At 53.3% G+C, this 70193-nt stretch overlaps 1 protein-coding gene across 13 annotated transcripts; it reads left to right on the plus strand.

The window, feature by feature from the left end:
- The first annotated feature begins 8438 nt into the window (after positions 1–8438).
- Positions 8439–32683, plus strand: PCDH1 (protocadherin 1). Of its 13 annotated transcripts, XM_036312123.1 has the most exons (6): positions 9759–10176; positions 16702–17567; positions 20417–22612; positions 27877–28096; positions 29086–29124; positions 30242–30363. In XM_036312123.1, the coding sequence occupies exons 1-5, from the start codon at positions 9774–9776 to the stop codon at positions 29109–29111; spliced, it is 3711 nt and encodes a 1236-aa protein (XP_036168016.1). In that variant the 5' UTR covers positions 9759–9773; the 3' UTR covers positions 29112–29124; positions 30242–30363. The 13 variants fall into 13 exon arrangements, 11 of the variants coding, with proteins under 11 accessions (XP_036168015.1, XP_036168016.1, XP_036168013.1 ...); XM_036312122.1 differs by lacking the exons at positions 9759–10176; positions 29086–29124 and adding an exon at positions 8439–8662 and having other exon boundaries at positions 30242–32683; XR_004968092.1 differs by lacking the exons at positions 29086–29124; positions 30242–30363 and adding an exon at positions 27162–27322 and having other exon boundaries at positions 27877–28013.
- Positions 32684–70193: the final 37510 nt, after the last annotated feature.

Raw genomic sequence — 70193 nt, forward strand, 5'->3', positions numbered from 1 at the left:
CTCTCTCTCCCTAGTGCACTAACTGCAGCTTTGCTCCTCCAGTGACTTGCAGAGCCTGAACTCTGTGCTCCACATTAGGCCTGGAATCACTTCAAGACTTCTAAGGTCCCCGACCTCATGTGGAAGAAGTTTGGTCTGCTTCAGATGCTTTCTGGCTCAGCCTTTCAACCTGCACTGATCCTGGTGTTACCCCCTTTAGTCTGTGAACTCCTGGAGGGCAGGGTCTAAATTAGTGTTGAATGTGGCCAGTTGGCATGTGTCCACCATTCCTACTTTCTTCTACTATGCTGCAGAAACTTGAACGCTGGAATACATTTTCCTAACTCCCTTGTAATTAAGTGCACTTGTGTGGCTAGAAGGCAGAAAGGAGGGAGAGGCCTTCTTTCTGCTATTTTTGGCTTTCTGCTGGCAAACAGGATCCTGGAGACATGAGGTTCTCCTGTGAGAGTCACTCCAGCTTCCTGGTCTCTTCTTCTAATTTCTAGAAGCAAATCTCTGGCAGTGAGCTCTTTAATTCAGCGATTCTTTCTGAGTCCCCATCTTTCTGATCATGGTCTAAGTATTAGTTCTCCTAGTATTATTAGCTCTCTAGGTACAGTTTCTTGCAGTACATAGAGAGCTAATTCCACAAGTCTTTTTAATGTTTTTTGCAAACACTTAATTCCCCATGTTAAATTCCCTTCAGTTTAAAATACCTACAGTAGTTTCTAATTTTTTTGCACTGAACCAAGCTCTCAAAGAGTTGTGAAATGATTTCTTCCAGAAACTGGAAAACAACAACAACAAGATACATATAAGCATAGCCCATGGACACAGACACAGTATGGTGATGGCCAGAGGTAGGGGGGAGGGGACGGGTGGAGGTGGGTAAAGGGGGGAGGGAATGGGGGACATCTGTAGTAGTGTCAACAATAAATTTAAAATAAATAAATAAATTCTTGTATTATAAAAATAAATTTAAAAAGCAGGGTAGGAAGCTAGTGAACAGAGACAAATTATCATAAACCAGCTTCTCTTACTGACAATCAGCAGGCTTTCCCATTCAGGGTATAACAAAGATAGAGGCAGGGGCAGGTAGGTAGGTAAGCAAATAAACAGACTTATATTTCAAGGGTTGTATGAGTCAGACATAGGGGATAGATAGGCAATTAAACACACAGTGCAAATGTGGGAGTTCAGAATTGGCTATAGATCCACCATGGAATGTGAATTAATGTGTGTGATTCTTAGACAGACAGACAGACACACACACATACACACACACACATACACAGACACACACTCTAGTTTGAAAATTCAAGCCCTTTATTTACTACTAGAGGCCCAGTGCACGAAATTAGTGCACTGGGGGGTGGGAGTCCCTCAGCCCAGTCTGCCCTCTCTCACAGTTCAGGAGCCCTCAGGGCAGTGGTTCTCAACCTTCCTAATGCCACGACCCTTTAATACAGTTCCTCATGTTGTGGTGACCCCCAACCATAACATTATTTTCGTTGCTACTTCATAACTGTAATTTTGCTACTGTTATGAATTGTAATGTAAATATCTGATATGCAGGATGTATTTTCATTGTTACAAATTGAACATAATTAAAGCATAGTGATTAATCACAAAAACAATATTAATTATATATGTGTTTTCCTATGGTCTTAGGCGACCCCTGTGAAAGGGTCATTTGACCCCCAAAGGGGTCGTGACTCACAGGTTGAGAACCGCAGCCTCAGGGGATGTCCTTCTGATGGCTTAGGCCCGCTCCCCATGGGGAGCGGAGGCTTGGAGCAGGCACCCCATGTATGTGTGTGTGTGTGTGTCTGTTGGGGGCCTGCCCCCAGCCACGCCACAGAGGCTTGGAGCAGGCGCCCCTCTGTGTTGATAGCTAAGGCTCCAGCAGAGCCAGGCCCCTCCTCCTGAGCTGGTTGTGACCATGAGGGAGTCTTGCCCTCATTTGCATATCACACACACACACACACACACACACACACACACACACACACGATGGCCCCAAATGGGATGAAGAATTATATAAAAGGTAAAGGATGCATGTATGTTAGGAAGATAAGAATCAAGGTGGATGATAAGACTGCAGTGAAAGAAGAAAGAATGGAGTGGGAATAATAAGGAAAGAGCTGGAAGTAGGTGGGAGGGTATAATGGAGTGAACTTAAATTTAAAGGAGGGAAGGAGGTGAATGAAGGAGTGTTTGAGGGCAGATAAGCAAGAAAACCAATATCTTTAATCCTGAAAAACTTAATCTCTAATACACAGTTTCTGGAAAATAGTAGGTATTACATATACATTTACTGAGCTGAAGAACAAAGGGAGGATGGGAGGCAGGATCGGACAGGATGGAGTATGTGTGCTCTAATAACTACTAATATTTGCCAAGTTTTACCATGAGCTAGGTACTCTGCTAAGCACTTTACATACACTATCACTTTAAATCCACACAAGCACTCTATGAGGCATTAAAATGCCTCATTTAATAGATGAAGGAACTGAGTCTCAGGTAGCTTAAGTACTTACCCAAAAATCACACAGGTAGTAAGTGGCAGAGTTAGGATTTAAATTCTGACTTGTCAGACTTCAAAACCAGTGTTTTTTTTACCACTACATTATATGTTTTACCTTCTGAGTTAAGGGTAGGTTCGTATTCCACCCTCCTACCCATCCCCCCCCTACACAAAAGTTTAGAGGGAACCCCAGGGACATGGTCCCAAACCTGGCCTATCAGAGAGGAGGAGACTAGCAGAGGAGGGATGGGAGCAGGCGGCTGGGGCCAGGCCAGGCCCCCTGTCTGGGGAGGGACCATATTAAAGCCTCATCTTCAACAACACAAAGAAAAACAATTTGAAACTTAATCATCTCCCAGAATTATGATCCCTCCCCACAGCAGGGAGCACATTAGCAGAGCTGAGAAATGATAATTCAGCAGCCCCCAACCCAGCAGGGAGGGAAAGAGAGGAGGATGGAGGGGAGAGGGAGGAAAACAGAAACAGAGGCAGCAGGGAGAGCTGGGGGAAGGGAGAGGCAAGGGCCTGACCTCTCAGGGCTCTTTCTTCTGCCGAGTTTGAAACAGAATCCCAAGGGAGTGGCCTGGAGGCACTTGACCCTCCAATTCTGTGGAGATAGGGCCAGGGTCAAGTTGCTCCTTGCGTTAGTTCTCAGCATCCATGTCTCCCATGTCTGGACCTGCCCTCATGCCCACGCAGGCCGGGTGTGATTTGTGCCTTAGCCGGGGTGAAGGAGAGCCTCTGAGCCCCCAAGGCTGGCCCTGAGCACCCTGTAGTCCGCGGGCACCTAGGCGAAATCCGCGGTCCGTCAGGACCCGAGGTGCTGGACAGCTCCCAGTCCCAGAATAGCTGCGCTGGAGTTAGCGGGAGGGGTGGGGCCGGGCTTCCCCCGCGCCCCGCAGTCCCCACCCTCAGGAGTCGCGCGAAGGCTTCTGGGAGCTAGTGAGGAAAGGGCTCGGGGTCGTGAAGGGGTCCCGGTGGAGATCTGGTGGGGACCTGGACACTGGAGCCCTGGGGGCAACTTCTCCAGACGCATTCCTTCCTTCTGAGGCGAGACCCCCCGCTGCCCCCACCCCGCCCCCCGCACCCCGCCGGGGACAATGGCGCCTTCAGCCCCCAGAGATGAATGGAGCCTTTGAGAGCCGCACGCCACGGGGTCAGCGGCGGCCACCGGGTCCGGGGCTGTCCAGACTCCAGAGCACGCTGGCGGGAGGAAGGCATTCTATGGTCCCTGTCTTAGAGACTAGCGGCTCTCGGGGAAAGATCCATCCCGGATAAGGCAGGCAGCTCATGGTTAAAAATAAAATGATTGGGGGTTGGGGGAGAAAACCCACCTTCCTGAACCAGGAGAGAAACTGTTGTGCCTCTTCCTCAGGAGGACAGAATCTAGGCAACTTCTACTACCTCCCCTCTTCCCAAATCAAGGCCCCACCTTCCCTTTGGAGGGGGCAGCCCCCTCTTCTCTCAGTGCCCATGTCCCTTCCTCTGTGTCTGCCCTGCGGTCTGGTCTCTCCTCCCTGCTCCTCTCTCCCTTCCTCTTCCCGCAGTGCACAGACTACCCGGTTTCTATAGAAACAGGCCCAGGAAGGCTCTGCCTGGAGGCCAAGGCCAGGACTGCTCTTGAGGGGGAATGGAGGAAAGGGATGGAAAGTGAGGAGCAGAAGGTGAGTTCTGGAAGGGGAGGAAACCTGTTGAGAGTGAGACTTTCACTGTTGGGGTGGGGAGGCAGGGGCATCAGGAAGGGGGGCCCAAGAGGTAATTGTGTGATGTGATCCAGGCAGACCTGAGGGGCTCCTTCTTGCTCCTCCAGTTCTCGGTGCTCCAGACATCTAGACAAGCTCCCTCAGAGGGAAATTAGTGGGCAAATAAGTCAGGAAGACAAGTGGTACCAAGAGCTCTGCCTCTTTGTGCTCACATGAGGCTCCATCATTTCATCCTTCCTGGGGTATAAGCCCACTTGAAAGGAGGCCCCCCCCCCCCCCCAGGAAACTGGAGGGGAAATGGAAGTGGGTGTGCGTGTACAGGGCTGTTCAGGAATGTCTCTAGGCACCTGGGGCTGGAGGTGGCCAGAAGCCTAGGCGTGCCACACACTTCTTCGGCACCCCTCCCTAGTCCCTCCACTGAGGAGTTGGGGTGGTCCTGGAGGTTGCAGCCGCTGCCCTTCTGTCCATCAGTCAGGATTTGACTATGGACATAAAAAAGTAGAGGTGGTCAAGTAGGGGTTGGGAGCAGAGAAATCAGAAGCCTGAGGAAGGAGGAGCCGGGAGAGGGATGGGTAGGTGCAGATGTGTGTGTGGCTAGGGCAGGTAGGGAGTTTCTTAGAGGTTTGATCCTCAGCTCCTGGGAAGTGAGTCCCAGCCCTCACACCCTCCCAATGCTCCCATCTCAGGCAAAGCTGCCTCTTGGGCAGGGACCACTGGAAATCTTGGAGTCCGGGGAGAATGTGTTGGGGGGGGGGGCGGGGGGGGGGGGCGGCGGGCCTTGGAAAGGAGTCTCCCAGGTTATCAGAAGGTTCAGCAAAGCTTCCCTGGGAAGAGGGGATAGTGAAAGGCGTCCGTTGGGAACCTGGGATTTCCTGGACCCGAGCCATCAGCTCTCCCTTGACTATAGTCCCCAGCACAGCCATTTTGGTGTTTGCTTATTTTGGTTATTTTTTGATCAGATATTTTGGCACTGTGCACACTGCCTCCTGTTGCCATGGCAGCCGTGACAGGGGCTGAGATACCGTGAGAAAAATACCAAAATTAATGAGTGAGCGAAAGTGCAGCCGAGAGAAAAACAAGGTTAAAAAAAGAGTTAAAACAGTAATGAAAACAGGCTTCCCAGCTCCACAGCAGAGCAGCTGCGGAAGCCTCCCCAGAGTGGCAGCCCCTGCTCAGCCTCCTGGCATCTCCCAGTTCTCAAGGCAGAATTAACTTGCCTTCTCCCACCCAGTCAGCCACAGATCCAACAGCAGCCTCTCGGAGCTGTCCCAAGCACAACCGGAGATCAGTGTCAACAGCAGATCAGCTCCCATCTCAGGTAGCATCCTGCCTCCCAGAACAGCATCCCAGGGAACAGCTTCTCATCTCCTAGGCAACGCAGTCTGGGCTTCAGCCCCCACACAACAGTGGTCCAGCTATATTACCAGGAAATGGCCTCCCGGCTACACTCAAGCTTCAGAGCTATGGCTGCAGGCATAATAGCACCCCAGCTAGAGTCCTGCATACAGTAACAGCCCAGCCACAAGCCTGGGCAACAGCATCTTAGCTATAACCAATCACTGTATGCTGTCATCACAGCTATAGCTTCAGGACCAATAGGATCCCAGCTACAGTCTTATACACAACAGTAGCTTGTTCTTATCCCAGGTAACAGCCTTCCTCCCAAGTACAGGCTCCTAGCAACAGCCTCTCATCTCCTAGGACCTAGGCAATGGATCCAGCATAGCCCCACTTACGTCATGTTTGCAGAGAACAGGTTCTCAACTATCGCCAGTCTCTGGTGTGGATAGCCTCACACCTATAGCTTCAGGTCCAGTGGGATTTCAGTTACAGCCCTTCCTGCAACATGTACACAGGAACACACACACACACACACACACACACACACACACACACACACACAGTTTGGCAACAGCCTCTTTGGTAATCTGATTATTCTGGCTGTAGCCTGGGCACACAGTATCACAGCATCACAACAGTGTTCCAACTGCAATCAGAGGCAACAGCTTTTCTGTTACAAAGCCAGGCCCTACAGTATCCTAGTCCTCGTAGCTACATCCCATGTCACAGCAAGAGCCTTAGGCCACAAACATCCCAACCACTCCCACATCTAGAATCCCCCAGGCTTCAATCCCAGGCCACAGTTTCAGCTGGAATCTCAGGCACTGTCAGTTTCAGGAGCCCGCAATTCTCTACTTGCCAACCTGGTTCTCCTCCCAGTTTGGTATGGGGCCAGGAGGCTGGCTTCTCTCCCCTTCAAGTGCCACCTCCCAGTCCCTGTCCTTTGCCAGACCCCCTTCCTGGGCAAGTCAGCTCTGATCCCCATATCTATATTGCAGGCTCGGTCCCCCACAGAGCCCAGCCTGGCAGCTGGGTAGGAGTGGATAGGGGCAGGGAGAAGAATGGGCACACCCTGGTTTGACCTGGCCTAGTTCTGCTCCTACCACTTGGTGCAGGATTTGGGTTTGATGGTGGTGAAGCAGGGAGGACGAAAGAGAACATCTGGGAGATTAGCATTTCCTGCCCAGCTCTGCGGCTGCCTATCTTGCTCAGCCCTGAGCAAGGGAGGAGAACAGAGGAGCCTTTGAATGGCTCCCAGCAAGCAGACCAGGGAGGGCTGCTTCAGTGGGCAGAAGGCACATGCTGGGGGCAGGGAGGCTGGGCAGCTCCTCTGTGGGAGATTTCTTCTCTCTGGGCCACTGATTCCTTCCTTGGAGCTGTGCGCAGTGATGGGGAGAGTATGAGTTTTGCAGGGGGCAGAGAGAAGCCACTTACAGGACAGATTCTCCTTTCACTAGTTCACCCTGCCTCTCATCCAGAGCCCCTGTCCTGGGCTCCTGGGGCTGAGGGCTGGGGGTGGGGACTAGATCGAGGCCCAGGCCAGAAAGGGAGTGCAGTTGAGGGGGGCTGCTCTGGGAGAGATCTTGGGCAGTCCTTGCTTGCCTCCTTAGCTGGCCAGAAATCCTGCCCTTACCCAGAAGAGTGTTCCAGAGAGGCCAGGTACGAGAGGGGGAGGGAGCAGAGGAAAGAAACAAGGAATAGAAGAGCAGTATGGATGGGAAAATGGGGGAGGACAAGGAGGAGGAGTTAGAGGCCATGGCAAATAGAGGCCCAGCAACCAGTCATCCCATAATAGGTCTTTCCACACCCAGCGCCAGGCTTTGCCAGGAACAGACTTCCTCATCCTTCTGACCTAGAACACCTTGCCGATGCCTCTGGCTGGCAAAAGGCGGGAGGTCATACTGAACTGGGGCACTTGGGAGCCTGGGGTATACAAACCTTGAGCTAAGGAAAGGGAGTTCCCCAGCTGCTCCGAGAGCTCTAGATGGCGCCAGAGAGCCAGAGCCGAGCGAGAGAAACGAGAGTATCCAAATGTGTAAGACACTGCGTGTGACGCTGTGCGATTCGGTGAGTGTGAGTGTGACAGGGAACGTGTGGCACTGCGAGGGCATGTGACACTGCGCGGCCTTGCGGGGCAGGGACCCGCGTGACTCTGGGCGAATGTGTGTATCTCACTGGTAAATGTGTGGGGCCACAAACTCCCTGTCGCCCTGAGGGCAGGTGATTGGGGGACCCTCAAATAGCCCGACTCAGACACGTCACCTCATTCTCACACTTGTATATTCCCTCATTCTCATCCTAGAGGAGGCCCCAGTCCCATAACCCTCCACTCCTAAAGGTCCCCTCCACAGCCCCACCTCTACGGTGAGCTGCGGCCACCGTGGCTGACCGCTCTGCGGCTCCGGCCAGAGGGGGAGGGGTGGACTTCCCCCGAGCGCAGTGGGAAGGGAGGGCCACACGGGGTGATCGGGGGTCCTGGCGGGAAGAGGATGGATCTGGAGAAGCAGATGTCCATGGAAGAAGGCACTGGGGGAGACACTTCCTCGGCCTCGACTTCCCGGGGGACAGGGTAGGGACAGGTGTTTGGTGAGGTTAGGAAGGGAATTCGGGAGGGTCCCAGATGGGGGCTCGGGTGGGATAAGTGTAAAGTGAAGAGCCAGGGGTCGCCCTGTGTATCCGGGCCCCGGGTAGTGGAAGACAGCAAAGGGGGTTCCTGGCTTTGGGGGAGCGGTGCTCGGGGCCCCCTCCCAGTGGGACCGGAGCGTCTGGAGCTCCACCTCCCAGCCGGGGAAGGGGGGGGCGGGGAAGCGGGCGGGAGGCGGGCGGGCGAGCCAGGAGGGAGGAGGAGGGAGGGGGCGGGCCGGGCTGTGCGCTCTGCTCGCTGCTGGCTCCGCTGCCGCCGCCGCCGCCGCCGCCTCCACCGCCGCCTCACACACTCGGGGAGCGGGAGCGCGGCGCGGACGCGGAGCCGCTGGGGCTGCTGCGCCTGTAGCCCGCCGGAGCCGGAACCTGAACCGCAGCGCCAGCCCGAGCCGTGCGAGCCGCAGCCCGGGCCGGGGCCGGTGGTGGCTCATGGACTGCAAGGCCCGCGGCCGGCGCTGCCCGGAGGCGGGTAAGGATCCGGTGGCGGTGGAGGCGGTGGAGGCGGTGGAGGCGGCGGTGGCTCCCGGCCGGGGGAGCGGCCATGGCCGACGGGAGCTGCGGGAGGGGCGCTCATTCGAGCGAGGCCAGGGGGGCCCTGTCGATGCTCCACGCGCCGGGGCAGAGGTGGGAGAGGCTGGGAGCTTGGAGTGGGGATTGCGGCCGGAGCACCCTGGCCTCCAAGGTCCGCGGCGAGAAGCGGAGCGAGGAGAGGGGGTGCTGAAACGGACCCCAGCTTCGGCGTCCCGCACCCACGCTCGCTTGGAGCCGCGGGGATAAGGAGACTCTAGGAGCGCGCGGGATGGAGATGGTTTGGGGGAGGCGCGCAGCCCTCAGTGTGTGTTTGTGTGTTGGGGGGCTCCCTGAGGACGAAACAGCAAGGACCCTCATCCACACACTTGTTGGGTAGCGAGGGTTGCTCGCGCGGGCGCTTCCAGCTCCCCGAGGGCACCCCGAGGACCAGACCACGGACATATGTACACGCACACATACATCCGTTCATATGTGCACAGACATACCTCCCGAACACCAGCGCCCACTGGGGCACAGGCACTGGCTCAAAAGCCGCTCCAGCGCCTGCACGTTCAGCGGCGGGGACACACAACCCGTGGTCACACAGAACCACGGAAAGCAGCCGCTGTGACATTCGGACACAAGCGCAACCCCGTGCCCTCGTGTAAGAGTGCCTCGGCCACAGTGCCCCTATGAACACTTAAAGCCTAGCCTCACGCACATGTATTCCTTTAAGGACCATACCCTCACACAAATGATGTTCCCTACTCCCTGGCCAGAACATAGGCACACATCACAGGTCGGCTTGCACCCCTTGACTGCACCCACGGAAACATACAGCCAGTGTCTCAGCACACACCTTGAGCGCACACACCCTAACCCGGTAAAGCACCTGCAGCAGCGCCTCGCGATCACAAACACAAAATCCCCTAACGGTGGGCGTCTCACACATCTTACACCAACAGTGTCACAGTACACCTTGCAGCTAGACACACAAACACACACTCTGTCCCTCTCCCTCGGAGACCAGATTCCGTCGGCGGAAGCCAGGGCCACCCGGGGAGCCCCTAATGCCTTTTCACCTTAATCGCATTGTTATTGTAAATATCTGCACCGCGGGAACACTGGAGGCCGCCGGGCCGGCTTCCCCGCCGGCGCCTCCCCTACTCCCACTCCGGGGCTGGGCCGACCGGGTATTCCCGGAACCAGCTGGACCTGGCCGGTCACGCCATCCCGCTCCCCAGGGCTCCAGGGCCCTTGGTCCCTTTGCAGAGGGAGCCAGCCTGGGGCGGTCATTGAGACCCTCTTCGGACTGTGTAGCTGCGTCCTCCGAGCCACCTGGGTCCCAGCACACCTGTTTCCTCTCACACCTGGGCGCCCCTCCGCGGGTCCCCAGCTCCAGGCCTGAGTCTTGTGCGCCGGCAAGGCCCTGGGGCCAGAAGGGAGATCGCGGCGCGCGCAGGAGCAGAATTGGTAGGTGAGATGCGCTCTCACCCCTTCCCCCTAGTTATCCTCGGGAGCCCAGACTTGTGGCCTCAGTTCCCCCAGGAGTGGTCGGCGACTATTCCTTCTACCAGGAAATATTTGGGGCGGCGATGAGGTCTTTGAGGATTGAGCGCCGAGCGAAGACCCCTTTGCCGCCCGCCGCGAGAGGGTCGGTTTTATGGGGACGTCCCCGCCGGGCCTGGCTCGCCGCTTAGTGATTCCGGCGCCGGATCCCTCCCGGCGCCCGCCGCGTGGCTCCGGCCGACGCGGGCTTGCGGGAGACCCTAGGCAGAGGCCGGAGATGCGGAGGAGAGATTCCCCGCAGCGGCCCGTGGGGCTGGGGGCGCCAGGGTGCCGGTGGCCAATGCGTGTTCTCACCGCGCGGTGCCTCCACCTTGCCTGGAGCTCCCAAGGCCCGGCGCCGCCGGGGTGGGGGTGGAGCCGCCCGAGCCCGAGGCTGGTGGAGGAACTGTCGCCATCGCCCCTCTCCCCCACTCCCAGCTCTCCTGCGTTCTCTGGGAGGAGACGCCCCGCGCGCGGGGTGTGTGCGGGGAGCGCCCGCTGACCACGGCGGCGTAGGCAGGGGGCTGCCCTGACCGGCAGAGTCCAGGACGTCGTGACGGAAGGCGCAGGGAGCCTTCCATTACTCACTCTGGGCCAACCCTCGCGTACTGCCAGGAAAGAGGGCACCCAGAAGGTGTTTGTAACCGCTGAGGTCTGGGTGTATGTCAGGGGAGGGGCAGGGTGTCACTTTCTTGACGTGGGGGGTCTGCACGGATTGACATTTGTAATTACAACTAGACCAGGCCATGGGTTGGGATTGAGGGGAGAGGAATGAGAAAGACCTCCAGAGATGGCTGGGGACAGTGAGGTAGGGGAGCAGGCCTGGTTTCCCTGCTCTCCCCTCCACTACCACCACCCGCCAGCCCCGCCCCCCCCTCCCCCCAGTCCCCAATTCCAAAAGGGATCAGCTGGAAAGGGGTGTCCTGCGGGTCTGGTGTCCTCCTGGCAGAGGAGCTGCTGCCGTGGCTGTTCTTCAGGGAAGCTGGGCTACAGAGAGAGTGAGCTAACTGCTGGGAAGAGTGGGATGGAAGGGCCAGGAGGGGGCCGCAAGGGTGGGGGTGTGGCTGAGTGGGAATCAAGGCTGGGGGGAGAGGAGATGGAGGAGGCCCTTCTGATACAGGGCGAGGGCTGCCCCTACCAAGAGCAAGGAGAGTTTGTGCTGCAGACAGATTCTTTCAGCAATGCCTGGGGCACCTCTCTGCCAGGGCCCATGGTGGCTGGTGGGGATGCCATGCAGTAATAGCATACATACCATCCTTGCCTTCCTAGGTCTTCCCAACTGGCAAGGGATCGAGTCAACCAATGAGTACCTACTGTGTGCCTGATGCTGTGAATAAAATGCTCTAGTCAGTGATAACGAGTGATATATATGTTTATATATCCTTTTTAATGTAATAGAGCTCCCAAATAACTTCAAGAGGCAGGATTTATTATTTCCAGTTCAGTGTGGAAATAGGTTCAGAAAGGTGACGTCACTAGGCCAAGGTCACACAGCTAGGAAGTGGTGGAGCAATGGTTTGAGCCCCGATAATCTGAAGAATGCAGGTGGCTGGAAGCTCTGCAAAGGTTAATGGAGGGTTGTGTTCACTGTGGGAGGCCTCTGAACAGCTCCACCCCGCACAGCCCTGCTTACTTATCCTCCTCTCCAGACATTCACTTTGTCCCTGGGTTTGTGTGTTCACATGTTGTGCCTGTTGTGTAACAAACAGAGCAGGGGTCGGGCCTGGGGGTCCAGGGCTGACCTGGACACTGGGAAGTTGATAGCTGTCTCTGTGTGTTTCCTTTTCTGCCAAAGCATTCAGCAGGAAGTGGACTGGGTCCCCCAGGTGGGCTGGAAATGAAGGTTCCAGGTGAACCCTCACCACTGCTCTCCTCCCTCCCCAGATGTTGACACAGATGTTGTTTTTCCTTGACCTTCCCTGGATTCTTCCCCCTCACACCACCTCACTGTGCTCCTTAGGCCTGAGAAGGATGAGTCAGTGTCCCTGCCGAGGCTCTGGTTTTTCAGGGTCCTGGGTGCCCATGTCACTGGGCAGAGGTGGGGACAAGCCTTGCCAGGAAGTCAACCAGGGCTTGGGAGGGGCAGAGATAAGGGCTTCAAAGTCTGCCGTCTGGGACCAATGACTTCTAATAACTAACCACTGGGACAAAGTTCAGGGATGTTGGGAGCAGGGGTGAGGAAGGTAGGGGCAGCCCTCACCCTGCTCCCCTCACTGCTGTTCATGGCTGCTCTGAATTGCCCTGCAGCCCTAGGGTCCCTGAAACAGCCTGGGAGGCCTGGAGTCCTTCAGACCTTGAACCCTAGGCCCGCTCTTTCTGTTTCCCTCCTTGCCTGGCAGGTTTGGCAGCCCAGGGTGTGTGTGTGTGTGTGTGTGTGTGTGTGTGTGTGTGTGTGTGTATGTTGGGGTGGGGGTGGGGGTACATAGCAAACATCATATTCTAGCCTCAGGGGTGATTTCTGTTGACTTTCCCTCCCCCCTCCAGCCTTTCCCCCAGACTTTGGGATGTGAAGAGGCATTCTTCTTTCTCAAACCCTGACTTCCACTTACTACTTCTGTGACCTAAGACAAGGAATTATTTTTTTTGAGCCTCAATTTTATCATCTGTTGTGGGGAGCCATGTAGTAATAAACAGTACTCACTTCAGAGGGGTGGGAGGATTGGATGAAATAATGTATGTAAATGTAGAAAAATATCAGGGAGTGTTAACTTGGGCCCTGGTGATAATAGCGAAGATGATGGTAAAAGCGATGATGATAGAGTTCGCACTTCCAACTCCTAGGATTTAGTGTATCTCAAATTTGTCTCTTAAAAGTTCAGGGCCATTACTTCCTGCTACCTGGAGATTTCTCCAGGCCCTTTCCCTGGATCAGAATTCCTAAGGGTGGGACCAGAAAGACCCTCATTTTAAAGGAACTCTCCAGATGCTTCCAGTGCCTAAATCCTCTCCAACTCTTGCCCCTACTCTGGGTACCCTCCCCCAATCCCATTCCTTCCCCCGCCCCCCCATTCTTCCTACCTCTTAGGAACACCCCTCCCCCCACTTCCTTGCCTTGATAGTCCTTTGTGGTTCTTTCTCCAACTCAAAAGTTAGATAGATGCCACAGTCCTTTCCTGGCTCCTCTGCTTGTTGGAGGTAGGGCGGGGAGAGAGAGAGAGAGAATATGGGGCAGGTCACAAGCTGTTGTGTTTATGCTGCTGGGAGGCCTGAAGGTTTAGAGCCTCAGGTTGTGACCCGGAGATGGGGAAGGAAGCCCCAGCTACTAGTCAGTCACCCTAACTCTGCCAGACCATGGGCCTCTGAATTTGTAGCTAAAACTTGTGGCATTCATTTTTCTTGGAAAAATCTAAACCATAGTTTCATAAAAATTCATAGAGGGGGATGTGACCCAAAAAGCTTAAGAATCCTTGATCTGAAGAGAGTGAGTGGAGGCAAGCAGTCACTGCCTTATTTCCCCTCTTTGTCAGGTTTAGGGTAATTCCCTGGTGACCCCCACTCTGCCAAGACTTACGCATGGAACTGGGCGCACAGTGATCCCGAGTTATGGAGTTGTGTGTGTGCTGTGGGGGTGGGGGGGGTGGGGGGGGGGCAGAATAAGGTGCCCAGAAGGGAATGAGTTTCTTTGGAGACAGGTGTGTTTGGGTTGGGACATGATGGTCAGATAAGCCCTGTGTTTAGTCTATGAAGGTAAAGGCCTGGAGAGTGGATCCAAATGGAACATCTGACAAATTCCTCCATTTTATTTTAGTTTTTCACATTGTGTAACAGTCTATTTGATTTTTGATTTTTTTGTGTGTGTGTGTCTCTTTCAGAATAGAGAGAGGTCCCGGGAGGGCAGGGAAATTCCTCCTTCTTTTAAAGAGATTAAGATTGCGGTTGGGAACAAACACACACTCATCTGATAATGGTCTCGCATACTTTAAGGACATTCTGAGAAGTGACCAGGGAGGGGCTGTGCCTTGGGCGGGCCATGGGGAGGAAGTGAAGTGTTTGACTTGAGTGAGGAATCTGTGTGTTCAGTGAGCATTTGCTGAGAGTCTACTATGGACTGAAACAGAGAAAGATTAAGTTTGACCCTTGCAGGTTCTCAGTAGGGGAACAGGCACGAAAACAAGCCAGGACCACCAAAAGTGCCAGGAGCGGGTAAGCCCGGGAGCTAAACAATCAGTCGTTCTGGAGCCTTGCTGAGTGCCTGCTGTATGCCCAGTCAGGGTGGGCTCTGAGGATTTAGTAGTAAACAAAGCTGGGGCTCTCCTGCTCTCTGCTCAGTCTTGTCGGAAAGACAAACAACTCACAGATTATATCCCTAAACAACTACATCACAACAATTGTGCTTTTAGGGGCATTTGTTGAGTGCTCACTGTGCTCAGCATTTAGCCCACATCATTTCAAACTCCCTAGGAAATAAGTAGTAGAATCCCCATTTTACAGATCAGGAAACTGAGGCTCTATATTATTGGCTCCAGTTCATGCAGCCAGGAAGTGACAGCTGGGGTTTGCCCCACCCTGTTCGATGTCATAGTCGATGCTCTTCTCCACCTTGCTGCTGCCTTACATGTGCCAAATGGGTACAGCCACACGAAACTGTCATTGAGTTAGAACCATTGCCAGCGCCACAGGAGCAGATTGTATCTGTCCTGCTCGCTGCTGTGTCCCAGTACCCAGGACAAAGCTTGGCACATTGTAAGTGCATAAATGAGCACCTGTAGTGCCCAGATTTGTGAGGGAGCTTGGGTGGGGAAGGGGGATGAAGGTAGGGAGCTCTGTCCCTTCCTTCAGGATCTTTGGTTTTTGCCTGGAGAGGCAGAGGACACAGGGATAGGTGCACAATATGCCCCAATCCCTTAGCAATGAATCACTGCTGCACCAGGTAGTAGTGAGTCATGGCTGAGGGATTGGGGCAGACAATAAGCGGCTGTGCGTTGGAGGCAGGAGAGGTCACTGTGGGGTGGGGAGATCTGGGAAGGATTCCTAGGGCACCAAAGCAGGCTTTCGGTGGGGTGAGTGTGGTCTGTCATAGAGCCTGGAGTAGAATTTCCAGGTATGGGGCAGGTATTCTGGGTATCAGTGGGGAAAAGAGATTGAACCTGAGCCCTTTGCTGAAAATGCTGGGCCAAAGACTTTGGATTTGAGTTGAGGGGCTGGCCTTGGTTTAGCTGGAGAGGAGGAGGGAGTCAAGACTGGGATAGTGGCTGGCAGGTCTGGCTGGGGTCTACAAATGCCCAGCCTCAAAGCTGCGGGGGGACAGGCCGAAGAAACGGGTCATTGTGGTGTTGGGCGTGCCACCTGCGCTTGGCTAGGGAATCAGGACTCATTGGAAGGATTTGGGGGTGGGCAGGGAGAGATGGGACTGGACCCGTTAAGGTAGGGAGGGGCCAGGTGTGAAATAGAGGCCAGATGTTTGCCGGGATAAGGATCAAATAGAGCCACATGTTCATATCAAGAGACTAAGGAGGGGAGGAGGTAGGGTCGGGAAAGGCTGGTGGTGTTACTGGCACCTCTGTCCCAGTGAGACCTGCTGGGCTCCCCATTGCTAAGGGCAGGGCAGGGCAGCTTCCTGTTCCAATTCCTGGGCTAGTCCTGATCACAGTCCTGACCCCAGTCCTGACCTTTACTGTCTACCACACACCTATGGTGTCTTCCCCCGCACCCCTGGTGGAAGGCAGAGAGGGAGCGGGAGGAGCCCTAGGAATCCTATGTGTACACATGTGTGCATGGTCTGGGGCATGTGTGTTTGGGGAGGGCTAGCACTTAGTCCTCAACCTTGTTCTCAGGCCTTGATTGGTGCCCAGTTCAAGCTGGCCCTTCAGGGGGTTGGGGGACATTAGGCACTATGGGTTATTTTTTGTCAGACAAGGATTTGAGATGTCATATCTCATACACATACTTTGACTTGGCATCTCAGAAGGGAAATGAGACATTATCCCCTCCAGCCAACGAGTGGCCCTCAGTGTGGGCAGTAGTGATCCAGGGTCTGGGGTGTAAGGGGTGCCTGTGTCTCGTTTGTAATGTATGTGTATGTTGCGGGGGGGGATGCTTGAGGCCTCACCCTTCCACTAGCTGTCTCTCTCTATCTTGGTATCAGGGTAATTACCAAGGGTGACTAAGGCAGATGCTGGTGAGAAGGAGGTGTTGGGCAAAGCACTGAGCAGGGCGGGAAGGAGGGAGAGTCAGGTGGGTCAGGGCGTTCCATGGGCGGGAGCTGCTCTAGACCTGTTCCAGGTCCCTTACCGGCTCCTCCAGCTGGGCAGACACCACTGCTACACCCAGCTGCGGGTGAGACTCAGGGTTCTGGGGCCCGGAATCAGGGTTCTGCGCTGGGCTGAGCTCTCCTTCTAGGAGAGCAGAGTGTAGGTGGGAGAGGGAGAGTCGGGGGGCTGGCTCTGGGCAGCCCTCAGGGCCAGATTCTTCCTGTTAGCTGACTGCCTGTTTTGCCTCTTCCCCTTTCAGCCTTCCTGATTCCAGAGCCTGCCCGGATGGGGCCCCCAAGGCCCAGCCCAGGCCGTGGGGGGCAAGGATTGTCGATGCCCCCCTTGCTGCTGGCACTGCTGCTACTCCTGCTGGCTCCATCCCCAGGCCACACCACGCAGGTGGTGTACAAGGTGCTGGAAGAACAGCCACCCAACACCCTCATTGGGAGCCTCGCAGCTGACTACGGTTTACCAGACGTGGGCCACCTGTACAAACTAGAGGTAGGCGCCCCGTACCTGCGGGTGGATGGCAAGACAGGTGACATCTTCACCACCGAGACCTCTATCGACCGTGAGGGGCTCCGCGAATGCCAAAACCAGTTCCCTGGTGAGCCCTGCATCCTGGAGTTCGAGGTGTCCATCACAGACCTCGTGCAGAATGGCAGTCCCCGGCTGCTTGAGGGCCAGATAGAGGTACAGGACATCAATGACAACACACCCAACTTCGCCTCACCAGTCATCACGCTGACCATCCCTGAGAACACCAACATCGGCTCACTCTTCTCCATCCCAGTGGCTTCAGACCGTGATGCTGGCCCCAACGGTGTGGCATCCTATGAGCTGCAGGCCGGGCCCGAGGCCCACGATCTATTTGGGCTGCAGGTGGCAGAGGACCAGGATGGGAAACAGCCACAGCTCATCGTGATGGGCAACCTGGACCGGGAGCGCCAGGACTCCTATGACCTCACCATCAAGGTGCAGGATGGTGGCAACCCCCCGCGTGCCAGCAGTGCCCTGCTGCGCGTCACTGTGACGGACACCAATGACAACGCCCCCAAATTCGAGCGGCCCTCCTACGAGGCCGAGCTATCTGAGAACAGCCCGATAGGCCACTCGGTCATCCAGGTGAGAGCCCCCTCCACCTCCTGTCAGGGTGACCCTCCTTTAGAAATAGGAGCCCACCCTAAACTGGTGAGAATTCCCTTCACTGAAAGGGGAAACCACAGGCTACTGTGCAAGACCTTCCTACAAGCCCCACCCCACCCTATCAGCTGATAGTACTTTCCTCTTTCAAGCTGCTTCAGTGACAGTGACATAGCATGTGACCGGTAATCCCCCCACCCCCAAGGCAGACTCCAGTTGGAAAAATCTCCAAGTAAAACCCTCTCCCAAGTCAACTGACCGTCCCCCAGACACGGGAGCCAAGCTGGAACAAGGGAGTCACCTTTTGTCCAAATAGAATCTCTCTAGAGAAGAGACCATCTTCCCAACCAGGGGCCCTTTAAATGTGAGATTTTCCTGAAGTGGGAGGACGGAGCCTTACTTTGCCTCCCTCCTTGACAAAGACAGATGAGATCATTGTAGCCAGGCAGGTCCTCAGAAAACTACTCAGAAGTCTGTATGCGGCTTCCTCCACTAGGCATGGGGTCCCATGGGTGTGGGGTGCTTGGCACAGTGGGGGGTTTGGTTGTCTCTGCTGAAGTTCTCAGCACCCCACTCCATGGGAACTGCCCCAGGGGCTGGGCAGCTTGGTAGGGCCAGGGCCTGGGAGGGAGCAAGAAAGCGTCCCTGCAGACAGGTGGGCGTATCTCCCACTGTCATCTCAGCCTGGCCTCCTGCCAGCCCCAGCTCCTTTCTCCTTCCCCCTGGGCTGCAGCTGTCTGTCTTTGATGTGAGGGAGCTGAGGAGGGCTTGGCCTGCCCTGGACACCGTTACCCATCCTAAGAAAGCCTTCGTCCTAGGACCTCAAGCTGAAGTGGGCATGGGGAGGAGTTTCAACCCTTTTTTTAGAGGCTGGTGGACTGGAACCTATAGAAGAGAGACTGAGAAAGAAAAGGGAGACAGACAGTCGGGGATGGTGAATAATAATAGCCTAGGTGCCAGGACTGCTCTAACCACATTATATGTATTCTATCATGTAATCCCCACAGTACAAGGTAAGCATTATCCCCATTTCACAGATGGGAAACTGAGTCCGTAGAGATTAGGAAAATTGCCTGATATCATCCAGCCTATATTTTCAGGTCCCACCTTGGCCATGCCCAGCAGTCTGGCTTCAGAGCCTATGTGTGTGTAGTAGCTAACACCCCTCCCAGTGGGTGAAGCACGAGACTGGGGCAGACACAAGACTAGAGGTAGAGAGGATGGGAGAGAACTGGCAGTTGGAAAGAGGCAGAGAGAACTGAGCAAGGATGGAAGGGAAATAGGCAGAAGTTAAGTCCTAGACAGACAAAGGGAGGTAAAATGTCAGGAGAGACAGATAAGCTGGGTGACCTATCTAGAGAGGGAGACAATGGGAATCATAATGAAAATGTTGGGGACAGATAGATGGGGGGTGTGGGTGTGGGTTGAAGGATGAGGAGGAACTGTTTGTCTTTCAGAGGAGTGAGCAGAGACTAGGATAGCTGGGAACCCATGTCCAGGTGCCTCCACTATTGAAAAAGTTATGGCAGGAAGGAGAAGAGACTAGCAGTGTCTTGAGGGCCCATTAGGTGCGGTGCCCAGCCCTGTGTTAGCACTGATCTTCAGAGATGGACAGATAGGAGGATGGATGGATGGATGGATGGACTAAAAGAGGAGTCAATGTGCCAGGCAGTGTTAGGCACTTACACATATTATTCTGTTTAATCCTTACCACAATCCCATGAAATAGGGCCTATTGTTATCCCCATTTTATATATTTGTAGACTGAGGCTTGGAGAGATTAAATAATTGCCCTGAAGTTACATAGTTGGGAAGTGGTGGAGCTCGGATTTAAACCTAGGACCCTTCTGCTCTGCTCCCCAGAGCTCTGCCAAGTTATGTCTGTCCCTTTCTCCCCCGTCATCCCTCGCCCAACCTGTCATCACATTCTGTAGTATCTACCTCATGGCCATTTCAACCAGGTTCCTGTTGCCCCCGTGTTTGTATAGAGTGTGTGTCGGTGCTGGCATGGGAGGGCGTGCCGATGCAAAGGGACAGACGGTTCATTGTTTGATGCTGGGAGCCCAGCCTGCTGCCAGAAGGCTCTGTGGCCTGCACCAACCCCTCCCTCCTCACTGCAGGCTTTGCTGGATTCCTCAAGTTGGTGCCTAGCCAGCACCGGCCCAGTGGGAGGGGAAGAAGCTGCTGAAACAGGTTTCCCTGGTTTGACAAAACAGTGGCCTGGCCAGCTCCCTGTGACCCATATACCTACCTGGCTGCTTTCAAAAGAAATCCCCTCACCTGTGTCCTCCAGGACTTGTGGGTCTCTACTCATGTGCAAACACACATAGGCACGGACACATATACCTTTTCCCACAGTCACCCATAATCACACGTGTATATACATGCATGCGTATTATACGTATGTCATGCACACACACCATCTCTACTGCTCGCACCTATCCAGCTCTTCAGAAGGGGTTGAAGGCCAGTTTAATTGGGTGGAAGGGTTGTACTAGTTGGACAACAGGATCCTCATTCCCGTATTCAGGCAGATTAGTGCAGGAATGATCAGTAGATTTAGCTCTGCCCGCTCCCATCTCGAGTAGTTGCTTGTAGCACTGTTGAGGAGTTGCAGGCAGCATCTGTGCTCCTTAGGGAACTAGGCCAGGGAGATGTGCGAGAGGGGCAGGATTAGGAAAAGGGCAGGACACGTGCTCCTTTGGAAAGGGTGCCACGTTAAATCAGTCAAGTCTGCTGTGCTCGTTTGAAAGGCAGCACGGGCATCTCTTAATTTGCTATTCTGGACGAACCCATAACTGTTGTCCTTGTTTTCCTCCCCTGCTCTGTAGGTGAAGGCCAATGACTCAGACCAAGGTGCCAACGCAGAGATAGACTACATGTTCCACCAGGCACCTGAAGTCGTGAGGCGTCTTCTGCGACTGGACAGGAACACTGGACTTATCACTGTGCAGGGCCCCGTGGACCGTGAGGACCTAAGCACCCTGCGTTTCTCCGTGCTTGCCAAGGACCGAGGCACCAACCCCAAGAGTGCCCGTGCCCAGGTGGTGGTGACCGTGAAGGACATGAACGACAACGCCCCCACCATTGAGATCCGGGGCATAGGCCTGGTGACCCATCAAGATGGGATGGCTAACATCTCAGAGGACGTGTCAGAGGAGACAGCAGTGGCCCTGGTGCAGGTATCTGACCGCGATGAGGGAGAGAATGCAGCTGTCACCTGTGTGGTAGCAGGGGACGTGCCCTTCCAGCTACGCCAGGCCAGTGAGACGGGAAGTGACAGCAAGAAGAAGTACTTCCTGCAGACCACCAGCCCACTGGACTACGAGAAGGTCAAAGACTACACCATCGAGATTGTTGCCGTGGACTCCGGCAACCCCCCACTCTCTAGCACCAACTCTCTCAAGGTGCAAGTGGTGGACATCAATGACAATGCACCTGTCTTCACCCAGAGCGTCACGGAGGTCAGCTTCCTGGAGAACAACAAGCCGGGCGAAGTGGTGGCGGAGGTCACGGCCAGTGATGCCGACTCGGGCTCTAATGCTGAGCTGGTTTACTCTCTGGAGCCTGAGCCAGCTGCCAAGGGCCTCTTCACCATTTCACCCGAGACTGGAGAGATCCGGGTAAAGACATCCCTTGATCGGGAACAGCGGGAAAACTATGAATTGAAGGTGGTGGCAGCTGACCGGGGTAGCCCCAGCCTCCAGGGCACAGCCACTGTCCTCATCAATGTGCTGGACTACAATGACAATGACCCCAAGTTTATGCTAAGTGGCTACAACTTCTCCGTGATGGAGAACATGCCAGCACTGAGTCCAGTGGGCATGGTGACTGTCATTGATGGGGACAAGGGGGAGAATGCCCGAATACAGCTCACAGTGGAGCAGGACAATGGTGACTTTGTCATCCAGAATGGCACAGGCACCATCCTCTCCAGCCTGAGCTTTGATCGGGAGCAGCAAAGCACCTACACCTTCCAGCTGAAGGCGGTGGACGGCGGCGTCCCACCTCGCTCAGCTTATGTTGGCGTCACTATCAATGTGCTGGATGAGAATGACAATGCACCCTTTATCACCGCCCCTTCCAACACCTCCCACCGGCTGCTGACCCCCCAGACACGTCTTGGTGAGACGGTCAGCCAGGTGACAGCAGAGGACATTGACTCTGGTGTCAATGCTGAGCTGACCTATAGCATTGCTGGTGGCAACCCCTACGGACTCTTCCAGATTGGGTCACATTCAGGTGCCATCACCCTGGAGAAGGAGATTGAGCGGCGCCACCATGGGCTGCACCGTCTAGTGGTGAAGGTCAGTGACCGTGGCAAGCCCCCACGCTATGGCACAGCCTTGGTCCACCTTTATGTCAATGAGACCCTGACCAACCGCACGCTGCTGGAGAACCTGCTGGGCCACAGCCTGGATACGCCACTGGACATCGACATTGCCGGGGATCCAGAATATGAGCGCTCCAAGCAGCGTGGCAACATCCTCTTTGGTGTGGTGGCTGGTGTGGTGGCCGTGGCCTTGCTCATCGCCCTGGCAGTGCTTGTGCGCTACTGCCGGCAGCGGGAGGCCAAGAGTGGCTACCAGGCCGGTAAGAAGGAGACCAAGGACCTGTACGCCCCCAAGCCCAGCAGCAAAGCCTCCAAGGGAAACAAAAGCAAGGGCAAGAAGAGCAAGTCCCCGAAGCCTGTGAAGCCAGTGGAGGATGAGGACGAGGCTGGGCTGCAGAAGTCCCTCAAGTTCAACCTGATGAGCGATGCCCCTGGGGACAGTCCCCGCATCCACCTGCCCCTCAACTACCCACCAGGCAGCCCTGACTTGGGCCGCCACTACCGCTCTAACTCCCCACTGCCTTCCATCCAGCTGCAGCCACAGTCACCCTCAGCCTCCAAGAAGCACCAGGTGGTGCAGGACCTGCCGCCTGCAAACACATTTGTGGGCACTGGGGACACCACGTCCACGGGCTCTGAGCAGTACTCCGACTACAGCTACCGCACCAATCCCCCCAAATACCCCAGCAAGCAGGTAGGCCAGCCCTTGCAGCTCAGCATGCCCCAGCCCCCACCCCACCCCTACCAGGGGGCCATCTGGACTGAAGTGTGGGAGTGACAGAACAGGTGTGTTGGGCCCGGGTGCTCAGCAGCCCATGTGGGGGCTGGTCCAAGTGAGCGGCGGGAGGTAGGACCAAAGATTTGGGGATGCTGGGGTCCTGGTTGCCTCACCCAGACATGGAAGGTTAGACAGAGTGAAAACTGAGGGACGGTGTGATCTCCTGTTCCCTGCCCACTGGGAGAGGCCTGTGACTTGTCAAATCCCCGGACACTGGACCAGGTGCTGGTTCTGGCAGGTGGGGGCTGATGGGCAGGTAGCAGAAGGATTTGGAGGCAGAAGCAGGGAGGGAAGTGAAGTCTATTCCAAACCTGGGTCTCCATCTGAGACCAGCCATGGTGCTTCTCCAGAGGGAAATGGGAGACCTGGGTGCTGCTGGGTAACTGGGCGGGGACTCTGTCAGGGAGGGGCCTCCCCAATTGTGCCTTCTGTATGTACTGTGTGTCACCCTCTTCCCCACCCTAGGCTCCTTGGGTTGGGCCCCAGTTTCCCAGTCCCAGTCCCAAACGCTTATCTTTGACAATAAAGTTCTCTATTTTTGGAGTTTTCGTTTCTTATTTTCCTGGAACTGAGAGAAGGAGTGAGAGAGACTGGAAACAGCCCTTTGCCCTTAGGTCCTGACCCCATTTTCCCATCCCTTCTTTCTGCCCCTTCCCACGTCCTAGACTTGCCCCTCCGCTCCAACCTTTTTAATTTACCGTCTTCCTATCCACCCCCCTGTCCATGTCCTTGTGCCAGGGAAAGTGCCCGTTCCAAGTATCCTTCAACATGTCCCCTTATCCCACATTTGTGAGGCCTTCTCCCTAGGAATGACAATCTTCACCAAGAAAGGGCAGGTGGGGCTGCACCCAACTCCTGCCCTTTCTCCACTGGCTGAGACTTGACTTTGCCAATCTGCCCATACTGAGCCCGAAAGACTCAGACCAGAGCACCTCGTGGGGTGGGGTGCAGCCTGACCATCTCAGGTGAAGGCAGATGACTTCTTGATTATACCAGCCACCTCCCCTTCAGGTCCAGATCTTCCCAAGTCCCTTTCCCAGACTCTTCATCCCAATACCACTCAACACCCAGCAATTAGCTGGCGCTGCCCTGTGTCCCCACCATGATCACCATCCTAGGCTGCCCCAAGGGAGGGCCCAGAGAAGGGGGAGGAAACTCTCAAGTCCTTGAATTGACCTGCTCTGTATCCCCACTTTTAGGGTGCTCCCTGCTGACTGGGGCAGAGGCATCCTGGTCCTGCCCGCTCCCTTCCTTCAGCTCCTTGCTCTGGCCACCTGCGTGGCTGGCTCTCACTCTCTCTCTCTCCATCTCTCACTTCTTGCTCTCTTGGGTCTTCCCTAGCTGTGCCTTAGAGGGAGGGAGGCTAAAGTCTGGGTGAGGGACCTCAGGTCCTGAGTGAGTCTCTGAGGCCAGAGGCAGCCTGTCTCCATGGTGACTGAAGAGGCTTGAGACACTCCCAAGAGGTCCCAGGCGCCAGCTCTCTACTTTGATTCTGTCCACAAACTCGCCCATGCCCTGGGGGGTAGCCCCAAAGTAAAAACTCCTGGGGGCTTTGGAGGAGTGGGGTGTGGGGAAGTGAAATCTAGTCTCATCTCATTTCTCCTGGACAAATTAGCATCTCCAAGGTGACCTCAGGCAACTCCTGACCAATCATTCTTTCTCTTTTGTTCCCACCTTGCTGCCACTAGTTCTTTCTTCCCTTCCTTTAGCTCCTCCACCCCTTTTCTTTTCCCAGAGTCAGAACGGTTATTCCTTACTTGGCTTCAGTTCAGATCGTGGGTGGAGCCACAATGCATACCTTCTCCCAACATTAGACTCAACCAAACTGCAACACCATTGTCATCACCCAAACACAAAGGCTGTGTGCTCAGCATGGTACTAGACCCCGAGGCTAAATGGTCACCTTTGTGCAAGACTTAATAGTGAGAAGATGAGGTAAATGAGAATCTTAAGTGTCGAGTGAGAAGTGCCATAGGAAAACTTTCCCCAGCTTGTCCCAGGACTACTGCTACTACCTGCTGCTTTTTTTTTATTTTTATTTTTTTATAGTTTTTACTAGGTGCAACGTACCATGCTAAGCACTCGATGTGAATTAGCTCATTCAATGCTCATAACTCTTTGTGACATAAGTCATTATAATGCTCACTTTACAGAAGTGAAAACTAGTTAGCGATGAAGTCAGAATTCAAGCACAAAGCATCATGAGATCTGATTTCCAGAGTCTGCTGTTAACCATTATGCGATAAAAAAAAAAAGCGGGGGGAGGGGGGAGCTTCTATGATCAAGTTAGTTTTGGTAGTAAGAGCTGCACTATCACATTATCCTATTAAAGGCTCTGCAAAGCCTGCAAGAAAGGGGGAAACTGTTAAACTATATAATTCTGGGTTTTCCAATTTTATTTGACCATAGTGCCCTCTCCCTTTCCTTGAGGAGCATAGTATGGGAAGACCTGCATAGGACATGGGAGTGGACTCATGGTAAGGGAATGTGAAACTCCATGATCAGTAGGAGTTGGGCAGGAGGGTTTGCCCTGTGAGCCAACTCCTGAGTCAGGAGTGAGTATGACCAGGTTGGGGACAGGGAGAGGGGAGAAAGGGGAGTATTCTGGCTGGAGTGGAGGGTGTAGGAGAGAACTGAGAGATGAGACTAGAAAAACTAAGTTGTAGAGGACACGGATGCCTTGCTGAAAGTTCCTTAAGGGAAATGGGAGCCCCTGAGAGCTCAGTTTAGATGAACTGAGTTTTACAAAGTCCACTGGAGTGTATGGTAGACTTAAAGGGAATAGTGGGGAAGGTACAGGATTGAAACTGGTCTGAGCTAAGATGGTGGCAATGGGGATGATGGATGGATGGATTTGGCTGAACTTAAGGAGAAAAGACCCGTAGGACTCAAGGGATAATTGACTATGGGGGGGGGGGGGGGAATGGGGAGTGAGGGGAGAGGTACCAGGATTCCCAGGTAGGTAGACATCATCCTTCTGAGTCTGGGCGACTGGGTAGTGATGAGGTCATTGCCTTTGCAGAAGCTGATGAAAGAAAAAGAATTTGGTTGCAGACATCTGAAGGGCCAGTAGAGACAGCCAATTGGAAATATTCAGCAAGTGTCTAGACCAGGGGTGGGCAAACTTTTTGACTCGAGGGCCACAATGGGTTCTTAAACTGGACCGGAGGGCCGGAACAAAAGCATGGATGGAGTGTTTGTGTGAACTAATATAAATTCAAAGTAAACATCATTACATAAAAGGGTACGGTCTTTTTTTTTTTTTAGTTTTATTCATTTCAAACGGGCCCACGGCTAGTCTAGAACTTCAGGGCTAGGGTTTGAGAGAGCTTTTGGATCTAGGCTTTTTAAGATTTAATAGTAGAGAATTAAAGGAAACATTTGGTGTTGAGTATGACCCAAGCCTCTATTTTATAGAAAAGAATCATAGGGGAAAGATACCAAGTGATGTGCCTAGCAGGCAGGATGGAAGCCTTAGATTCCCAGGTGCAGGTTCTGCAGAGAGGGAGGAGAGGGAAGCACCCAAAAAGCAGACTGCCCTGTGCTCCCCAGGCCCCTCCTGGAGCCGTTCACTCCACCAGGTGGACGCTGCTCCTTTACAACCTCTCAGTCCCAAATGTTCAGGTCAATTTGGGGGACCATGTCTGTCGTCACCCAGATCCTTCAATGTTTTAGATCACAGCATGGATCCCAAGAAGAGTAGCCTCTTCCTGAAGATGGGGTGGGAGCCAAGATGGGAAGGCAGTTCTGGGCTGCCTTCCAGCTGCCTTCCCATCAGCTCCAAAGCTCCCTGTCCTAGCAGACTCCCCCATCCCAGCTGCCTTGAATGGGATGGAGATTATGTAGGGTATCAGGAGGATGGGTCTTGAAAACCTCCTATTGAGGGTTTTAGAGGCAAGACAAAGCTCTGAAAAAGTCTTAGAGGATTGGAAGGAGCCTGGAGACTCATCAGCAGGGCCCTGGGCTTGGGCGGCTCCCATCCTGCCCTCCAGGGGCCCTGGCTCTGTGCCCTCCATGACTCTTCATTTATGGTTGGCAGGAACACCGGTGGCAGTCCTAGGTGGGTGTTTGGGTGACTGGCTGGTTGTGCCATGTGCTAAGCTGAGGTTGCCAGGTTCCTGGGGTGATCGTTAACCCGTGGCAGGCTGATAGGAGCCGGCTGGAAGCAGCCTGTTACTGTTCCACTCCCCCCACCCCAGTCCCCAGTCCCAGCTTCTAAGCCCTGGCTCCACCAAGTCCACAGCCCTTCCCAGAAGCTCCTTCCTGTTTCCTAGAAGGAGTCCATTTGAGGTCAGCCTTCCTAACCTCCTGATGGATGCCAGGTCTTCCCAGGCCCTGCCCTCTACAGTTAATATGTTTCCTGATCTCGAGCATGAGGGAGTTTCCATTGTTCCTGTTCCCATCCCCCAAGGTGTCTGGTTTGTTATCTGGCTCCCTTCTCCCCTCCCACCTTTTCCACTCCCAGGCCTCTCTGGAGTGGGGACAGGGGGGCTGAGTGGGAGCAGACTCAGCAGGGAGTCCTGAGGCTGCCTGCGGCATGACAAACCAGGCCAAGGAGCAGGATCAGAAAGAGGTTGGCAACTCCTGTGGATGGAGGCAATGGGAAGTTACAGAGCAAGGAGACAGGTGAGGAGCTGGAGTTTGGGGGTGCTGTTTGGAAATTAGGGAACTGTTGTGGTATTGGTGAGCTGTTTTGGGATTAGGAGTCTATACTGCTTTTAGGGAGCTTTTCTGGAAATTGGAGGCTTGCTAGTGTTTAAAGGCTCTGCTTGAACTACGGGAGTTGGCTGGTATCGTGCTATTCTGATGTTGGCTGTTCTGGAATTAAAGGGAGGCTGCGCCAGTATCTGGAGGCTACGCTGTAACAGGTGGTTGTACTGGATTAGGCTTATCGTGGTGGCCTGGGGGCTATATTAACATTGGGGCCTATGCTGTGTTGGGAACTTTCAGTGTGTGGTCTTGGCTGTACCGGGAGCTATCTTAGAATTAAGGGGAAGTCCTCTATTAGGGTGTGTGCCTTTTGGGGGCTGTGCTGTGCTGGGGGGCTCGGCCTCTTCTTGGTTGCTGCTGAGGGGGCTGGAAGATCTGGGGGTGAGCCTGGCTCAGGCTGGGGCCTGGTGTGGTGGTGGGCCCCATTGGGCAGCCTGGCCGGCCCACAGTGACAAGTTCTCTCCCTGCAGTTACCTCACCGCCGCGTCACCTTCTCCGCCACCAGCCAGGCCCAGGAGCTACAGGACCCGTCCCAGCACAGTTACTACGACAGTGGGCTGGAGGAGTCCGAGACGCCATCCAGCAAGTCATCCTCAGGGCCCCGACTCGGTCCCCTGGCTCTGCCTGAGGATCACTATGAGCGCACCACCCCCGATGGCAGCATAGGAGAGATGGAGCACCCTGAGAACGGTGAGGGGCGTCAGCATGGTGGGGCACCCCAGGAATGAGCAGAAGCCAGAAATGGCAACGAGACCTTGGGAACATCCTCCATTTATTGAGCTCATTGGATGTTCAGCAGTGTGCACTGTGCTGAGTGCTCTCCGGTCTATGTTTATTTAGTCTTCACGACTACTGTCTGACCTGAAACTTTATGGTGCCCACTTTACAGGGGAGGAAACTGAGGCTCAGAGAGGGTGAGTCACTTACCCACAACTATACATAGGAAGCAACAGAGCTGGGGGGGATTCAAACCCAGGCTTCTCTGGCTCCGAAGACCTTGCATTGGGCACCACATTCTCCTGCCTCCCTGGGGACAGGGCCCCTGAGAATGGTGGCCAAAGGCCTCAAGTAGTGGTAATGGAACCTAACTCTACTTGCGGGAATCTTGAGATAAAGAGGGTCCCCTAACAAGGTCAGAGGGCCTTGAGGAAAGGGAGGGTACCCCGGAGGCTTTGAGGATCTCAGAGAAGGGTATTATTATCCCCTTGGGGGAAGAAGCAGTGTTTGGCTGAGGAAAGGGGGTGGGAAGGTCTGGGAAGGGGCAGGCTTATCTGGGAGGGGATTGGACGGTGATGGCAGAAGGAAGGTCCTGGCTGGAGCAGAGGTCAGTGTGGGAATATGTGGTGGGTGAGCTGCGAGAATGTGGTGCAGTGTGTGTGTGTGTGTGTGTGTGTGTGTGTGTGTGTGTGTAGGTGTCCATAGCAGCCTGTGGAGGGGCACACTGATAAGCCTCCCCTTGGGATGGAAAGACTTTCCAGCTTGGAGACGTCCTTGGGTCTCGGCCCCTCCCTCAGTCCAAACTCTCCCAAATCCCCCCAAAGATGCAAAGGTCCACTTCCACCCCTTAGGCACTGGGCCCTTCTCTAACCTCCCAAGCCCTAGATCTCAGTGCCCTCGCCCCCACCCTGCCCCTCCATGCTCTGTCTCATGCCCATCTCGTCCTTTTTGTGCCCGCGCAGAGCCGGCTGGTCGGAGCAGGCCCTGAGGCAGAGTGCCAGGTATGTGGGAGCTACTCTGGGGTCTGGGGGACTCGGTCCAGCACCCAGCCCCACCCACCCAGTGCCCCTGCTCTGCTCCGTGCTACCGTGGGTCCCCCAACTCTGCCCTGAGCTGAAGAGCCTTGGCACTTTGAGGGTTAACAACAGAGCTGTCCCCTCCTCACCTTGCACTGGCTGGAGGCCAAACCTGAGGGGGTGGTCATCGCCTGGTACTGTCCCTGAGTGAGGGCAGGACAGGGGCAACTATAACAGGAAGTGCTCATGGCTTTAGCCGTTCCCATGGAGACCCTGCTGCCCAGCAACCACACTGGCTACTGCTGATGTCAGGCAGCCAACTCCTGTTCCCGTGGGTGTTCTGGGCAGGAAGCCGGGGCAAGGCCAGGGGTGGTGGTTGGTGTAGGGGGCTGGAGTGAGGTGGGGAGGAGCTGCATGAGTGTGCTTGCGGGTGTGTGAGTGTGTGCTTCTCTGTGAACTCCCCACAGAGAAGCTCGTCTCCTTCATGGCTGTACAGGAGGGCCTTGCTGCTCTGGGGTGGAGTGGGGTTCCAGGGTAGCTTGGAGCCTGGGGAGGCTTGAGCGAGTTCAGAAGGAAGGTATGTGTCCCCCTTTGTCTGAGGATAGAGAAGCCCAGTGTAGACTTGTGTGCCCACGCTTATCTGAGGACATGTGTGTATGTGTGTGTGTGTGAGAGAGAGAGAGAGAGAGAGAGAGAGAGAGAGAGAGAGAGAGAGAGAGAGAGAGAGAGAGAGAAGGTCTTTAAATGAGGATGGGGTTTCTTCACCTCTGTCGGAGGGTAGATTTGTGGATGACGGAGTGCGTGGATGAGCTTCGTGTTCGCACACCAGTCTGAGGGCAGATTTGGTGGGTGTGCGCGAGCAGAGCTGGAGGGTGGGTGAGGATGGAAGGAATGTGTCTATTTAAGGGTGGATTTTGTGTGTGAGAGAGAGAGTGAGCATGTGGTGGATGGTGGGGGGCGTGTGTCTATTTGAGGGGATGTGTGCCTATGAGCTCAGTGGGCCGGGGGGGGGGGGTGCACCCTGTTCTGAGGTGCCAGTGGGAGGCCCGATGCAGAGCTTCGCAAGGCCCTTCCTGACGACTGTCCTGGCTCTCTCCTGTAGACCTGCGCCCTTTGCCTGATGTCGCAATGACGGGCACATGTACCCGGGAGTGCAGCGAGTTTGGTCACTCTGACACATGCTGGATGCCCGGCCAGTCGTCTCCCAGCCGCCGGACCAAGAGCAGCGCCCTCAAACTCTCCACCTTCGTGCCTTACCAGGACCGAGGAGGGCAGGAGCCTGCGGGCGCCGGCAGCCCCAGCCCCCCGGAAGACCGGAACACCAAAACGGCCCCCGTGCGCCTCCTGCCCTCCTACAGTGCCTTCTCCCACAGTAGCCATGATTCCTGCAAGGACTCGGCCACCTTGGAGGAAATCCCCCTGACCCAGACCTCGGACTTCCAACCGGCAGCCGCACCGGCATCTGCCCAGACGGCCAAGCGCGAGATCTACCTGTGAGCCCCCTTCTGGCCTGCGGCCAACCCCTTGTCCAGCCGCCGGCCAGCTCCCGGATGGGCCCATTCCAGGGCCCCACTCCTGACCCCTCCAGTGTGGACTTCCTGGCCAGGGCCCCAAGTGGGGGGCGGGGGGCGTGCAGTACTGGCCTCATGACCATGCTGCCCTTCCCCTATGCAGGGTCCAGGTCCTCTTCCCTCACTTCAGCCCCCAGCCCCCAGGGAGCCCCTTCTTCCCCTTCATGGGGCTTCCCCAGCTGACGCCCAAGAGAGCTCTTCTACAGTGACTAGGCTCCCATCCCTCGACTTCCAGGGAGCACCCCCTTACTTTGGGTAGATGGTGGAATCAAGGGTGGGCAACACACTTTTAATTCATTGTTTCCCGCATGGCCGACCAGGGCGGAGATAGGATGCCCCCATTCCAGCACTGAAGCAGGGCTGAACTGGGGAGCCCTTCTCCCTGGGAACTCCCAGAGGAATCTCCTGACCACCAGGGGCTCCCTGAAGGGCTTTTGTTACCAAAGGTGGGGTGGGGATGGGGGTGGGAGTGGGCGGAGGCCTTGTCTTCCCATACTCCTCCTGGGCTGACCTGCCCACCACATGCCCATGCCCGTCCCACCTGGGGCCCCTTCCCTGCTGGCCATGCAGTGTCTGTATATAAGGACCTTGGAATGATGTCCCCATTTCTGCCTGATTTGCAACTTTTCTCGTTGATGTTGTGTTGTCTTGGGGGACCCCTCTGGGGGAGCCTGCCCTGTGTCCCCCACCCCAGGCCTCTATTGTTCCATGTTGTAAATACCTGGGGCCGCGGCGGGATGGGGGTGCAGGCCAGGGAAACAACAGGGGGTGGGGGTGGGGATGGGGGTTACATTTGCCTATCAGCAGAGCTGGGCTTTTATTTAATTTTTTTTTAAAAAAATACAAATCTCTATTTTTTTGGAACTGTTGCGCTGTGCCCTGGGGGGAGATCCCCGCTCAGGCTGGCCCTCCCACATCCCGATAAGCATCGCAGAGGGGCCCTGAGACTGTGGGGGCAGCTAGACAGGGGTGGGATGACTGTGCCTCTGGCCTGGTTGGGTGAGTTGGGAGCAGGAAGGTTTGCTCAGGGGGTGGCTGATTGCTGCCCCCAATAGGGGGGACCTATACCCTGCTTCCTCCCTGCCCCCCATCCCCCAGCCCCTGCCATGACTGACCCGTCAGCCTGTAAAACCACCATTGCCTTGATCTCGGGGTGGGAAGGGCTGCCTCAGGGCACCCTGGGCTCCTGGCCCCCTTCTTCCAGTTGGGCTTCCCTTTGCCAGGGTCAGGGGTCCCATGGGGGAGTGGGTAGGGAGATTGGGGGGCAGAGAAACCCAGTCAGCCATGATGAGGTGGGATTCCTTTCTTCACCTCAGGGGGCCAGGGTGTGAGGGGCATCCTGTAGAGCCCCCATCTCCCACTGTGGCCATCTCAAAGCCTCAGTCCCTCTTCCTTCCAGAAACCCCCATTGCCTTGGCCCATACCTCTCCAGCGCCCCAGGGACCCAGGCTGGGAGTCTGGAGACTCAGGGTATGGCCCTTGCTAGACTTAGTCTAAGCTCGGGGGGTGGCCCAAGGATGGGAGAGGTGGGTACAGGCTGCTGGGTTGTCTGGTGCCTTTGGGAGCTGTGTTGCTGGGGTCTTGACTCCTGTAACCCCAGAGACCCCACCTCCACCCCGAAAAAGCCAGGGGGCTGAAGAATTATCTTAAACTCTGCTCCTTGCCCCTAACTCGGCTTCGAGTAACAGTGCTGGGAAGGAGAGCATTGTTAGGCTGGTGGCCCCAGCATGCACAGCTCTTCTACGGAGGGCAGGGGGTAGAGTGAGCTGGGGTGCAGCAACCAGGTCTAGGGGTTAGCCAAAGGCTCCTTTCCCTGGGGGAGGCCCAGGAAGTGGGCTGGGGCTTGTTAAAGAGACAGCCCCTTCCCCCCTGCACAAACGGGGCAGGTGCAATAGTGGTGGAGTTGGTTAACATGAGGTGCCCGGCTGGTGGGGCAGTGGCTTCCTGGGTCTTGGAGGTCAGGATCCTTGCAAGAAGATTGTATGAGGCCCATTTGCTTGGTGGAGAGGGTGGTCCAGACAGGAGGCATTCCTGGGGTCAGTGGACTCCCCCAGAAGCTCCTGGTGGCCTGGGCATTCTGCTCTGGTCTTGGAGACCCCTGAGCACTGGGTGGAAGGGCAGAGAAGCATTTTGCACAATGGAGAAGCCAGAAGGAAGGGGTGGCCCAGATGGCTGGGAGGGCTGAGAAGCACAGAGGAGGAGCCCTTCCACAGGCCAAGGCAGAGCCCCCAGCCCCCTGGTTGGGGCCGGGGTGCGCCGAGTCTGTCACCACCTGGGCACTTGAGAGGTGAAACCAAAGGTGGGCAGGGGATGGGTGACCGCACTGGGGACCGCTCCTGTTGGCCCTACGTCTGTGAAGCCCTTCCCCAATGCCTTGTGTCGCGTACAGTTTTATGTACAAATAGGCGACATTTGGCCAGAGGAGACCCCCTCAAACCCAGCCGGACCCAGTCAGTGTCTTCCTAGAGGGGACCTAGCCGGCCCCCACACCCCCTACTTCAGAGCATGTCTCTTGGTAGGGGGAGGGTATACGGGGACATATTTCTCTCCCTGGGTCCCTGAAGTGTATCTCATATCCCAGGGGGAAGGTCTCTGGAGCATCCCTCACCTCTGGGGGCTCCCTAGCCCCTATCTCTCCCCTTGGGAGTCTCTGGGGGGACATGTATTCCCGCTGGGGACCATGGGAGCATGTCTCTCCCTACCCAGGCTCTCTGGGGAGCCTGTTTTCCTCCCAGGATTCCTGGGAGGACTTAAGGCATGTCAGTCTTGGGCCACCTCTCTTCCCAGGGAAGGGAGTGATCTCTGAAGCATGTCCGGGAAGGGATGTCCTGGCCCTCCCTGCACCTCTGCTCTGGGGGTCTCTGACCTGCAGCACTTTGGGGAAAGACTAGACAGCTCTGAGTTGTCTTTTCTCCTAGGGGGTCTGGGGGACCTCTCTCCTGAGGGCCCCCTGCCTCTGGAGCCATTTCTTCCCTGGGTGGGGGCTGTCTCCTGGTGGTGGGAGGGCTCGTGTTGGCCATGAGAAGGTCTCTTCGGGGCGTCTCCACGTGGGACTTCTCTGGGAGGGGGGACTGTGTCTCGCCCGTGGGGTTCCCAGGCGGGTGTGTCTGCCCGTGGGGAGGAGGGGACTGTGTCTCCTCCGTTATCTGAGTGGGGAGGGGGGCCGTGTCTCTCTCGTGTGTGGGGGGGTGGGGTCGGGGAGGGGGGATCTGGGCGCGTCAAGTGCCCGCACTGGGGTCGTGTTTCTCTTGGTTAGTGCCACTTCCCACCGCCTCGCTCCTCCCGGGAAGGGCCCCGCCCCGCCCCACGCCGCCCCGCCCGCTCCCTGGCGCTGCGAGCACAATCCCGTTGATTTGTAATGATTTCTGTCTCTTTCTGTCTTTCTCTTTCTCTGATCTCCTCCGCCCCCTCCCATCCCCCCGCCGCGAGCATGCGCAGGCACCGCCCCCTACCCCTCCGGTTCGGTTCGTTTCCGGTTTGTTTGCTGAGCTGTCAATGAAAGACCCGTGTAATTATTCCCAAGCTTTACAATAAAAGTGTGAAAACCGGACCCCACTTCGCTTTTTCCGGGCCTTCGGGCCTGCGTCCCGGGGGCACTGGAGGCTACATCTGGGGTAGAGGCCTCGGAGGGGCCAGGGGACGTGCTCGGGAGGAGCGGGACCCGGACCCCCGCCCCCCGCCGTGCGAGCGGAATGAGGACGGGAGGTCGCAGACCCAGCACAGACTTCTACTTCCACCTCAAAGAGCCCCCCAGCCGGTCCGCCGGGCCGACCCGCTCCAGGCACCCCAACCCCACCAGGAGCTGAGGTGCAGGTGAGGGATGTGTGCGGGGTGCAGAGCTGGGCGCTAGGCTGTGCTGCCTTCTACCAGGGAGACGGGTCCATTCCCGCTCCCCCTCCTTTGGCAACAAGTACGAAATGCCGCGCTGGGTGGAAAGGATGGGAGGCATCTGCCTGTCGCTCCCTCCCACGCTCAGGCACGAGGGCTGGAAGTCGATATGGGGGACCCAAAAGGTCTCGGTCCTCTTCTCTGACTGCGTTTCCCCCTTCGCCTCCCCACCCCACCCCACCCCCCTGCTTCCGGCTGAGCGCAGGCCTCCTTATTCCAGGCTCCCGGGTAAACACCCTCTCGGGAGACGTCCAAGAACAGAGACCGGATCAGCCGGTTTCCTGGCCCCGCCCCCCGGGGCTCCCCGTCACCCCCACCCCCACCCCGCCGCCAGCGCCCCTGCTCAGCGGCGTGCTTCTCCCCGCCCGCAGCGTGGGCCTGGCGCCAGGACACCGGGGTCGGCTCAGCGGCCGGGATCAGCCAGCGCGGGGACTAATCCTGGCTGAGCCGCTGTGTAAACCCGGATCGGCCGCGGGTGCGGTGGGGTTCACGGGTGCCCCTTCATCCATTCCATAGGCGGGGCTTCGCAGGGCCTGGCACCCACTCCAGGGCCCCTCATTAAATTGGAAGTGGGAGGTGGGGAAGGAAGGGCAAAAGCCCCTCTGGTTGTTTTTGAATCCACAAGGTCAGGTCAGCTCCCCGGCCAAGTGTGCAACCTGGTCCCCCTACTAACCTTCCAGTTACAGAATCACCAACCCTCCCTCTACCAGTGGCCAGGGTGACTGGCCCCTAACCTGCAGGCCTCACCTTCAGATCAGAGGAAGCACTGAATCAACCAGAGGGCCCCACATCCTCCCCACCCCTGACTTGGCCAGACTATGGGGGATGAGGAACTTCCATGAAGGCCAAGTCCTGGAAAAAATGTCTGGGGTCAAGGACTTGGGGACTAAATCCTGCCTCTGGTTGGTTCACTCGTTCTACACTCATGTCCTGAGCCCCTCCTTGTGCAGGCCCAGAACAAGGAACTGGGACACTCCAAGAATGACACACGGTCTCTAAGGGAAAGGCAGACAGGTAAACAATGACCACATCATGTGTTCAGCCCTGCCCTGAAATTTCAGGCTGGTGTTTCCTCCAGTGAGTCCAGAAGGCTTCCTGGAAGGAGTGGTGCCGGTGTTGAGTTTCCAAGGGCAGATGGAACAGCCCGCTGCGGAAGCCATCAGTGTGGCAGGGCGGAGGGAGCCGTGTGTGCAAAGGCCTGGGGGTGGAGGAGAGGAAGGGGAGGTCGTTCCGGAAGGCAGGAGAAATTGGGGAAGAAGGCCGGGGCCAGAACTAGAAGGTCCTGCTGGTCCACCTAAGGAGGGCGAAAGGGGGCCTTTTCAGGATCCCAGGCCTCTGAAAGAAAAGGTCACATCTACATGCTTCACAGATTCTAATTGTCCTCTTTCCTCCTCTGCCCCAGTTTATCTGGGAATGCCTGGGATGGGAGTAGAGACACCCAGAGACAGACAGGAAGAGGAATCTGGTGCAATGTAGGGTTAGGAAAATGGTCCTCACCTTCCATCACATCTGGAGTCAAAGACCTACCTTAGAACTCAGGCTGCACTACTTCCTAGTGGTATGACCTTGGACAGGTGATTGAGCCTTGGTTTCTCCATTTGTAAAATAAGGAGACTAATGTTCTCTATCACACCTGCAGTCAGAGACCTACCTATATTACAACTCTGGCTGCACTACTTCCTAGTGGTATGACCTTGGGCAGGTGACTGAACTTTGATTATTCTCTGTAAAATGGGGAGGCGAATGTTTACCATCACAGACCATTGTTGTGAGGCTGTGATGAAATAATTTGTCCACTCTTTTATTTAACATATGTTGAACACCTCCTATGTGGCAGGGCCTGTGCCCGGTGCTGGCATTGCAGCACTGAATTAGACAGGCATGGTCTCTAACTGTCTCTTGGGACTTAGATTCTAGAAGATAGGCAATAAACAAACAAATGAGATAATTATAGATTGTGTTAAAGTGCTACGGAAGCGACAAACAGTGGGACATGAAGGAGGATAACTAGAAGTGGGAGAGAGGAAAGGGCCGCCTTAGTCAGTGTGGCCCAGGAAGCTTCTCTGAGGAAACGGAAGATGAGAGCTCAGAGAAGAGCTCCCCAGGAGCAGGCAGCTCAGCTGCCAAGGCCGTTAGCTGGGACCCATAAAGAAGTTAGCCTGATTCCTCCAAGATGCTAAGCCTCCTGAGGGCGGGAACCTAGGCCTCTCACTTCTCCCAACCCTCTGGATAAATACTGGGTAATGTAAATAAAAACAAGTGGAATTTCCAGCTTGCTGGACCAACCTTCCCACCCCCAATCCCCTGGGTTGGGGGGCTATTGGCCTCTTATCAGTCAGCCCATCTGCACAGCTTAATCTTCACCCCAACTGTCAAAGTCTGTTCACTCCTGTTCCTTTCCTGGGGTTCCCAATCCTCTCCTTGGACAGGAGGAGCAGGTTAGGGCCCCTCCAGAATCTGCCAATCCACAGCCTGGACTGAGCAGAATTTGGTACCTGACCTGCAGGGAGTGAGGGGCAGGATGTGTCCCAGATGAATCTGGCCGAGGGGTTTAGGGTCACTGGGGCCTTGGCCTGGGTCTCACTTCTGGAAGATGAAGAATGCTTCCTTGCACATGGGCATGTTTCACACACAGCCACCCGAGCTACAGAGCCTCTGCACACAGCTCCTCACACACCATCCAGCTGCACACTGCATCTCCATGGCAACCCGTAGGCCTGGTGCACGGATGTTAGAAATGAGTGCCAGAGGAAGAGGAGAGAGAGGGAGAGACAGAGAAGAGAAACAGCGGACATAAAGATACTCGGGGAGATAGCCTCCTAAGGAGGCGCCCCCTCTTTCCTTGAGCCCCCTACCAGGAGGACTTGAATGGACTCAGGGCCTGGGGATGGAGGGACTCAAGGTGGGAACTAAGGAGTGGGCTGGGGGCTGTCTAGACACAGGTGATGGGGGCACAGTGGGCAGGGAAGAAGGAGCAGGGGAACTTGAGTGACAGCCTGGAGTCTTGGGCTATGATGCTTGGTCTGGGTCAGAGGCAGGTGAGGGGGTGGGTAGAAGTGGGAGACCTGGGGAAGCTACTCTCCCTTCTTCCAGGCCTAATTGACTGTTCAGGCTGAAACCACCTCTTAGCCACTTAGTCTAATTAGAATTGTTCTGAGAGAGGACAGAGGGGGAGGGGAAGGAGAAGCTGAGGTGTGAAGGGGGAAGGGTGGTGAAGACAGCCTGGTGGGGCTGGGGAATGGGAGTTCTATTACCTTCCAGCCATGGCTGGGACATAACTGGCCAGGCTGTGGGTCACTCTAGCACCCCTCCAACCGTCATGAGAGTTCCCTCACACGCACCTGCTTTCTGCTCTGGCCCCGACTCTGTTTCTCTCTTACTCTGCCTCTCACTCGCTCTTTCTACCGCTCTATCTCCTCACCTCCTTTTCCCCTTTTCTCGTGGTCTCTCAATCTTTGGCCAACAATATTTGTCTAATAATCAGGCGAAGCATTTAGGAGTTGGGGCTGGGGTTGATCCACTTTGGAGTGGAGGAGGTGCAGGGGAGGGGTAATTATACTGAGGTTAGCCTCATCTTTGGAGAATAAGAGGGGATGGGGCAGACACTGCCTTGGCATGACCCCCACCCCCCGACACACACACACACACACACACACACACACACACACACACACACCTCTTTTTCCACCCCTAATGAAGCCTTGTCACCTCTAAGGGGCCACGATATGTGGAGCTTGGCCTCTGGAGCTGGATTGCCTTGGACTAGTTACTTCACCTCTCTGAACATGAGTTTCTCTAGCTATGAAATGGGGATAATAAATCCTATATTGGGAGTGTGGACTTAAGGTGACAATGCATGTAAACGGCTTAGCACAATACATTGTAAGTGCTCAATAAAAGACATTGATCATCACTCCCAGACTCCTTCCCATTCCCCAGGGCCCTCCAGGAACCTGGACATCTGCATTTTCCAAACCCCTCTCCTTATTCTGCTTGCCCATTCCCTTGCCTACTCCTAGGGCTACACAGTGGGGGTAGTATTGTTCCCTATGGGGGAGTATTGTGTGGAAAGTTAGGCCTGGATCCCACCCCCTGCCCACATGGTAGGGACAGCCCCTCCTCCAGTCTGGGGTCTGATTTTCCCTTCTCTGCTTCTTGGAAGAGGAGGAAGGGGGCAGCCAGAATGATGAAGGGAAGTGTACTGGCTGAGGGGGACAGTAAGGGATGAGCAGTATTCAGAAGCCTAAATATTTCATGGGGCTGCAGCACTGGGAAGGGCAAAGTCCCCAAGCTGTGTTTGCGAATGTGCTCATGATTCCACGTGGCTTGGCGCTCTTCCACATGCCCAGTGCCCTCTGCACGCGCCCCAACCTTCAAAGTGCTGCACCCACAGAAAACTGTCCCGTGAACCCTTTCCTGGCCATGATCCTTCCCAAACCCTCCTCAGCACATGCATATTTTATTTCTTACAGCTGAAGTAGTTTGTTCCTGTCTGTCTGTCTGAGGCTGTCTTTTGACATCGTCACGTTTTTCTTGCCCATGTATTCAGGCGGCCCCTGTCGTCTGCTCTCCGTGACTGTCTTCCTCCGTATCTAGTAGGAGGTTGGAAGGTGCTTTTGTAATCTCTGTCACAGCCTCCCTTTTGTCCTTTTCCTTGACCTTATCCCGATCTATCATGATTTCATTTGTTCATTGACTTAATTTATTTGTTTACTTGTTTAATTTCCCCACTAGAATAAAAACTTCAGGAGGCAAGAATCTTGTTTAACTTATTTCCCACCACTCAAAAATGTTTGATGAATGAATGTTTGAATGTTTGAATGAATGAATGAATGAATGGCAGGAAGGAAGAAAATCTGCTTGGGGATTCTGCAGCCAGAGCAAGAAAAGGGGGGCAAATGGAGGGTGGGACACGGGTGTGAGGGAGGGAGGGAGGTGAGAAGAACTCTGATGGAGAGGAGGAAGGAGGTGGAGGAAATGGGGGAGTGGGTGGGATGGGGATGAGGGAGACTGGAGAAGACGTGTGTGTGAGGAGGGAGCTGGCTTGAAGCAAGAGCCAGGGGGCATGGGCGTGGAGGGAAGGCATCCAGGCCCCCAGAGGGGCTAGAGGCGCTTTAAGCAGGTGGAGGTCAAGCTTGGAATAGGGAGCCAAGGACAGGGTCTGCCCTTAGCAGGGCTATGCTTGGAATTTGGGTTTGGGCCAGATTGGGTGGAGTACAGAAGTCATGAGGAACAGCTAAGCCATGGGGGTTTCCCTGGGCCTGCTGGTGCCATCAAGGTCCCTCCTAACTCCCCTCATCCCCAAATCTGGGCTGGATGCCCAGCCTCGGGTCTCCTCCTCTGGCCCTTCCAAGCCCATAAACAGGAAATGCCCCAGGGCTGGGCTGGCCAGTGCTACCATCAGAAAAAGAGCCAGGATCCTCCCTGGGCAGGGGAGGTGCACAAAGCCAGCAGGGGGTTCTGACCCTTTGATTGGCCATGTTCCACCCAGGGAGGCCCCTTCAGAAGCCTCTGTTCTCCCAAATCAAAGGTGACAGCAATATTAACTCATTAGCACTAAGCCCCCAGAGGAAGCTTGGGTTGAAGAAGGAACCCTTTTGCAGGCTCTGCCTGGTCCCTTTCTCTCTCCTGGGTCCAGGGGCTTCCTGAGATGGCAGGCAAGAGACAGGGAGGTAGCCTGGGGTGAGGATGGGGAGACTCCCATCAGAGAGATGGTGTCTCCCCCAGAACTGGCCAGAGTGGCTGTGGTGGGGGCGTGGGGGGAGTGGAGGATATCGGAGGTGCACACCTGCAGTGGTTGTCATGGCAACCTGACTTGGCTCCCAAGATGGCCTCTCCCCCAAAGCCCTATGAAGCCTGGAACACAAGAGCGCTCTCTCTCTCTCTCTCTCTCTCTCTCTCTCTCTCTCTCTCTCTCTCTCTCTCTCTCGATTCCTGAGAGCTTCCTCTCTCTCCTCTGTATTTCCTTGGGACCAGGGCCATAAGACGAGGATGTGTCAGGATCTATTCTAGGCGATGGGGGCCCTTCACAAGGGGTGTGTGCTTCTCATGTGTGTTGGTGCAGGATAATAGGTGTACTGTGCCTGAGGTGGGGCCCCAGTGTGTGTAGAAGACATGTGTATATTCAACTGACCCACCCCCAGTCCTGCAGCCAGACCACACAGGAGAGAGATTTGGGAGGGAGATGATTATTAACAAAGACAATAATCACAGTTAACCTTAATTGAGAGCTTATTAAATCCCAGTGATGTGATTGTGGTGAGCATTTTACAGGCAGTGTCTTATTTGATCTTTACAACAACTGTACACAGTAGGAATTATTAGCCCCATTGCCAGATAAGAAAACTGAGATTCTAAGAGGTTCAGTAATTTGCTCTGGGTCCAGGTGCTGGAAAGAGACAGGGCAAGACTCTGCATTAGGGGAGGAGGCAGAGGACGGGGTGCCAGCCCCTGAGGCCAGGAGTCCTGTCCCCAGGCCACTCATGCCCATGCGTCCCATGTTTCTTGCCAGGATGGGTCTGGTACGATGCCGAGAGGCAGAGCCTGGGAACTCAGATCGTGGGGCCTGCCTGAGCTGGGGTGGGCTGGGTGGCTGAGGGCATCTGTGAGGATGCGGGGACCCTGAGTGACGGGTATTGTGATTGGCACGAGCCAGGGGAGCGGCTGGCAGCCTTGCTCCTGGTAAACACGAGGAGAGGTTACTTCACAAGGAAACAGTAATTAACTTTAATTAGCACCTTGCATCTCGGAATATTATTAACATCTCAATTTCTCTAATCAAGGCTGCAGGAGAGGGGCGGCATCTGCCTTGCTGACTCCTGCTTGGCCATGCTCGCTAGCTTGGCGTGGTTCCTGTTAGGCCCCCACCCCCTGGATGGCACCCAGGAGCACCTCCTCATTGGTGGGTTGCCAAGGGGAGCAGGGGAGTGATAGGGCAGAGAGAAGGTGCAGGCCAGGGACAGGGCACCGCCAGGGACAGGGCGGGACAGGAGCCAGGGCTTTGTGTGGCCACCTTCTCTTTCCAAGTGAACTCTAAGCACCAAAGACAGGGCTAGGTTTGTGCCCCCTGACTCAGAGAACAGACAAGGCTGCCTTACGATCCCCTTCTTTCCTCCCTCCCTTCCTTCTTCTCCCCGCTTCTCTCTCCCCCTTCTTTGAACTAGCCTGTTCTTTCTCACATTTCCTCTTCAATTTTCTCCTTCTCACCCTAATTTTCCATTTCAACACATTTATTAAGCACCCGTTACAGGACAGGAGCTGGCTTCCACCACTGGGGACGCAGAAGTGACACAGGGTAAATCCTGCCCTGGGGAGTTGAGGATCCCATGGAAGAGATAGGCTTGGGTATAAAGAACTCTAATTGGGCTCCCTACAGATAGGCATCATAATGGGGTACAGATAAAAGGCTGTGCACCTCTAGAAGGAAGGCAGGAATGGGAGAGGCCGGGACCCTAAGAGTGGAGCATCGAGACAGAGGCCAGGTGGGGTACCATGAAAGCAAGAGCATCCGAAGGCAGGAGGGCACTTGCTGCTATTCAGCCCTCCTCAGAAGGCCATCTGGAGGGCAGGCCCTGAGGGTTCGGGGGGGGGGGGACTCTCTTCATTACAGCCACCCTCAGTGGCTGTTAACCCTGCCGGGTGTCGGGTATTAAGAATTGACTGTCCTTCTTGGTTTAATTACAATGGCCTGCTGTGTGCACAGTTTGGTATTTATTTGGCAGCGCCCTCGTGGCTTCTCCCTAGCCCAACCATTTTGTGTTTATGGAACGCCTACTATGTCTCGAGGGCGGTTCTGCCCTGGCCCTGGCGTGGGCTCCAAGTGCTGGAGCTCCTCTTTGCAGGGCCTGGAGGGGTGGAGGTCGAGCTGCCTGCAGGGCTGGGCTTTGTTCACAGAGGCTTCCTGGTAGAGAAGAGGCTGGTTCCACATTGGCCTTGACGGCACCTCTCGCCCCCTCCTGTACTGTGCCTGCAGTGTCAGCATCTTTGTACTTCTCCCGCCTCTATTTTTTAAAAATATATTTTTATTAATTTCAGAGAGGAAGGGAGAGGGAGAGAGAGAAACATCAATGATGAGAATCATTGATCAGCTGCCTCCTGCACGCCCCCTACTGGGGATCGAGCCTGCAATCTGGGCACGTGCCCTTGACTGAAATTGAACCTGGGAGTCTTCAGGCTGATGCTCTATCCACTGAGCCAAACTGGCCCAGACCCACCTCTATTTTTATACCGTCCAGAGGACAGTGGCAGAAGATTCAGGTTCAACTATAAATCTTGTCCAACATTAACCCAGAGGGTTCAGTGAAGACACTAATCTCAAACCCACCTAGTTTGGGAGGACACACACCATTTGAGTTTATTATTTACCTTGGTTCTGGAAACTGATCACACATCACGTTGCCAGATACCAAGTGGGACCGGTTATATCTGACCTCCCTGATGTGGGCCAACGATCAGGGATGGGACTTAGCTTTTCCTGGCTGTCTTTCTATTTGCCAGTTGGGATCATCTGTCATTGAGGGCTATGCATCTCATTTAATTTTCACAGGAACCTGGAGAAGCAGGAATTGTTATGCCCGTTTTATAGTTGAGGGAACAAGACAAAGAGCTAGAAAGAAAGTGAAAGCAAAGTAGGATAAGAACTGCTGTCTTGCCCTGACCGGTTTGGCTCAGTGGATAGAGCGTCGGCCTGCGGACTGAAGGGTCTCAGGTTGGATTCCGGTCAAGGGCATGCACCTCGGTTGCGGGCACATCCCCAGTAGGGGGTGTCTCATCGATGTTTCTAACTCTCTATCCCTCTCCCTTCCTCTCTGTAAAAAATCAATAAAATATACTTAAAAAAAAAAAGAACTGCTGCCTCTGTCGCAGAGTTGGGGTCACTTTTTTAATGGTTCTCCCCACTTTATCATGAACCCACCCTCTGCCAGGAGTTGGGGTGCTGGGGAGGAGGGGAACTGAGTGTGGTTTCTACCCCCCAGAACAACCAGAGAATGGCCACTTGTCTTTGAGCAAACCTTAGCTGTCCCTCTCTCCCCTTGGGCTCCTCCCCTCCCCCACCCCAGCCCCAGCTTCCCAGGGCCTGGGGCTGGGCCTCGGTAATTGCAGAGTAGCCAGAGCAGGGCGGGGAAGAATCTGACGTTTTCAAAGGCCCTTTGGATGTTGATGATTATGGCGATGATGAAGCTGTCCGTCTCCTATCAAGACTGGGGCCTTTCTTTGTTTCTCTCTCATTCTGAGTCTCTCCCCTCTAACCTCGGCCCTGAGGACTGGCGCTGTCAGAGGACCAGCATTTGCTTCTCTTGGAGGGAGGAAGGGGACGAATGGGCTGAAGTGAAACCTGGGGAATAAGCCCACCCTCCACCTTCCCAGAGATGGGCATGGGGGTGGGGGGGTGCGGACGTGATCATTAGCATGTAATTTGCATAAGGAACAATGGAGGAGATTGGAGTCTAGCCTCAGGAAACACCTGCAAGGAACTGTGAATGAAAGCCTCTCTCGCCTCCCACTCTGAGATTCCTCCCACCCCCACCCCCAGGATGGAGTTGCGGGGGGAGTGGCAGAAACCCAACTGTGCCTAATGATGATGGGATGATGACAACCACGGTTACCATTTAGAGTGCCTCCTAAATGCCAGGCACTGAAGCCGATGTTCTGTTTCTCTTAATCCCTCAGCCATCCAAGGTGGGACTTTTATTATTTTATAATACAATTTACAGAGGAGGAAGCGGAGGCTCAGTCTCCCCCACCCAAGTCATACAGATGATGTTAATGGCAGAGCTGAGCTTTGGAATAAGGTGCTCTGACTCAGTGTCATGCCCCCAACAATCACTGCCTATCCCTGTGCTCTGGGCTCATCCCAGGCACCCAGATCCAGTCTCCATGGGCCGGGCGGACTGTGGGAGGCTTGGAACAAGGACTCAAAGACAGGCTCGTACACACAGACACACACACACACTCACGCACACACATGCACAGCCGCTCTGCCCTGCCCCCAGCCAGGCTTCTGGAGGCAGGAGGAGCTGGGCTCACTTGGCCCATAACCAGGTTAGCCAAGATCCAATTAACTAGTTAGCGCAGGCAGAGCTGGGGGCAGGCAGGGCGCGCAGGGGAGCGGGACGGATGGGTCGGGTAATGTGCAGAGACAGCCAGAGACAGCGACTCCGCTCTAACCTGATAAGCAGCTCCCAACATCGATGAGGCTGGCCTGGCAGGCAGAGTGGCCTCAATCCTGGCGGTGGTAGGTGGGGGTTGCTGGGACAGTCTCTGACCCCCAACTGTCCCCTCTGGCTGCCACCCAGTCCTTTCCAGTGCCCTCATCCTCTGGCCTCCCCTGAGCAACACTCCCTCCTGCTCTGCCTCCTCTGAGCCTGGGAGAAAGGCAGCTTCTATGAAATACATTTTCATCCAGATGAGGCTGGAAATATGGCCTCATGCAAGGAAGCTATGGGGGAAGCGACCCTCTCCTCCAGGTGGGAGGGCGGGATTAATGGGGGAGGTAAAAGTAATAGCGGCCCTATTAATGGAGTTTACCGTGCTCCTGGCACTGTGCAAACTATTTATGTGCATAACAGGTCCTCAGATAATGTCGTTTCGTTTAACATCTTTTGGCTATAACATGGAGATACCCTAGGGACTTAACTCTTCTTTATATCAGTTAGCCTGTGGTTAAAGTGGTTTCAGTATACAACGTTTTGCTTAAAGTCGCAGCCTACCACCAACATTAAATGAGGACTTAACTGTATATTCATTTACACTCACACCAAGTCTTCGCTGTTAAAGAGTACTATTAAAATCCCCATTTTGCAGATGAGAAAATTGAGGCTTAGAGAGGTTAAGCAACTTGTCCAAGGTCCCAGATCTATCAAGACATCTCTGGCTCAAGACCACCACACTTTGTACAACCCCTGAACTAGGTGTAGGATGATCAAGCTTACTGATAGCAATGCCTCCTGCTTTTGTATGTCACTTTAGAGTTTACAAAGGCTCTTTGGATGTAACCTGACAAGTTTCTAAGGAAGGTATCTTATTTCGAATCCCTACTTTACAAAGAAAGGGAACTGAGTCTTGGAGGGACAGTGTGGCTTGCCTGGCACCTCCCAGCTGGTGATGGTCAGAACTCACCCCAGACCAGGTCTTTCTGACGCCTTGTCTGAAGCTCTAGAGAAGACAATGGAAAAAGAAAACAGCGACACCCCTAAGTCAAGGTTGGGCAGTCCATCTATTTACTTGTTTGTCACAAGCTTGTTGGCAGGGTGCATGCAAGGTGAGGGCTGGGAAGGATGGAGAAAGCAGATGGCTTCCTGATTCCACGGAGCAGGTGGAGCGGGAAGCCCTGGAGGCCAGTGCCTGTGGACCTGAGGCTGCCTTGTTCCAGGGAATGAAGGGCCCAGAGAAGGGTCTGCCCTTGGGGCACCAGATCATCTCTGGCCTGATTTCCTCCTGCTTTTCCAGGGCCACATCTGAAGCCCAGAGTGATGTAAGTTACCAAGGTCACACAGACCGGCTGATGAACCAGGTCTCCTGACCTTGAGGCAAGTTTCTCTCAGCCTGAGGGCCTCCCATTCGTTGCAGGATGGGGACTTCCTAACCATGTAAGCTCTAAGTCTTTCTGAAGTTCCCTCACCAGCCGCTGGTGAAGGAGAAGACGCTCTGCCAACCATCCCTAAGGGAAGCGCCCTATTCCCCCCCCCCCCCCCACCACCTCCTGTGAACCAGCGGAATTCTTGCAGCTTTAGGCAATCTGGGGCTTTGAGGTCAGGACTCCAGGGCAAGTGTATTGAGCAAGGCAGCAAGTGGAAGGCCCCACCTGTGTGGGACACAGCATTTGGGCCACACCCACAAGAACATGTGTGCACATCGGCATTGCTCTCTGCTTTCCCTGATACCGGCATCAGAAGGGTTAAGCCGTCCCCAGCCGGGGGACTGAGGAGTTGTCCGTGCAGGAAGCTGCTCTTCTAGTCCCCAAGGCCTGGGGGAGGGGGGGCGGGGACCAACTTGCTCAGTCTCTTTCCCAGGCTCCTCGGCCTCCCTGGGGACCCAGCTACATGCCAGAAAGGTGACCCTTGACCCCCCCCCTCCACATGCCAGCCCTCCCCAGCCCAGCTGGTAAAGACTCTGATCCCTGCTCTGGGTGCTGGGAGAGTGGGATTCCCCCTTCTTCCTCACCTCGCTTTTTCCCACCATCTCACTTATTCCTCTCAGTGTCTAACTCCACTCCCATCCATCCCACAGTCACCATATTCAGACCCCTGTGCTTCTTCCCCCGCCCGCCCAGCTCTGGCCGCCCCCTGCGCGCCCCCCCACCCGCCTCTCCTCCCAGCCCCCACATTTGTAATCTTCTAAAAATAAAAGCCTGTCATTCCAGTAGGCAACTCCGGAAGTCTACAGTCCAGCCCAGGCATCCGCTGGGTGGGGGGGCAAGGAAAGACCAGTGTGCAGAGAAATACCCAGACACAGCAGCTGCCCCCCGTCCTCCCCAGGTAAACACAGGAACACAGTCCGTTCCTGAGAAAAAGAAGGCAACTGCTGCAGGATGGGCACAGGATGGGGGCGGGTGGGGGCGGGGGAGGAGGGGGAGGCAACACTGCTGGGTGGGACTCTTGAGCTAAGGTCCCTAATAAAGAAGGTCTGGGGTTTCCTCAAGGCCATCCCAGCCTGTCTTCTTGAGTGATCCCTCTCCTCCTGTTTTCTCAGCAATTGCTTAGAGAAGTGGTGGGTTGCCTCCCCCCATGACCAGCCCTGACATCCGGTCAGGACTGAAACCCAGGGACCTTCCAGCAGGTTTGATCCTATCCCTGGTGCTGTTGTCTACTTTGGACACTGTTCAGAGACATCTATTCCCCATCCCTCTGTCTCCAGGACTGAAGTCAAAGGGGGTCCAGGAGGAGCAGCACCTGAAATCTTTTTTCTTTTTAAAAATATTTTTATTGATTTCAGAGAGGCAGGAAGAGGGAGAAAGAGAGATAGAAACATCAATGATGAGAGTGAATCATTGATTGGCTGCCTCCTGCACGCCCCCTACTGGGGATCGAACCTGCAATCTGGGCATGTGCCCTTAACGGAATCGAACCCAGGACCCTTCAGTCCGCAGGGTGATGCTCTATCCACGGAGCCAAGCCGGCCAGGGCAGCACCTGAGGTCATTTTGCCTTCCCAACTGTGCGATGGATCAGGTAGCCATGGGGAAAATGGCTCTGCAGTGGCCACTTGCTCAGGTGATAGAACGGCCAGGACCAAATCACACTGGACTTTGGTAAGATTCACCGGCACACTGGCCCTTAGGCACTTCCTAGCTGGAATTTGTTTAACTGCTCAATCGCAGCACATTTTGGGACCTCATAAACAATAGTAATAATTAATTAAAAGAATAATAGGTAACATTTTCCAAGCACTTATTATGTGTCAGGCCTGTGCTAAATAGTATACATGCATCATTCTTTTAAAAAATAAATTTTAAAAATTGATTTTAGAGATAGGGAGGGAGGGAAGGGAGGGAGAGGGAGAGAGAGCGAGAGAAACATCAATTTGTTGTTCCACTTATTTACGCATTCATTGGTTGCTTCTTGTATGTGCCCTGACCAAGGATTGAACCAATAACCTTGGCATATCGGGACAATCCTCTAACCAACTTGGCCAGGGCTACACCATTCTTATTTCATCCTGTCAGAAGCCCACTTTTACCACCCTTAACTTATAAGTGAGGAGACTGAGGCACAGATTCTCACAGAGCTATCCCTAGCCCTAGGTCACATTGGTAAGTGGCAAAGCTGGGACTTGAACTCATGTCTGTGTGATTCTACAGCCTTTCCCTCTGGCCTCTGGGCGATGGCCCTAGGGTATGGTGCCCTGCTGGAGAGGCATCTTGAAGGTGACTGTAGTCTCAAGGCTCAGATGGGCACCACTCAGAGGCCAGCATAGAAGCCCGCTGGGAGGCTGGGCTTGCTTCCCACGCTGGTCTGGGCTTCCCCTCTGCATGGCGTGGCACAGGCATGGGCCCAGCACTGATCAGATGATTCCTAGCTCCTCCCACTTGTAGCCACTACAGGTCAAGCCTCGGGAAAGCAGCATAGAGGCCACTCCAGGGCATCTGGGAAGTTGCCCCATCAGCCTCATCCCTGGATCCCGGTTGCCAGCTGACTGCGGAGGCCCACAGGCCGGGCTGACCCTCGCTAATCTGTTACAGGCAGCCTCCTGCAGCAGCCTCACCAACCGCAGAAGTTCCTTGCTTGCCTTCCCATTTCCTTGGGGGGCAGGGGCTTGGCAGGGCCGGCGGCCTGTCCAGGGCTGTCCACAGCGCGACTGTGAAGGAGACACAGACCCACTAGAGAAGCTGCCCGCTCTCTGGTCAGCATCTTGGGGCCCTTTCTCCGGCTGTTGCCAGGCCCTAATGCTGTTCCCCACACCTGGATTTTGCATCCTAGGGAAGAATGAGCCCTTTCTCCCAGGGCCGAGGGGAGCTGTCCAGCTCGTCCTAGACCACAGTCCCCACCCAAGAGGAGGCATTTTGAACTGCAGCCTTTTTGGTTTGGACAAAATATATCTATCCCATGGGAATTATTAGATGGTATGTCTGGCAGGATCCCACCATTAAAGTCTGTAGCACAGGTAAACACTTAGGCCAGCACCTGGCATATATACAGTGAATGAGTTAGGGGTGGCTCAGGGGACCCCTTAAATGAATAACAATGCTAACACTGCCAGCTTGCTGGCTGCTGCTTATTATCAACCACAAGCCCGGCACTGTGCTGAGCACCTTATACACATTCTTATTTAATATTCACAGTGACCTTATGAGTTCCATGCTACTTATCCTCATGGTATGAGGATGAGAAAACTGAGGCCAAATCTCATAGTAAGTAGACGAGCTGGCATTTGAACCCAGGCCCGCAGATAAGTGACATTCTTGTGGTCACTCTGCTTCTGGCTGATTGGCCCTTGGCCATGTCTCACAACTATACGTGCCCTTCAGAAAAACTTTGCAGGATTTCCTGAAATTCTAAAATTGCTCCAGGCAGATCTGATTAGATAGACATGTCCTGCAACCTGGGTCAGACTTTGCTTAAGCTTCTAGTTGGCTGCTGGCCAGCACTCACCTTTCTGTACCAAACTCCTCTGATCAATTCCTAGTGGATGCTTTTATGCTCATGAAACACCCACCATAAGTCCATCTCATTATCGCAGTTCTTGATAGCTCCTCCCCACCAAAGAATCCCTCTGCCTCTTTCATGTTTGTCGACTGAGCTACTAATTTATATGTTCCCTTTATCCTTGGCTTTTAAGTCCTGCCTAGCCCTCCCTCCCATTGTGACCTTGGGGGTCCAGGATAAATTGCATTCAAAATCCCCCTCCCTATTCTTACCGGTATGGCCTTGATACATTAATTTAACTCTGCCCTTTCTGTCTGTCCATCCTATTATCTCTCTCTTCTAATATTTCTCTGGTCACGTCATGCCTGCCCCTCCTCTGACTCTCTGGTGTCTCTATCACAGCCTCCCTCCCCCGAGCCCGTGCCACGGGATTGCCCAGCATGTGTAAGTGTGACTGCTTGGAAAATGTAACTTTCAAGGAGCCTGGAGTTGAGTGACAATAAACAGAACCTTGAAGACCCAGACATCATTTAGGGTTTACATGGACTCAGCAGCAGGAACTTAGAAATAAGGTGAGATTGGAGAGAGGGAGGAATGGGGATGATCAAAAGATGGTCTGGAGGGAGAAATGGGGACTAGGGAAAGTGATATTGATCCAACCTAGCCAAAAGAATCCTCGACTGTCAGTGTTGGAAGAGCCCTGAGAGATCAACCAGCCCAGGAACGGGAAAGAAGTTTCAAGTCACGGGCTAAAAGCTGAATGATGAGTAGCAGCTGTGGGAGTGTGTCCTGAGAAGAGAGTGCTGTTATTGATTAGCAATGTCTGCCATGGGCACTGGATTAGAAATGGTGGCATCTGCACCAGAATTTACATCCCTGATCTAGTTTCAGCCTCTTCATTGTGGAGTAGCTGAGGAGCCCAGAGGGGAAGAGACTTGTCCAAAGTTTACACAGTGAATCGGAGGCAGATCTCAGGGCCCTTGCTGTCTCCTAAAGCCCAGGTGAAAACTGTACAAGGAGACAAAGACCTGTGACCCAGGGAACATGGATCCTCATTATGGGATCACCAGGAAAGTCCTGAGGACGGATAAACAGTTAAGAGTCGGCCGACCGGAAGCTATGGAGGCTGGATGTATCGCAGGTCAGGCACTGGGTGAGTGCTCAGTTCTCACTGGGTCATCAGTTGACTGGATGTGCTGCCTCTGGCCAAGTCCACCTTGGTCCTCCCAGGGAGGACAAGGAGGATCCCTAGAGCAGAGGCCTTGGCTGTGTCTACGCCAAGATGGGAGAACCCAGGCAGAGGGAGACAAGAGGAGGGGGAAATGGGCTTGGGGCAGGGCTGGCACAGAGGAGGGCAAAGGCACAGATTGTACAGCAGTGGAAGGCTCTGAAGGTGGCAATTAGAAGGAACCAAGAGAGCCAGGCGGGAGGCAAGCACAGAGGCACCTGTGTGCAGGTTTGGGGTGTGGGCCAAAGGAGAAGAAAGAACCTCCAGGTGATGAGAGCCACAGAATGGGGATAATACTGCCCTGACAAAGCCTTGGGGGCTTGGAGCCCAGCCCGGCCGGGGTGCTGGCACAGCTGGGCCATGATGCACCACTCTCAGGCTGGGGGATGTGGGCAGGGAGAGGAGGTGGGCTGTGATACCCAGCACCAGCACAACCTTGGAAATTTGCTCTTGAGCTTCTGCCTCCCTCCTTTTTTCTGTCTCTGTCACTTTCCCCACCTCTCCCTTTCTCTTTTCTTCCTCCCTGTCCCCCACTGTACCACAGTGTCTCCACTGGGAGCAGAAACAGGGAAAGGATTGGTGGAGACATGGAAAGATCTGAGAGCTCAGAAATATCTGGGAGCTGCTTTAACTTGCCCAAGGCTATGAAAAGAAACCAGGCTGCAAGAGTGTCCAAAAGCAGAGAATCAGATCTGATCACCACACCAGAGAGGAAACTAAGGCCCAGAGAAGGGAAGACCTCTCTGGTCAGTGCCACATGGATCTGCCATCCCACTCTCCCGTCTTCCTTCTGACGCTGAGAGCACTCCCAGGTTTCCCCCCGGGACTCACCCCTTCCCTGTGTTTGTCCAGGTGGTTTACAAGGGCCTGGCTTTATCTGGCATGAGCCCAGATCTTAGGTTGGGCACATGGCTGGAGCTGGACCACCTGTGCCTTCTGTCCCTGGGCCACATGACTCAATAAAAGTTGATCTAGTAAGATCAGCACTGGATCTTTTGCTAAACGATTGGAAAAGGAATGCTTTCATCCACTGGGTTTGTCACATTCCTAGGTTGAAGCCTGGACCTGCTTAAACCACCTGAGGAGTTCCAACTGGCTACCAGAGAGTACAGCTAACACAAAGAGCACACCCAAGACTTGGAGAGAGACAGATGACAGATGACATCATCTAAGTGCCTGGATCCAGCTATTCCTGAAGTCTATCCCTGGGCTTTTCAGTTAAGTGAGCAAGAAGCTTAGGCAGTTTGAGTTGAATTGATATCCAAGAGACTCTAAGTCAACTTAGAGAAACAGAAAGGGGGGGAGGGGAGAGGGAGAGAGGGGGAGAGAGAGAGAGAGAGAGAGAGAGAGATAGAGATGCAGGGATGAGGACTGAGTCTGATGGGAAAGCAGGTGTGTGAAGAGGAGGGGGAGGACTGGTCCATTAGGATAACTGAACTGTCATTTCAACAGTGAAACAGGAATATCAGAGTTTATTGGAGAGAACATACAACCAAAGACAATTCTCCAGGCCAATTGGAGGGGGTGGTGAAAGCTTTTCTACTGCTACAAGGCTGTCTACCTGCATAATGATAGAAGTCTCTCTGAGCCCCCAGTCTGTGCAGCGTGTGCCTCTCCATGGGGTGAAGAGGAAGGCACAGCTAGTTGGAGTTTATCTCGACAGTCAACACCCAGTTGCAATGGGTGTTCCTACTAATAGCTCTTTGTTGTAAACCTCATCCTAAGACAGATCTTTAAAGACAATTGAAAACCTTCAACCAATCCCTGCTCATCACATGCACTCCACACCCTCCCAACCCCCTCCTTATCAGATGTCCCCAGACCTCATCTGATTTACAGGAGACTAAATTTAGTGATAAACAAGAGACAGGAGGAGGAACTAAGTCACAGGATTGACTCACACACGGTCCAGGTTGCACAGTTCCAACACATCACAAGATGCAGTCCAAAGAGGACAAGATGATCTCCTGGGACCCCAACCTCAGACCTCATCTACGCTGCTTGCAGGAAGTGCCAGGTGGGGAGGGGAATGGTAGCAGGAAGTCATGCCTAGCATTGATAGGAAACAACTCCCTTCCCTTGTTCCAGGAACAGTGGTGTCTGCATTGGGAACCCTCGGGGATGAGAAGAGGACACAGCCCTAAAGAAAGATGGGGCGTGCTGAGGGTTGGTTCCAGGGCCTTGGAGTTACTTCCTTCTTTACCCTTCCTCACCTTCTCCCACTTTCCCTCTGGAAAACAACTGATTCCTTAAAGTGAAACCACATAAACTACACACACACACACACACACACACGCACACACACACACATATAAGACATAATACAGTCAAACCTCGATTCTCGGACATCTCCCATCTTGAATAATTTGCTTCTCAACCTGACAACCCTTCCACACTGACAGCTATTAGTATGTGATCAATCACAAGTCTCTCGGCGACAAACAAAGGAGTATAAGTCAGTTTACCACCGTTACCATCACGTATTCACGCTGTGAATACTTTCATGTTTTTGTGTGCTGTTGTTGCTGCTTATTATTATTATTGTTAAATTTTCATTTTTACCGTACATTTTCTTTCCTTTTTGTTAAATTTACATTTCATGTCCTTTTTGTTTTTAAAGTGCTTATTTATAGATTAAACAGTACAATAGACATGTACCATATATAAGAAAGGTTAAAACAGGGACTCATTGGGGGGTCTGGAATGGATTAATTCAATTTACACTATTTCTAATGGGAAAAAGTGATTCGATTTTCCAAACAGCCTTCTGGAACGAATTCAGTTTGAGAAACAAGGTTCCACTGTACTTTCAAATATAAATAATATTTAAGTATTGTTGTTCCCCTGTTTTAGAGAGCTTTCCATGCCACTCCAGGTCTGCCTTGTCCTTTCTTTTCTTTTTTAAAAATCCTCACCTGAGAATATGTTTTTATTGATTTTAGAGAGAGAGGAAGGGGGAGAGAGAGAAAGAGAGAGAGAGAAAGAGAAACATCAGTGTGAGAAAGAAGCATTGATCTGTTGCCCCTACCGGGTCTTGAACTGCAAGCTGGGTATGTGTCTTGATCAGGAATCAAACCCACAACCTTTTGGTGTATGGGATGATGCTCTAACCAACTAAGCCACCTGGCCAGGGCTGCCTTGTCCTTTCTCACAGATACATGACAATTCTGTTTATTTATCCACTCCCTTATTGATAACCATTTAGGTCAGCGGTTCTCAACCTGTGGGTGCGGCCCCTTTGGCGGTCGAACGACCCTTTCACAGGGGTTGCCTAAGACCATCCTGCATATCAGATATTTACATTACGATTCATAACAGTAGCAACATTACAGTTATGAAGTAGCAACGAAAATAATTTTATGGTTGGGTCACAACATGAGGAACTGTATTTAAAGGGCCAGAAGGTTGAGAACCACTGATTTAGGTTGTTTCTTTTATTATGGTTGCAAACAAGAACACCTAATACATTTTGTGCAGTGAACACCTATTATATCTTGTGCACATGTAGGCGTGGTTTTTGAGGATTCATTCCTAGAAGAGAGATTGCTGGCTCAAAATGTGTATGAATTTTTCATTTTGAAAGATACTGCCAAGTTGGAGTGGAGACCTTTTTCCTGTGAAGGAGCCCTCCATGGGGCTGAACCAGAGATGAAAGGTACCCTGGGTGGAAAGAACATGGGCTTTTCAAGTCCATGTTCGGGTTCAAATCAAAGTCTACATGTTCAGGTTCAAGTCCTGGCTCTGCCATCTTCTTTCTGTGGGATCCTGGATAACTCACTTAACCTATCTGAGCTTCTTTTTCCTTAACTGCAAAGTGTAGGATCTTAAGAGCTGCCTCACAAGGCTGTTACGAGGATCAAATGGCATCCTCTAGGTCAAGCCTCTAGCACTGGCCTGGCACACAGTAGGGTCTTGGCCAGTATTAGAATCCTTTCCCTGCTTGGACCCCCTTGTGCATTCATCAGGGGAGGCCAGCTCTGGGGAGAGGCCAGAATAGGTGATTTATTAGTGAATGTCATGCAGAAGTTAGGACTCCATGGTGGCTCCTTCTAAAGGTCACCCAGGCAATTCTTGGAGCGAAGGACCATTTCAAGTAAAGCATAAGGACTTGCTTTTGAGAACACATCCACTGGGGGACCTTTCACTAAATGACCCCTTCACCCAGCCACTGTCCTCCATGTTCTCAGTCTTTGCACAGGAGGAGGAGGGAACGCTCCTAAAGAAAACATGAGGAATGGCTAGGTTTTATCAAAGATGTGGCTGGACGGTTGTCTGCACAGAGAGCAGAATGAGAACACATACAGCAGATAGGACTGTTAGGCAGCCGAGTGAGATCTGTCTTAGCCAACATGCTTGCGTGTGCGCAGAAAGCTGCAGGGCTGCCAAGTTGGAGACCCTGGCCCGGGATGGCCTGTTCATCTCAACTCAGGGGAAGGGTGGTTCCATGAGGGGGTCTGAAAAGCTGGTAGGGGTGGCCATCTTTTGGGGGTAATGGCCAGATTGTGTCCATAGTCCCAGTCGGAGCCCTAGCAGTGCTTAGAGCCCCTTAGCAATAGGTCGCCGCATGCCACTCTCCCCAAGTGCCCTCCCCCAACCTGCAGGGCTGTCGTTTCTTCCTTCTGGAGACTACATGGGACATGAGAATATAGGATTGGACTGCCCTTCCTGGAAGAGAAAGAGGGGTGAGCCCAGAGGCTGCTACAATGGGGACCAGGGTGGTGATTTTGGCAAAAGGGGTGGAGCTGAGCAGCCTGGGGACAGCAGTAGTGACAAGGGCTCCGGTAGAGGTAGTCATGATGGGTGATGGCTTGGTTGGGGAGGCTGTGGGGGCCTGGTAAGAATGAGCTCCGTTATTGGAGTCTGAATACTTGGTTTTCTGTCCCAGATCCATTTACTATGAGCTGTGTGGTCTCGGGGAAATAGCTTACCCTTTCTGACCTCAATTTCTTCATCAGTAAAACGGAGATACTGAGACCACTAGCTTCTTCAATGTCTCCAACCAGCAGGTGTCTTTAATATGCCAAAGGGTGGGAATGAATTCAGGTGGAGATGCTTTGCTGAAAACAGCCTGGAAGGGGAGATGACTGAGCAGACTTGATCATATCATCCCCAGAATGATGTCTTGTGTACCCTGGAGACTCCTGCTCCCGTGACTATACTTCCTGATTCCCAATTCCTGTAGTCTGGGGGAGCTGAGAGCTCTGGCTCTTGCCTCACTTAGCATCTCACAGTGATGCCCTGGCTTCCTGCCAAGGCCCCACTCACCAATGCTGGTGCTGACCCTGCAGGCCCCTGACTCCCTCCGCAGGGCCCGGAGACAGGGTCCGGAGATAGGGCCCAGGCTTGTTGGAAGGAATGAACAGGAGGCATGCATGAGAGCCAAATGCTATGCATAGCAGGAGCTAGTTATGGTGGTGCGGGCTGGGCCTGAGCAGTCTCACCCCAGGGATACTTCTCAGGGGTCAGGAGAGTTTTAGCTCTGTGCCTCTGGGGGAGACAAAAGGTATTGGGGGGCAGGGAAATGTGTTATCCAGAGAGTCCCTTAGCCCGTGACAGAGCAGGTCCTAGAGCAAGTGGCTGCCCTTTGCCCATGCCCTCTCATGCTGCAGAGATGGGCAAAGACAAACGATGAGACTCTACCCAGGAGATCCAACTCCCCATGTTGAGATAGGAGATGCAGGCCACTTAGTCCCACCACTGCAAAAAGACTAAACGAGAGGAGTGGGGTTTACCAGGGCTTGCAAATAGATGGGAGAGGGCTGGGTGGGAGCTCTGGCCCCCCAGTAGGGGAGAAATGGAGAGGGAACTATTCTTTACTGGGCGCCTAGCAGATGCCAGATACTGTGCCTGTATAATGTCATTCATCCTCACAAATAGCTCCATTTAGCAGAAGACAAAACTGAGGGTCTGAAAGGTTAAGTCTCAGTACTAGCAGGAGGCTGACCTGGAATCTAAAACCAGGACTGCCTGTCTGTCTGCTAAGCTGTTGCTGTGAGTTCTTCACCTACTTTCCCAGGGCTCAGGGCCACCCCCCTGCATAGCCACCTCTCCCAGGCCTTGCCTCCCTGCCCCAGCCTCCTCCAACTGCTCCATCTCCAGAGAGCTCCTGGGATCTTCACTCGATCCTCACTCTGCTTCCTCTTTGGAAACCAGCCACAGGCTTTTTTCTTCCGTCTGAGGGAAAGACAGTGGTCTCATTCCCCACCTCCAGGTCTTTCCATCCTCTCTCTCATCCATTCAAACCTAAGCATCTCTCTCCCGCCCCTCCCCCTCCTTGCCCCCCCCCCCCTTTCTGTTTATCCATCACTAGAATCCATCCCCTTCCCCTCTTGCCTGTAGGTTCTGTGGCTATAATCAAATCATAACTTTTATTAAATTTAAGATTACTTTTTAATGGAATCAATTTCTTGTGTGGTGCTTCTCCGCCTGCCCTCGGGCTCCACCGGCTCTGTGCTCAGCATCCCTGCCCGCACAATTGTCTCTGCCTCTGGCGTTTCTGGCTAAGCTGCCTCGGAAGGAGGGGTAGGTCTGCCATCCCTGAACACACACACACACAGAAACACACACAAGCAGGAACACACATACATGGAGCACGCACACCCACACGCACACAATAAGATGCACCTTCCTGCACAGCCCCCCCAGTCCCCAGCCCCGGGCACCCATGCTGAGGGGAGGTGGCAGGGGCAGGAGGAGGGAGCTGCAGAGAGAAAGACTGAGGGCACAAAACAAACACAGAGCAGAGCAGACATTTCTTAGCCTGTTAATTTCCTACAGTTCTGTTTTTCAGCCTCAGAAGCAAGCTGGCTTTTGCTGGTCCACCCCCTCCCCTGACTGCATTGTGCAGCTGGTGAGCAGGGAGAAGTTGCGGGGAGGAGGGGGAGGGGGGCCCAGAGGAGCCACCAGGAGACACAGGTCTTTATTTGATTTATAGAATTCAGGCAAGATGCAGAGATGTGTCTGAAGCTGGGACCCCAAAGAGAAGCCCAACTGTGTGATTTGCAGGCTGACCAGTCTAATAAAGGTCTGGGCTGCAGGCAGAAGGAAGCCTGGGGGGGCTGCAGAGAACATTCTGGAGGGAGGAGAGGTAACAGGGAAGAAAGCAGTTGGAGGGTCACTTTGATGGAAGGGGCAAGGGCTAAGAGATTTTGGGGGAGTTCTCATAGTGAGCTCATGGTGGGGCCTAAAGATGGGGGTTTGCTGACTCAACAGAGACTTGGCAGCTCCTTGAACTGTTGGGGAGCCCTGGGCTCTGCTCCAGCTTCCCTGGGAGGCTCCTGGGGGGACAGCCCCAGGTAGACAGGCAGATCTGAGGCCTGAGAGCGGCCACTCCTTGGCTCTCCACGCAGTCCTCAGCACACCTTGTTTGTCGAGGGTCAGGAAGAGGACCTCATGTCCACCAGGTGGGAGGTGCATAGCCTGGTGGGTAAAAGCACTGCCTTGGCATCAGGAGGTCTGTAAATCTAAATCTAGACTCTGATGTTTTCCAACTGCATGACCTTGAACAAGGGACCTAACCTCTCTGAGCCTGTTTCCCCCATCTGTAAGCGAGGATTCCGTGAGACGATGCATGTGGAACATCTAGCATAAAGACTGGCACACAGTAAGTGGATTATTAATATTTGTATTATGTTTTTTAAGCACCAACCAAATGCAAATGTACAAAAACACAGCCCGCAGCCCAGTGAGCCCAGATGGAGTGGGACTTGAGCCAAGGGGTAGGCTGAAGGGCAGAGACCAGCAGGCAGGCCTCAGTTCCTAGATGAAATCATGTTACAACCATAGACTGGGCGTGAGTGACAATCCCAGGCCTGGAACCCATGGCACAGAGGGCGGGCTCTTCTTCCTCCTTTAGGAGGGGGCGTGGCTAATGCTGGAGAGCCACAGTATGTTGTCAGGAGGAGAGGTGAAGGACTGATGAAGGGTCCTTGACACTGAAGGCCACGCCCGACCCCCACCTTTCACTTTCAGGGGCCAATGAACCCAAAGCAGGGGCTCCCTCTGGGGCAGGAATGAGGAAGAACTTCCTGTGGTTGATCCCTCCCCTGCAGCCTCTGAAAGCTGCCTGTTGGTTCTGGAGGCAGTAGAGGGCTCTGACTGTCTTAGGCCAGGTCCAAACAGAAGTCCGCAAAGGTTTAATTAGGCCTGACCTTTACTTCTCATTGCTGTTCTCCAATCCTAGGCGGGGGTGGGGGGATGGGGGGTGGAAGCGGGGCGTGGAAGGGCTGGGGAGAAGAGACTGGTGGAGAATGTGAACAAGGGTCACAACTGGGCAAGGCTGGTTCTGTTAGAGAAACACGGCCATAGTCACAGTATAACTGAGATCTGCAGCATGGCCCCATCAGGGCTGCACTTTGGGGCCTGGCAGCTGTGTTGGCATGAGGAGCAGCTGGAGCCCCTCCCCCAGACAGGAGCTCACCTCTCAGCTCTCCATTACCCCTAGAAGGAGGTTGATGCAACCTGCTCAGCATCTCCCTCTGTTTGACCCCTGGTCCAGGCATGCCTGTTGAATCAACACCTGGACCTCCAGACCTGTAGGATCTTGCCTGGGCCCAGATATTCCCACAGGACCATGTATTAGTCACACATGTAGAGCTTTACTGCTCAAGGGGACTTTGAGGTCCTAATATTATTCACTCCAATTATTTCACTCACAAGGCAACCGAGGCCTAGACAAGGGGTCATATGAAGTGAGAGACTAAGATCTCCTAAACCTTCCAGTGCTGCCTGCTGTGCTTTGGGGCCCTCACTCTGGATTAGCTGTAACCCCCATCAGCACCTGCCACCACCCAGCCTCACACAGTGTTTCCCATGCACCAGCACTTCGCATGCGTTCCCAGCAACCCCATGAGTTCCTGCCTACCCCTTGCACCAGCACTTTGCATGCATTCCCAGCAACCTTCGTGTATCATCACAACACCATTTTACAGATGAGGAGGCTCAGGCTCAAAGAGGTCAAAAACTAACTTAAACTATAGGTGGTGGAGGGAAAGTTTGAAACCAGAATGTCTGGCCCAGAACCTTGGCTCTTAACCCCTTTATGCTGCTGCTCTCACCAGAAGCTTCAGCTGCACACATTTCCCTTCCCTTTCCCTTCTCCTGTTCTTTATCTTCGCCATCACGTTGCCATCATGGCCACCTCAAAATCCATCATTTTCTCCTTTTTCATTTCATTCTAACCCAGATAATTGCCCCAGACACAGAGCAGGCTCTGAATTGTCAGCACACTCCCCTTTCTCTTGATCTTCCTCATCATCTCTGCCATCATCACTTTCAACTACTAGCATCACTTTCACCATCTACAAAATCCTTAATTGCAAGTGACTGAACTTAGAGACTAACACAGATATAACTCCTGCCTTGGGATGGGAGGAGAGGGCTTACAATCTCCTCCAGGTATATATACTCCCCCTCGAGTAAAGGTACAGAGCCAGAGTGTGGGAAGGCAGTCTTCCTTTTAGAGACTTCTCTGGAAATAAGAGGGGTGATGGGGAAAGACATCGTAAGCAGCCAAAACACGTCTGTTGAGGGAAATTAATCAATGGCCAAGGAGACTGCTTGTCATCTTTCAATATCTATAGAAATAATAACGCTCCAGGGAGGGGGGGGGGGGTCAAAGCTTCAAGAGAAAAGATCAGAGGATATTCTGCCCAACCTGTGTCTCTAATGAGCCATAGGGGAGAGATGGAATTGTAGGCAGCTTCCACCCATGGTGGGTGTTGGCCAGTACCCCATCTTCCTAGCCATAGTAGCTCTTTAAATATATACACACACACACACACACACACACATACACACACACTAGTGGCCTGGTGCATGGATTCATGCACATTGAAAGGAAATTAATTAGAAGAAATATTTTAATATCACTATTTGCCCTTTCTCTATAATAGGAGTGTCAACCAAATTCATGATTGACAACGACAGATCGAAACACATATGTGCGATTGGCACCAGCAAGAGCTTCATATGTATTGTGCATACACAAGTCAACTTAGCCTTTTATATACACTGGGTGGCCAGATTATTATGACCACCTGACATTTGTAGGCAAATTAGCTATAATTTCACGATGAAGTTGCTAGAGGGCCAGACCATTATAAATAGGGAAGCAGGTTGTTTACCACAACAGTAGAAGTGATTTTTTTCTGAAGATATGGGTAAACAATGCAATTTAATAGCCTTTGAACATTGGAGATTATATATATATATATATATATATATATATATATATATATGCATATATAGAATAAACTTGCTTAATTAGACCTGCTTTCTGATTTAGCTAAACTTTTTCCAACCCAGTGAAACAACCCAATTTCTCTTTCAGGTAATTGTCAGCAACACAGCAGTAAATATCAACACAAAGCAGATTATTATTGTAGATCACACAGGGAGAACAAAGGATAAAATATTTAACTGCAGCAGTGTTTGACTATATTCTGTGCAGTGAGAAAGCCTAAAGTCATTTTCAAGGTCCACCATTTCTTATTTCTTTTCAGTTGGGTCAAGTTTCTAAACTTTCAAAATCCCTGTGTTCTGGCTAATGAAGAAAAATAAAAATAGGATTCTACCAAGTCTCCTATCTACCTATTCCAGAACTTCTGTGAGGATCAAATGAGATGAGGCACTGGAAAACGCTTCACAGACATTGGGTAAAGTGTAAAATGTTTGCACCTGGCTATAAAGCAAGTCAGGTTCCTGGGCTGAAGAAACTCCAAGGAGGCTAGTTGCTAGGAAGAGGAAGCCAGGTGTTGCTACATGATGTCATTACCCAGCGCCCACAGCGACCATTTCAGGGCTGGGTTGGGCTGTGGGCTGCATTTTGCGCCATGGGGTCTTGGCAGCATTGGCTGCGATTTGGTGGGCTGTGGCTCCGGGGTGGTGGCGGGGCCTGTGTCTCATTTTGGGGAAGCTGAGTGTTGCTTCATGGGTGCCAGGTCCGTGGTGCCATTTCTTTGTAAATGGCCAGTACACATCATGGCAGCTCCTGCATTGAGCGTCTGCCTGCTGGTGGTCAGTGTGCATCATAGCGACTGGTCAGAGGAACACTTAGCATATTAGCCTTTCATATATATAGATATTTTTTATTGATTTCAGAGAGGAAGGGAGAAGGAGAGAGAGATAGAAACATCAATGATGAAAAGAATCATTGATTGGCTGCCTCCTGCACACCCCCCACTGGGGATGGAGCCTGCAACCCACGCATGTGCCCTTGACCAGAATTGAACCTGAGACCCTTTAGTCCTCAGGCCAAGGCTTTTTCCACTGAGCCAAACCAGCTAGGGCCACAGTAGCTCTTATAGTCCCTGAAAACAGCAGCAAGCAACACTGGCCAGGAATTTTTAAAACTGATTATTCCTTTGGGTCCAAATTCCACCCACCTCCCAGCCCAAAGAGCATGTGGGGTGGCTCTTGGTGAGTACTGGCTGCCAGGGGGTGCCATTGTCTGGTACAGGATTGAGGTAACAGGAGGCAATGGCTTCCAGGACCAAAGCTTCCACCCAGAATTCCAGCCAGGGCCCCAGAGCTCCCAGGACCTGGAAGAATTTTCCCCCTAGTGTGTTTGGAGTTGGCTGGTTTTCTGGGCACCAGGCCCAGCTCAGTTTAATTTTTGTTTATTTTTATGTACAGATTCTCTTCTGTTTGGGGTAGAGCTTTGTGTAAATTATTATTATTTATATGATAAAGAATAAATCACAGCAAATAAAAAAACCCCACAATCTCTCTTTCTCAATAGAATTACTAAATTAGGGGCTGAAAGGAACAGTCTATATGCTGGGGTTTGGTTTCAGGAAGCCTTTGGACATGGATTCTCCCAGAATCTCTTAGTAAATGGGCTCTGTAATCCTGGATTTGATACTACTAGAGCTAGCAGAGGTATGTGGGGCCTCCCAGCAGGTCAGCAGTTTGGGCCTAAGGGTGCTGGCTTCCTGGTCCTCCACACATCCCAACCCTTGGGAGATGGATCAGGCATTTTTAAGTGACTTGCTAACTCAGAATGGGAAAAGGGGAAATAGAGGAGATGGAGTTTCTTGCCAGAAACATAATCAAAAGCCCTGAATTGGGGTGGGGGTGGGGGGTACATAGGAATTATTTGAATAGCGGCATTATTACATCAGGGGAAAATGAGCCAATCATTCTTTGCCTATTCATCAAATTTGCATAGTACGAATCTATTGGTTGGAATGAAATGAGTCAGGAGGCAGGGATGCAGATGGGCAGAGGACCAGCTTGGCCCAGAGAGTATCACCACGTGGCCCCCATCTCCAGCCAGGGTAGAGCAAAGACCAGTTCATCTGAAGTACCTTCCCCCAACCTCCATGTCCACTCTTGCATGAAGTTCTATTTGGGGGACTGGAGAAAGGCATACCTAGGGCAGGAATCCATCCTGGGGCTAATCTGCTAAAGGCCAAAAAGAGGAAAAAGTCTGCAATAGCTGACTTTCTTTTTTTAATTTCCCAAGATCTCAGGCTGCCAGAGACTTTTAAAAACAGGCAAAACTGGGTGGGCTTTAGCTCAAGTGGTTACTTGGTCATGGCAGACTACTAAAAATCAGGCAGACCTGGCAGCATTGCCTGTCAGCTTTTGCTCCAGCTATGCCCTCCTCCTAGAATGGACCTCTATCTGCCCACCCAAGTTCTACCTTTGCTTCAGACATAGCTATGACTACCATTCTGGTTAAGAGCAAGGGTCTGCACCTTCCTCTTGACCTTGAAAATCCACTCTGCCACTTAATAGAGATTGAAACTTGGAGCAAGTTGCTTAACTACCCTGACCCTTAGTCCTCCCATCTGTAAATGGGATGATAACAGCAATCACATACACACAGGCTTATAGCGAAGGTTGTGAGAAAATCTATGTAAAAAGGTCCTAACACATAGTAAATACACAATGTGGTCTTTATTTTAAAGAATACTGCAATAAGCTATCCTAGTGTGCCCCACCTGGGAATTAACTGTGCCCCCCAAACCCACTCCAGCCCATGTGTAGTTGGGGAACACAAAGCTTTACCCCTAAGGTTTCCACAACCTGCCCTGAAGCACCTGCTATGAATGAGTGTGGCAGTCCCTAGCCATGCCTTGCTCTTAGTAGGTACTCAGTAAGTCAGTAAATACTTAAAAAAGTTGTCTGTCAAATTCCTAAACCCCCTGAATCCCACTAAATTCTAATCTCACTGTTTTAGCTCCCACACAATGCCCGGTTCAGCCGCTCCCAGGAGAATAGGACATGGGGAACAATGGAGGTGGGCTGGATAGGAAGGTGGGGGTGGTGGAGTGGGATGGGGAGTGGGGGAGATGGAGCCTGTGAGAGGCTCTACTTCTTTCAGGCCACACGGACAGATTTTTTTCTATTGCTCCTCCCATAGGGCACTTAAAATTCCACCCTCAGCTTTGAGTAATCAGCAGCTGACCTGAGACATGCCTTCCTGTACAGGTCTTCGTCCAGCCAGAGGGGTGGGTATTGATTAGCTGAACCAGTACAATGAACTATACAGGCCATGACTCTGGATTGTCTAAAAGGCCCCCTGAGAGGCGGTCATGTAAGCAAGGGGCATCTCTGTGTGATTGCAGGTACATAATGCATTTGCATATAAGTATCTATACATTTATATATGTGTATTGGTGGGTAAACACAAGTCCTTTTATCTTGGAGTACATTCAGTAGTAATTCATTTGTTTGGCCATTCATTATTTATTGAGGACCTACTATGTGCCAATACTATGTCAAGGCTATAATGCAGTAGTCACTAAGGCAGAAAAAATTCCTGCCCATATATAACTTCTTTTCTGATTTTCTCAGTGAGAGCAGAGAGAAAAAGCAAACATGCAAAGAAATAATTAATTCATTTTCAGACTGTGAAAGTGCTATAAAAAATAAAGGGATAGAGAGTGACAGGGCATGCAGCAGGAGTTCCTTTAGGTTGGGTGGGTTGGGCAAAATCCTGAATGATGAGAACAATTCAGCCTCAGAAAAACCTGGGAACAGAGTATCCCAGGCAGAGGAAACAGCAAGTACAAAAGCTTAGAACTGTTGTGGGATAGAGCCACTTCTGGGATCTTTTTGAGGCAAATTTCAATCAGCTCTTAATTGCATATACACCTTTATATCTCTCCATTACTCTTAGAATAAAGTTCAACTCTTCCCTGAGGACTACAACCCTGCCCCTACACCCCACTGGCTTCTTCAGTTCCTTGAGCTCCCTCCCGCCATAGGACCCTTGCATAGTCTGTTCCCATCACCTTGAATGCTGTTCCCTACTCTCTTTCTCTAGTTAAAGCCTATATCCTTTAGATGTCAGGGAGCTTAGGGTGGTCCACCTCTCTCCCTCCACTGTTGGATGCTTTCATATTACCAAGTTCCTTCAGTTAGATCCCATATCTCACTTGGTAATTAGGTATTAATTTTTGTGCTTATCTGATATTAGTATCTGACTTCCCCACAGAATTATAAGCCTCAGGAGAGCTGGGATCTTGTCTATATCCCCAGCTGTTAGACAATGCCTGGTACCTGGAAGGCTCTTAATAAACACTTACTGAATAAATAATTGTAAATACTTATGGATGCTGGGGTCAGCTCTACTGAGAGTCCCAGTGACATACCAGACACCACAGAGGAGGGGAATACGATGAGAAAGCAACTCAAAACCACAGACTAATGGGATCTGGGGAAAGAGGGCAGCGTTGCTTAGCCCTGGAGAAAGAAAGCCTCAGGGGTACTATAATGGGAGCCTTCAAATTCCAGGAGGCCTGTCAAGGTCCAGAGGAAGGCCAAGTTAATATGGGAGCCAGAAAGTGAAGGACTGGGCGTTTATGCGGAGGTAATGGGGATCCTTCTAAGGAAGGTTTTATAATTTCTTCCAGGAATGAAAAAGATACCTTAGAAGGTAGTGCGTTCCCTGTCCTGGAGGTCTGTAAGTAGACAGAAGAGAGATTGGGGCCCTGAAGTCTTCATTTCAGTGCCAAGATACTGTGATTAGGGGTCTACCAACAGATCAGGCCCCTTAATCCCACTGCTAGTCCGTTCTTTCCACTGCAAAATGGGAGCCCCAGGCACCGAGGGGCACATCGGGGAACAGGGTCGTTTCTAGCTTCATTCTTGGTGACTGCTCTTCCCCTCCTCTCTGCCTTGCTCTGCAAGGACAGGGAGGAGGGACTGAGGGTGGGTGGGGGTAGGCTCTTCCGAGTGCCTTAAGTGGCTCCCCAGCTGGAGCAATGGTGAATATTTTAAGTACAGTTTATAGACAATGGATCTCTCCAGGGCTTGAAGGGGAAGGAAGCTGAAATTCAGGACCATTCTGTGAATTCCCAAGTTCTTTGTGTGCATTGTATGGGGAACAATGCTGTTTGTTCGGCATATTCACTCAAGTTGGAGGATAGGGGGATGGTTAGGCTCCAGTGTTCAGATGTTCTTGTTCAGATGTTCTTGAGGAATGTGGGGGCTCTTTCAGGGACCCACGGAAGCTGGAGAAGCTGGGGTGGGCCACAGGGAGGCAGGGAAGCTGCCAGTGTGGTTGGGTGGGTTTGAGTGCCAGGGCAGTTTCCCAAGTAGAAAGAATTGCTTCCCCCTCCCTCTCCCCACCCTTCTAGTCTAATGCCTAAGCCTCCCCTGACCTTGACCTGTTGTCTGAAGGCTGCATGTGATGGGGAGGAGGGGTGGAGCTGTCCATTTACCTAGTGACTGTGTACAAGTCACTTTCTCCTTGAGGCCTTACCTTCTTGCTCTGTTTCTACAGTTGGGTTGGCCTAGAGATGATGTTACAACCCTACCAGTTCAGACATTCTCTGGACCAAAGCTAGTCTCCCTCCTATACCTACCACATCCCCTACCTCACCAAGCCTGGGTCCCCCATCCCCAGATTCTTGCCTAGAAGCACACAGTCTTGGTTGCTGGGGGAGGCTGGGCATCTTCAGAATGAAGCCCCTATTTCAGTCATAGTGTTACTGGCGATCCGATAAGATCTCGGCTCTTGTCTTCTTGAAGGAAAAAATTCAATCAAGAGGCCAAGTATAGCAAAACAAGTAAGAATTTGTTGGCCACAGCAAAAGCACACTCAGGACAGTGAAACAAGGAAGGGCTTAGCGTAGAAGAAGCAACAGGAGGGCCTAGGCTGCGATGCTTTGGCTCTCTGGGAAGTCATGTAAAATGGGGCCTTGGAGACAGGGTCAGGGGGTTAGCCCGGGATGAGCTGCCACTGTCCATTGCTCCCCTGGTTGCAAGGCTCATAGGTCCCTTAGAGTTCAGGAGATGCGTGCCTGTGGGGGATGTGGGCAAGGGGAAGGCATGGATGTGCTGCCTAGAGGGAGAGCTCTCACTGGGTCCTTTGTCTTGAAGACTTTTCTCTCTCTCCAGATCTCAGGGGAGGGTTTTAGCAGAAGATCCAGCAGTTTTCCAGATGCACTCTTTCAGGGTCTGGTCGCCACTGATTGGTCAGAACCAGGGCAGGGGTCATTAGTCAATGCAGCTGGTCCTGAGGCAGCCCTGACCATGGCTTTTCTGGTTTTGCTGCTTTTCTAAGGGCCTAGAGCTGAAATGCAACTGAGGCCTAGATATTATCTTCAGGGAGGGAAGGTTGGGGGGGGGGGGGGGCAAACTGCATGACCAGAGGATATACCGGAGGAGGAAAGGTTACCCTGGGGCAAGGTCCTTGTTCTCCCAATTTTGCTCCTTGCTGGGCACCCCAGCTTTCTGCCCTGCTGATTTTTCTGTATCTGGCCCATCATCCTTGCTCATGTCTGACTCACTGCCTACCACAGTAGAGCCTCACTAACGAGAATATTCCAATTTATTGCATACATTAGCTCACACTGCCTGGATTAAAAGCCCAGCTCTCCCACTAGTTGACTTATCCTAACATCTCTGAGCCTCAGTTTCCCCTCTGTAGAAGAGACATAATGATAACGATATCTATCTACTTCACTGGGCTGTTATGAGAATTAAAAGAGATAATGCATCTAAAGCAGTGTGCCTGGAAAGGATGTAGGGCTCATGGATGTTAGCCATAGACATGTATAGAATTACCATCTGTCGTTTAGGTAAAGAAATCAAAGCTCAGAGAAGGTAAGCATCACACAGGGAATAAATTAGGGCATTATAATTCAAACCCAGGCTGGGTGATTCTGAAGCTGAGTTGCTGACTTGCTCAGGGCCTCCTGCAGAGATGGGACTGATGGCTGCTCTGAGCAAGCCTCTCCTGACTTTCCAACCGCACCTACCAATGCCAGAAAGCCAGCCTTCCTTCAGCCAGCCAGAAAGCCAGCCTCCCTTCAGCCAGCCCTGGGGGGTTGCATTGTTTAAGGAGGGCTGGGATCTGAGACTCCCTCTACTCCTTCCCATAAGCCCACTGTGCACTGGAGTACTTCATCACCCCTAGCACCACCATCACCAGCAGCTTCTGCAAGGCAGTGTTTCATACAGAAGGAGCATCAGGGTCAGGAACAGCCCTGGTGTTCCTGGGCTGAGTTCCAGGGCTGAGCTACAGTTTGGCTGATCCTGGAGAGAAAACCTGAGCCTGGAGGCTGAGATCCAGCCCTGTTGTGCTCTGAGGTCTTGGGCCCATCAAGGAGCCAGTCTGGGCCCTGGATCTTCAGAGCTGGAGCTGGAAGACCCACAGGTCCATGAACTGAGACAGAGCTGGAAATGGGAGGAGCAGTTGGGGTTCCACAGGTCAGGGGGGCAGTGAGCCATGGCTCCTTCCCATTTCTATTCTACCCCTCCATCCATCCTGGTTCAGTCCTATTCCTACCTGTGCTCTGACTCTTTCAGCCATTTCTCCCCGTGGTTCATGAATCTCGATTGAATGAGAGGAGAGAGAAAGGGGAGAGCGGGGGAGAGGGCTAAGGGGAAGCAGTGTCCACTTTGTACACATTAAGCAGTTCTTGTTCTATGAATGAAGGTGATACGGGCTCAGGGTGGAGGAAGGCAGGTGGAGGGAAGCACTGGGCAGGGCAGCCTGGGATGGGTTGCCATGGGAACAGCAGCCTGTCAGGAGCCCTGCCTTCAAAGCTGAGGCGTACTGAGTATTGCAGGTTCCTGGGGGCGGCGGATGGCGTATGTGTGTCTGGGGTAGGGGAGCTTTCTGTTGTGAGTCCCCTGGGACTCCAGCTTCTGGATTCCAGATCAAAACCCTAACCTGAGCGGGAAACGGCACCACAAGAAGCTTCCTGGCAGATGCCCCCTCAGCCTCCAACCCTCTCTGGCTTAGTGTAAGGCAGGGATGGGGTGGGCTCTGCACCGAGGAGGAGGCTGTGATGAAATGCCTCTGATTACACTAACCTCCTTCCAATAGGGCAGAAGGGAGAGGGGTGGGGTTTGGGAGCAGGGGCCTTGCTTTGTCCTCTAGGTCTGGGTTAGGGGCCAGGCTCCACAGTGACACTGCCCCCTGAGGCTCCTGGCTCCAGTTCCCCAAGGAGGGCCTTGCAGCCCGGAAACAGGACTCAGAGAGAAGCCCAGCAGGCAGTGTGCGAGCTCTCCAACTGCACGCTCATCGCCGCCACCCACCACCATGACCCTCTCGGTCACTAGGGGGAGGGGAGGATGCTCAGCGTCCGTGGGAATTGAGGCACAGGCTGGTTCTGAGAGCCAAGGGGGCCGGGTGAGGAAGTGTGGCTGAGATGTGGCCCCAGGAGCTTTTGCTTTTCATGGGGTTGGCCCAGCTAATTCAGGCCCCAGGGAAACCCAAGGGCCTTTAGGTGGTACCTAACATGCCGCAGCTGCCAATTCAGTTCCAGCCTTCTCCCACTTGTCCAGCCGCCCACTCAGACCTCTAGAAGCACCAGCCAATTCCAAACAGCTCTCAAGCGCCTGCTGCCCACCAGCTCTGTGCTGGGCATTGCAAGGCAGTCTAACATAATGGGGGAGACGGACGCCGGCAGAAGGTACAGTGGCGGGTAGAAATGTCACAGGGAGTCACGAAAACCGGTGTGTCAGTCCTCGCTTTGCTATTTCTAATTGGGTGACTCCAGACAAGTTTCTGGTCTTGAGTCTAAGTTGCCTCATCTTTACCGAGCTCGGGGAGCTGTGGGGGAGATTACATGAGAAAGTGTGCCTAAAGCCTTTAGTGCAGCACCGGACACGTAGGAAACCCTCAGTGAAGGACACGACTGTGATCGGGGGAACCACCCCGAGTGCTAGCAGGGCGGGAGAAGCACAGTGCGAGCCTTGGAGAAAAGAAAGATCAGTCTGAGGAGAGAACCAGGGAAGGCTCCTTGGATGTGGTCTCTCCTGTGAGCCCGAGGCAGTGGGACTTCTGTGGCTGGGGAGGCCAGGAAGGGTGGAGCGGGTT

The sequence above is a fragment of the Myotis myotis genome, unplaced genomic scaffold (assembly GCF_014108235.1).
Source record: "Myotis myotis isolate mMyoMyo1 unplaced genomic scaffold, mMyoMyo1.p scaffold_m19_p_6, whole genome shotgun sequence".
Lineage (NCBI taxonomy): Eukaryota > Metazoa > Chordata > Mammalia > Chiroptera > Vespertilionidae > Myotis > Myotis myotis.

Excerpts from the sequence above, each read along its gene's own strand:
- PCDH1 (XM_036312120.1), top strand. The coding sequence starts at position 9,774 with ATGCCTTTTCACCTTAATCGCATTGTTATTGTAAATATCTGCACCGCG. Across the intron at positions 10,177-16,701 it reads CGCGCGCAGGAGCAGAATTG|CCTTCCTGATTCCAGAGCCT; the intron begins GTAGGTGAGATG and ends TTCCCCTTTCAG. Across the intron at positions 22,613-27,876 it reads CCAAATACCCCAGCAAGCAG|TTACCTCACCGCCGCGTCAC; the intron begins GTAGGCCAGCCC and ends CTCTCCCTGCAG.